The 72,089-nt window shown below is 40.9% G+C and overlaps 1 protein-coding gene across 1 annotated transcript; it reads left to right on the plus strand.

The window, feature by feature from the left end:
• The first annotated feature begins 29,046 nt into the window (after positions 1-29,046).
• Positions 29,047-56,136, plus strand: OSTF1 (osteoclast stimulating factor 1). The gene is made up of 10 exons (XM_075210997.1): positions 29,047-29,234; positions 41,291-41,337; positions 41,818-41,868; positions 44,337-44,400; positions 48,344-48,397; positions 49,003-49,110; positions 51,492-51,541; positions 52,013-52,091; positions 53,992-54,090; positions 55,623-56,136. Exons 1-10 carry the CDS (start codon positions 29,201-29,203, stop codon positions 55,679-55,681), a joined length of 645 nt encoding a protein of 214 aa, XP_075067098.1. The 5' UTR covers positions 29,047-29,200; the 3' UTR covers positions 55,682-56,136.
• The last annotated feature ends 15,953 nt before the right edge of the window (positions 56,137-72,089 follow it).

A 72,089-nucleotide genomic window follows, 5' to 3' on the forward strand; every position in this document is an offset into this window, starting at 1 on the left:
ATTACCCATAACCCCAACCTATATTGAGGTAAGCTCACAAGTCATTTAGGTAAAACCAAGTGTACTGAGGATGTCAAAGTTAAGCACTTGTGCTGCACTCCCAACATCAAATTAGAAATCAGTGAAACCAAGGTGAGCTCCTTGAGAGCCGTAACTGAGAATTCTAGCGCCTGGGGCGTGAAAGACAAATGCCGCCCCACTACACTCAATTTTAACCGAATGAACCTAGAATATTTCTAAATTGCGCCCCCCTTTACCCTTGCGTCCTGGGCGATCGCCCCTGTCGCACAGCCCTATTTACGGCCCTGAGCTCCATTAATTTATTGAAATGTGTACATATTGAACTCTTGACAGGCACCGGGTCCAGCAATGTCAAGGCTAACGCACTGTCCCTGCAGTTTCCTCCCAAACGATGCATCATGAAGGGCGGAACCATTAACCCACAAGTCTTGATTCTGGCAGCAGCCATTTCATCGGAGTTGGTGGACAGGATCCAGGACACAAAGACAGTGCTCAAAAAGGTGACTGGAAAATATATGTTTGTTCCACCCAGCTGCCAGCTGCTGGTTCTGCAATGGGGACATAACTCATTATTGCCAGGGCATATTGTTATCAGGAAGACTATTGATTTGATCCTCGGATGATTCTGGTGAAAGGAAGGATTTTGCTGTCTTCGGCCCAAACATGCATTATTTGTCCACACACCAGGGTACCATAGACACTCTCTTCCGGGCTCTTGATGCCTCTGTCTATTCCACGTGTCCATGGATTTCGTCACAGACTTTTCCAGCTCTCAAACCATCACCACCATCCTGGTGGTAGTGGATCTCCAATTCTCCCAGATTTTCACCCTTGGGATAGTATTCAACAGAGTGATTCAATTTGTGGCAAGGTGTTGGAGGGCCTTCTTCAAGGGGCTCAGAATTTCACTCGACTTCTCATCTGGGTACCAACTCCAGTGGAACAGACAGATGGAGTGTGCCAACCAATCCCTTGAACAGTTCCTGCTAACCTTTGTCTCGGATGTCCAGGATTACTTGTCACAAATGCTTGCATGGGGCCTAGGTACATCAGTCCATAACCAATCAGCATGAAGATAAGTCTAGTAGCGTACAGCGAGTGTAGTACCTAGTGCCCTGGAGATACTCTTGGAGAGTATTTTAGAGCATCATTGGCTCATATTCATATTTCATATTATGTCACACAGTAGTGCCCCCAATTGATATGCCACATAGTAGTGCCCCCAGGTTCAAATTATGACACAATAGCGCCCCCAGGTTCAAATTATGCCACAATAGTGCCCATATGTTCACATTATGCCACAATAGTGCCAACATGTTGAAATTATGTCACAATAGTGTCAACATGTTCAAAGAATACCACACTGTAGTGCCCCCCAGGTTATTATTATTATTACCATTTATTTATATAGTGCCAATAATTCCGCAGTGCTGTACAGATAACTCACTCACATCAGTCCCTGCCCCATGGGACTGATAGGCCCTGGCAGCGACTGATAGGCCCTGGTAGGCCATCCTTAATTCTGCACACAAACCTGATAGTCTTCCTCTCCATCTTAGCCTATTGGCAATGCAGCCATCGTCTTTGGGTGTATATTACACCCTACACTTATAGTTAAATATATAAAGAAATGGACAAAGGCAGCTTGGTTTCTGTCTGCATCAGCCCCCCCTCCACTAGAAAAAAAACAGCCTGTATAGACTGTACAATAAAAATAGAAATGGACAAAGGCAGTTTGGTGTCTGTCTGTATAGGCCCCCCCTCCTCCACTTGAAGTTAAATAGAAAAAAAAGCAGCCTGCATAGACTGTACTATATAAAATGAAATGGACAAAGGTAGTTTGGTGGCTGTCTATGAGCCCCCCCCCCATCCCCTCCACTTGTAGTTAAATAGAAAAGAAGCAGCCTGCATAGACTGTACTATATAAAACGAAATGGACAAAGGTAGTTTGGTGGCTGTCTATGAGCCCCCCCCCCTCCACTTGTAGTTAAATAGAAAAAAAGCAGCCTGCATAGACTGTACTATATAAAACGAAATGGACAAAGGTAGTTTGGTATCTGTCTGTATATTACACCCTCCACTTGTAGTTAAATAGAAAAAAAGCAGCCTGCATAGACTGAAAAATATAAAAAGAAATGGACAAAGGCAGTTTAGTTTCTGTTTGTATCAGACCCCTCCCCCTCTACTTGTAGTTAAATAGAAAAAATTCAGCTGGTATAGACTGTAGAATATGAATAGAAATGGACAAAGGCAGTTTGGTTTCTGTTTTTATCAGACCCCGTCTCCACTAGTAGTAAAATAGAAAACAATTCAGGCAGTCTAGACTGTAGAATTTAAATATAAATGGACAAAGGCAGTTTAGTGTCAGTCTGTATCAGACCCCCCCCTCCACTTGTAGTTCAATAGAAAAAATTCAGTCTGTATCAGACCCCTCTCCACCAGTAGTAAAATAGAAAAAATTCAGCGGGTATAGACTGTACAATATAAATAGAAATGGACAAATGCAATTTGGTGTCTGTCTGTGTATGACACCCTACCCTTATCGTGAAATTGACAAAACAGCAGCCTTTCAAGACTGTACGTGATATAGAAATGCCCCAAGTCCCTTTCCTATTTGGGGGTAGATTGCACCCTATACTTATATAGAAAGTTTTAAGATGTTATTATCATCATCTTCAGCTTCATCCTCCCCCTCATCAGTGTGTACATCATCATCACAGACTATCAATTCATCTCCGCTTGAATCCGCCATTAGAGAAATATCAGTGCTTTGATGTCTTTGATGGTAAAGGCCTTCCTTGTGGAAGATGTAGTTCATTTTTATGGACATCATTTTCTCCACATTTTTTGGCAGTAACCTCCTACGTTGATCACTGACTAGGTTCCTGGCTGTGCTGAATACTCGTTCAGAGTACACACTGGAGGGTGGGCAGCTTAGGTATTGCAAAGCAAGTTTGTACATGGGTTTCCAAATGGCCTGCTTTTCTTCCCAGTAAGGAAAGAGACTGTCTGACATCTCCATATCAACTACCTCTTGAAAATAATCCTTCACCATCCTTTGCATGTTAATAGTAGGATTGGATGGAGTTATGGGCAAGGTCACACATTTTTTTGAAAAATCTTTCAAACCAGCCCAGATGTTAAACTGTTCTGGTCTGCCAAATGCGTCTTTCCTGCTTTGCTTTGAAAAATTTAATTTTTACCGAGCAGCAGCTGCTTGAGAAACTGAAGGAGGACACGTCGTCAAGCCAAGGCCCAGTTCAGCGGCCAACTTGCTGAGCAATAGCTCCTTGCAAAAGTTCACATTCTCGCTCTTTTTGAAGCAAAGACTCAATGTAGGTCTTAAACCTTGGATCAAGCACAGTGGCGAAAATGTAGTGATCAGAGTTCAAGATTTTACTAGCTCGAGGATCATTGTGAAGCGAATTAAGTACTTGATCTACAAGGCCAACATACTTTGCGGAACTGCTTTCTTCCATCTTCCCCTTCAGTTTGTCAAGCTGCTTTTCCAATAGTCGAATTAAGGGAATGACTTGGCCCAAGCTAGCAGAGTCTGCACTCACTTCACACGTCACAACTTCAAATGGTTTCAGCACATTGCACAGCACAGAAAGGATTCCCCACTGTGCAAGAGTGAAATACAACTCTCCTTTCCCAATGTCATGGCTTGTGCAATGCGCTTGGGTGGCTTTGCGCTGTTCCTCCATCATCTGAAGCATGTACAGGGTGGGATTACACCTAGTTAACGCCTCTTGCTTAAGTTGGTGGCAGGGCAATTTATACTGTTCTTGGAGCTGCTGCAATCTCCTACATGCTGTGGCAGAATGCCTGAAATGCCCTGAAATGTTATTTCTTAGGAAGCTCTGCACCACCAAGTTGATGGTGTGAGCAAAACAAGGAATGTGATGGAATTCAGCCAGCTGTAATGCTCGCACTATATTGTTGGCGTTATCAGAAATGACATATCCTGGGGTATAAGCCATGTATCAATCACATCTCTTAATTTTCGTAACAAATTGTCAGCTGTATGCCTGTTAGTGAAGCCGGTGATACAAAGAGTGGCCTGCCTGTGACAAATGTTACGTAGCGGTGTACATGCTGCTGCTGTTCCTGCTGGTGAAGGCGAATGACCAACCCAGTGGCCTGTCACAGTCATATAGTCTTTATTTTGCCCACCTCCACTTGTCCACATATCTGTGGTTAAGTGGACAGTGTGCAGACTGGCATTTTTCAGCGCAATCTCTACATTTTTACACACTTTTTCATATAGTTGTGGAATAGCTTTATGGGAGAAATGGTGTCGCGATGGAATACTGTAACGCGGACACAAAACCTCAATTAACTGTGAAAAACCAGCTGCATTTATTGTGGATATTGGACGCAGATCTAACACTAACATAGTAGGCATGGCGTCTGTGATTCGCTTGGCGACTGGGTGACTGCTGTCATATTTGCTTCAGCTAGCAAATGAGTGTTTCACAGTTAATTGTTGTAATGTAGGACTGCTCTTTTTCTTGGCCTTCTTCTGGGATGAAGATTAACGCTTTCTTCAGAGGAATCAATTATAGTGCAGGAGTCATCCAGCCTTACTAAGTGGGATGCAGGGCTAACTCCGAGCGCTACTGAGGATATTGTTGAGGATGGTGTTGTGGGTGTATTTTGTAGCCTTCGGGATGTCGGTGACCAAAGGGTCCTAGCTGATATTGGAGTACTTGTAATTTTTTTGGAAGAACTTTCAGCTTTTCCCAACACTTTGCCATGAACTCTCGTCAAATGGCGTAACATAGATGAAGTTCCAAGATGGTTAAGGTCCCTCCCTTGACTGACTGTGGCTTGACATACACTACAAATGGCTATACAACTGTTGTCAAGATTTGGGTAGAAGTAATTCCACACATAAGAAGTGGATTTTTTTGTTTTATGCCCAGGCATGACAATGGCCTTTTTCTTGTCACGTGCCAGAACTGCTGCCACTGGTGCAGGACTTACACAAACAACCTCATCCTCATCAACATCTTCATTAGCGCCCTCGTCGCCTACACAAATCTCCCCTCATCCTCTTCTATTTCCAAAGTGGCATCCTCAATTGGTGTATCACCGGCTACACTCGGGCTGTTCAGGCACACATCAGCAGAACTGCTGAAAGGGCCCTTCTTTATGGGTACATTATCAAAATGCTCACGATTACACATACCACTGTTAGATGGACTCTCCACAGGGATTGGTGTCATTTCTGATTCTGAGCATATATTTTCCTCTACTGCCTTACTGTTTTCTTGCAGCTCTGCTTTCACGCGTAACAGTAATTGTGCACCACTTTTGGACTGCAAATTACTTGGTCTTGCTTGGTCACGAGTGACCGTACAAGAAGAAGGCTCAGTAACATTTTTTGATCTGCCACTAATAGAAAAAGGTGAAGGCCTCATTCTTTCTTTACCACTGCGTGTGTAGAATGGCATGTTGGCAATTTTTTTTATCGGCAGTTAACTTTTCCTCAGTTACACTTCTTTTTCGCTTCAACACGGTAAAATTTATTTTTTGGTGTGTTTTTTTGCCTGATTTAAAAAGACTATGTACTTTTACATAGGCTTTACCAGATGACGTACTGGGAACACTACCATCAGGACTGGTGCCAGCACCTGCTTGCTGATCCTGCTCATATGTGGACTGCTTTGAATCCATTTAAATGAGCCCAAAGCACTTGAAGTGCAAAATATTAAATAGAAAGTGCTGCTAGATAAGACTTTCAACACCAGAAAAATGGTGGTTTCACACTGGGGAATATGGGACACCCCAAAACACTTGTAGTGTAAAATATTAAATAGATAGTGCTGCTAGATAAGACTTTCTGCAAATGACACCCCAAACAGTTGGTAATGTTTGCAAAAATGCCTCTATCCTCCTCTCTTACTGATATAACAATTGCTAGAAGAATTGCTAGAAGAATTGCATTAAGAATTGCAAGAATAATTGCTCTGCCCCTGCTCTAATGTTCCCTGCTCTAATGTTGCCTGCGACCTAACCCTGCTCTCTCCCTCTGTTAAATGGCGATGGATTGCAGTGGAGGCGGGTATTTATGGATTTCAAATATCGCGAGAACCGAGCCTAGACGACATCACAATGAAGTTTTGCCTCAATTTTGAATCCGGATTGGCGCGACTTCCCCCAAGATCCTGGGCACTTGTCACTTGATCTCTCACATAAGCAGCCATTGTTTCTTCTCATAAGTCAAACAGAATTGTGCCTGCCTGGTCACTCAGGTAAAAAATGAGATCTGAAGTGAATCATATAGCGCCATGAGTGAAAAAAAGTTTCCTTTTTTATAACCCATTCATATTATATGTCACATGCAAAAAGAGCAAAAATCTTTCAGCAAACAAAACATGAAACTTCTGTATCAAACACATTTGAGAACAGAGTAGTACTTGGTGGCTGGCCCCTTCACCGGGACAAACCACCTTCCATCTAGTAGCTGTGGATCTTATGATCCGTCACTACCGCCATATGTGGCCTCCTCCTTTTCCCTGAAGAAAGAGATGTCACATGGGAGGCGCACCCCGTGACAGGTGCCGCCCCATGTGTGTGTGATGCAAATGAGGCACAGAGAGGAGTCTCCACTACCGCGCAACAAGAACAAGGTAAGTGTGAGGGGGTTTTATTACTATAATGTATGAAAGAAGGGAGCGGGGTATGTTAATATAATGTGTGAAGGAAGGGATGATGGTCTTATTATAATGTGTGATAGAATTGAATGAGGAGTCTTAATATATGTGGGTATGAGGTAGGTTATTAATTTATTGGTGGAGTGTAAGTGGGGGCTAATTATTTAATGGAAGTGCTATTTTAACTGTGGGGTGATGGTGGGGCAAATTAATTTATTGCTGGGGCTATTTAAGTTAATAGTGGGGCCTATCAATTAAAGATGGGGTGATGGGACCTTTATTGATTGGGTCCCAATTTAATGCTCAGGTGGTTTGGGAGCTATTAATTGAATATGGGGCTTTTTGGGGAGAATTGGGTCTATTTATTAAATGTGAATATGCATTATTTAATGGCAGTGATGGTTGCAGGAAAAAGGTATGCTTTTCCTGCAACCAATAAATGCTATTAATTTATTGCTGGGGTAGGGGATATCTCTAAAAGAAGTTGGGTGGGAGGTAGGCTATTCATTTAATGGTGGATTATGGGTTAGAGCTAATTATTTAATTGTGGGGTGATGGTGGGGTATTTAATTTAATAGTTCGGCCTATTAATTTAAGTTGAGGTGACGGGACCTTTAATTTAATATTGGGGTGGTTTGGGGTTATTAATTGGATGTGGGGCTGTGTTTAGGGAGGAGGGCTATTTATTAAGTGTGAATATGAATTATTTAATGCCGGGGATGGTTGGGAGAAATAGTTATATTTATTAAACGTAAATGCTATGTGTTACGGACTTACCTTATCCCCGCCGCTCCGTCCAGCCGCACTTCCGCATTCAGGACCATGTGACCGCACCCGGAGGCGGTCACATGACCACAACCTAGAGGCGGGGATTTTGAATCCCCTTCTGTATAAAAACCTCACTCTGACACTCGCTGAGTGTCAGAGCAACGCTTACCTGTTCCTGGCTCCTGCTCTTCGTGGATTGCAGTGTCTTCCTGTTCCTGTGTCTCCTGTGTGCTGATCTCTGCCTGTTTGACTTCCCTGGCTCTCTATTCCCTGTGTACCGACCCGGCTTGCTGACCATTCTCCTATTCTTGTGACCCGTGTACCGAACCTGGCTTGTTGACTCCGAGTTGCCTTCTGATTCTGCCTGACTCCATTCCTGTGTACCGAACTGGCTCGTTGACTCCGCTACCACCGCTTCACTCCGCTGTACTACATCTTGAGGCGAACCTGGGGACCGCGACCTGCGACTCCTGGCAGCGAAGCCCACCCCGCCTTGCGGCGGTTCTTGGTGAATACCGGGGAGATCGTTAGACTCCGCACCTCAGGTAAGCCAGCGCTAATCAAGATTAGTAATATAGTATCCAGAATCTGTTACACTATGCAACTGCTGGGGCTGTTTGGAGGGAGAGAAATAAGTTAATTTATTAAATATGCATGCTATTAATTTAATGTCACGGCTGGTTGGAGGGAAATAGATCTATTTATCAAATGTGAATACTATTATTTTAATGTTGAGGCTTGGGGAGGCCTAAATATTAAATGTGGGTGCTATTGATTTAACGCTGGGGCTGGTTAGAGTTTTCTAAATTTCATGTAGTCGTTTGTTTTTCCAAATAGGGTCCCCAACATTCCAGGATCCAGACAACCAGCAACTGAGCTAAAGACACCAGCAACCACAGATAGTGAAAGTGAAAAAAAATAGGTAGGAGAGAACAGGACAGTCTGCCAATTGTTCTGAATCTGGTGGGGCGGCCTGAATTTGGGTGACTGACTCGCCTGTTGAACTGTTCAACATTGTATAAGCAGCATGACTTAAGATATTAACGACCAGCTGAAAACCTATCTAGATAATTGTGAAATCTTTAGTCTCACTTTTAATGAGAGCCCAGACATAAATTACGTAGCCCGTTTAACAGTAGTTTTTTTATTCACAGAAACACATATCTATAATAGAAAAAGTATGTACAGTTGCTACAATGAATGGAACCACACAAGGGGTACATATTTTCAAGATTGATATGAAAGTATGATTTGAAAAACAAATTGTTTTCTGTATGTACTGATGGGACAATGGCAGGGAAAAATATTGGCTTTGTGATCTTGTAAATCAAAAGTTAGGAGAACCGATTCTGATATTTTACTATGTCATCTATAAACAAAATCTGTGCTCTAAAATGTCTTCAAATGTTTTAAATTGCATATTGGTCCTTATAATCAAAATTGTTAATAGAATTGTGGCATAATCATTGTTTACTCACAGGCAATTTAAAGCCTGAATATGAAGATTTCGTATTGTGCTGAAATATATGTTGGCTGAACAGAGGGAAAGCACTCTCTCAATTTGTCAATTGTTCAGATGAAATTGAAATGTGTCTTTGAGAAATTGGTAAATTGGAAAGCAAAGATTGACATTGGAACCTCATGTCTCTGACAGATATCACTGCACATTTAAATAGCCTGAATGTACATCTTAAAGGTAAAAGGCAAACTGCGAAATGTGTATGAAATATTGGCTTCATTTACAAAGAAACTTCAGATTTTTGCACATGATATTCAGAAAAGTGCTCTGCGCTTTCCAACAGTTACAATTATTTATGAATAAGCTAGAGATGGGCTGGTCCGGTTCTCCGAGAACCGAACCCACCCGAACTTTGGGTATCCGAGTACCGAGCTGAGCAGCTCGGTACTCTCCCGCCCGTTCCGAATCCAAATCGAGGCCGAACGTCATTGTGACGTCGTCGGATCTCGGGGCTCGGTTCTCGCGATACTTCAACTTTATAAATACACGCCTCCACAGCAATCCATCGCCATTTGACAGAGGGAGAGAGCAGGGTGTAGTCATAGGCTGATTAGAGCAGGGACAGAGAATACAATATTGTTCTTGCAATTGCTCTAACCAAAATCGCTAGTGCAGAGAGGAGGATAGAGGTTTATTATTTTTTCTTAATATTTGGCACTCCCCAGCGCTTTTGGGGTGTCCCCCATAATTGTGCATAAATATTTCTGGCTGTCAAAAGTCATATCTGTCAGCAGTATCTACCAAATAATTTTTAGCACTCCTCAGTGCTTTTGGGGTGTCCTCCCTAATTGTGCATTAATATTTCTGGCTGTCAAAAGTCATAACTGTCAGCAGTATCTACTAAATAATTTTTAGCACTCCTCAGTGCTTTTGGGGTGTCCTCCCTAATTGTGCATTAATATTTCTGGCTGTCAAAAGTCATATCTGTCAGCAGTATCTACTAAATAATTTTTAGCACTCCTCAGTGCTTTTGGGGTGTCCTCCCTAATTGTGCATTAATATTTCTGGCTGTCAAAAGTCATATCTGTCAGCAGTATCTACTAAATAATTTTTAGCACTCCTCAGTGCTTTTGGGGTGTCCTCCCTAATTGTGCATTAATATTTCTGGCTGTCAAAAGTCATATCTGTCAGCAGTATCTACTAAATAATTTTTAGCACTCCTCAGTGCTTTTGGGGTGTCCTCCCTAATTGTGCATTAATATTTCTGGCTGTCAAAAGTCATAACTGTCAGCAGTATCTACTAAATAATTTTTAGCACTCCTCAGTGCTTTTGGGGTGTCCTCCATAATTGTGCATTAATATTTCTGGCTGTCAAAAGTCATATCTGTCAGCAGTATCTACTAAATAATTTTTAGCACTCCTCAGTGCTTTTGGGGTGTCCTCCCTAATTGTGCATTAATATTTCTGTCTGTCAAAAGTTATATCTGTCAGCAGTATCTACTAAATAATTTTTAGCACTCCTCAGTGCTTTTGGGGTGTCCTCCCTAATTGTGCATTAATATTTCTGGCTGTCAAAAATCATATCTGTCAGCAGTATCGACTAAATAATTTTTAGCACTCCTCAGTGCTTTTGGGGTGTCCTCCCTAATTGTGCATTAATATTTCTGGCTGTCAAAAGTCATATCTGTCAGCAGTATCTACCAAATCATTTTTAGCACTCCCCAGTGGTTTGCGCTCAGAATGGATTCAAAGCAGTCCACATATGATCTGAATGAGCAACCAGGTTCTGTCACCAGTCCTGATGTTAGTGTTCCCAGTACGTCATCTGGCCAAGGCGATGTCAAACAACAGAGTGTTTTCAAATTAGTGCAAAAAACAAAAACCCAAAAAAAATTTACTGTATTGAAGCGTAACTGAGCAAAAGTTAAGTGACGATAAAAAAAAAATTGCAAGCATGCCATTCTACACACGCAGTGGCAAAGAGAGAATGAGGCCTTCACCTTTGGCTATTAGTGGCAGATCCCAAAAAGTTACCCAGCCTACAATTGGTGCACAACTACTGTTACGCGTCAAAGCCGAGCTGCAAGATAACAGTGAGGCATTACAGGAGATTATTTGCTCTGATTCACAAATGACAACAATCCCTGTGGAGAGTCCATCCAACAGTGGGATGTCTAATCGTGAGCATTCTGCTGATGTGTGCCTTAATAGCCCGAGTGTAGCCGGTGATACCCAAATTGAGGATGCCACTTTGGAATTAGAAGAGGATGAGGGGGAGATTTGTGTAGGCGACGAGGGCGCTAATGAGGATGTTGATGAGGATGAGGTTGTTTGTGTAAGTCCTGCACCAGTGGCAGCAGTTCTGGCACGTGACAAGAAAAAGGCCATTGTCATGCCTGGGCATAAAACAAAAAAATCCACTTCTTATGTGTGGAATTATTTCTACCCAAATCCAGACAACAATTGTATAGCCATTTGTACTGTATGTCAAGCCACAGTCAGTCGAGGGAGGGACCTTAACCATCTTGGAACCTCGTCTATGTTACGCCATTTAACGAGAGATCATGGCAAAGTGTTGGGAAAAGCTGAAAGTTCTTCCCAAAAAAATACAAGCACTCCCTCATCAGCTAAGACCCTCCGCTCACCGACATACCGACGGCTACAAAATACACCCACCACACCATCCTCATCAATATCCTCAGTAGCGCTCGGAGTTAGCCCGGCATCCCACTTAAGGCTGGATGACTTCGGCACTATTATTGATTCCTCTGAAGAAAGCGTTAGTCCTGCTGCTGCTGTTGCTGCTGCTGGGGGTGAATCGTCATCCCAGAGGCAGGTTAATAAAATGAGCAGTCCTACATTTCAGCAATTAACTGTGAAACAATCATTTGCGAGGGGAAGCAAATATGACAGCAGTCACCCAGTCGCCAAGCGAATCACAGACGCCATGGCTGCAATGTTAGTGTTAGATCTGCTTCCAATCTCCACAATAAACGCAGCTGGTTTTTCACAGTTAATTGAGATTTTGTGTCCGCGTTACAGAATTCCATTTCTCCCGTAAAGCTATTCCACAACTATACCAAAAAGTGTGTAAAAATGTAGAGATTGCGCTGAAAAATGCCATTCTGCCCACTGTTCACTTAACCACAGATATGTGGACAAGTGGAAGTGGCCAAACCAAAGACAATATGACTGTGACAGCCCACTGGGTTGGTCATTCACCTTCACCAGCAGGAACAGCAGCAGCATGTACACCACTACGTAACATTTGTCACAGGCAGGCCACTCTTTGTATCACCGGCTTCACTAACAGGCATACGGCTGACAATTTGTTACGCAAACTGAGAGATGTGATTGATGCATGGCTTATACCACTCGGACTCTCCCCAGGGTATGTCATTTCAGATAACGCCAACAATATAGTGCGAGCATTACAGCTGGGTGATTTCCAACATATTCCCTGTTTTGCTCACACCATCAACTTGGTGGTGCAGAGCTTCCTACGAAATAACCATGAGGTGCAGGAGATGCTTTCGGTGGCCCGTAAAATTTCAGGCCATTTCAGGCATTCAGCCACAGCATGTAGGAGATTACAGCAGCTCCAAGAGCTGCCACCAACTTAAGCAAGAGGTGGTAACTCGGTGGAATTCCACCCTGTACATGCTTCAGAGGATGGAGGAACAGCGCAAAGCCATCCAAGCATATTGCACAAGCCATGACATTGGGAAAGGAGGGGGGATGTATTTCACTCTTGCACAGTGGGGAATCCTTTCAGTGCTGTGCAAGGTGCTGAAACCATTTGAAGTTGTGACGTGTGAGGTGAGTGCAGACTCTGCTAGTTTGAGCTAAGGCATTCCTTTAATTAGACTATTGGAAAAGCAGCTTGAGAAAATGAAGGAGGAGCTGAAAGCAAGCAATTCAGCAAAGTATGTTGGCCTTGTCGATCAAGTACTTAATTCGCTTCACAATGATCCTCGAGTTATTAAGATCTTGAACTCGGATCAGTACGTTTTGGCCACTGTGCTTGATCCAAGGTTTAAAACCTACATTGAGTCTTTACTTGTAAATGAGCGAGATGTGAACTTTTGCAAGGAGCTATTGCTCAGCAAGTTGGCCGCTGAACTGGGCCTCGGCTTGACGACGTGTCCTCCTTCACTTTCTCAAGCTGTTACCCGTAAAAAATTAAATTTCCAAAAAAGAAGCAGGGAAGACACAGGGGGCAGACCAGAACAATTTAACATCTGCACTGGTTTGAAGGATTTTTCAAAAAAATGTGTCACTTTGCCCATAACTCCATCCAATACGAGTATAAACATGCAAAGGATGGTGGAGGATTACTTTCAAGAGGTAGTTGATATGGAAATGTCAGACAGTCCCTTTCCTTACTGGGAAGAAAAGAAGGCCATTTGGAAACCCATGTATAAACTTGCTTTGCAATACCTAAGCTGCCCACCCTCCAGTGTGTACTCTGAACGAGTGTTCAGCACAGCAGGGAACTTAGTCAGTGATCGCCGTAGAAGGGTACTTCCCAAAAATGTGGAGAAAATGATGTTTATAAAAATGAACTACATCTTCCACGAGGAAGGCCTTCACCATCCAAGACATCCAAGCACTGACTGTTCTCTAATGGCGGATTCAAGCGGCGATGAATTGATAGTCTGTGATGATGATGTACACACTGATGAGGGTGAGGATTGAGCTGAAGATGATGCCGATAACATCTTTTTAAAACTTTCTATGTAAGTGTAGGGTGCAATCTACCCCCAAAGAGGAAAGGGACTTGTGGCATTTCCATATCACATACCATCTTGAAAGGCTGCTGTTAGGCCAATTTATCCTTAAGGGTAGGGTGTCATAGACAGAGTGACCCTAAACTGGCTTTGTCCATTTTTCATAATATTGTACAGTCTATAATGGCTGAATTTTTGGGTATTTTATACAAGTGGAGGGGGGCCTAGAGAGACAGAAACCAAACTGTCTTTCTCCATGTCAATTAATATTGTACAGTCTATAATGGCTGAATTTTTTGGTATTTTATACAAGTGGAGGGGGGCCTAGAGAGACAGAAACCAAACTGGCTTTCTCCATGTCAATTAATATTGTACAGTCTATAATGGCTGAATTTTTTGGTATTTTATACAAGTGGAGGGGGGCCTTGAGAGACAGAAACCAAACTGGCTTTTTCCATTTCTTTACATATTTAACTATAAGTGTAGGGTGTAATATACATTCAAAGACGATGGCTGCATTGCCAATATGCATAGATGGAGAGGAAGACAATCTGTTTTGTGTGTAGAATAAATGAAGGCCTACCAACGAAGAATTAAACTGTTTTTTTGGATGATTTATTACCTCAACAATTAGATTACTTGTCTCTAAAACAGTTGGAGCACTAAATTGGGTTAATTTAGGCCCAAAAACATGGATTTTCCAAAAAAAAATAGCAAAACAAAACCAAAACCAAAACCAAAACACGCAATGGCGGTTTTGCAAAACCAAAACCAAAACCAAAACACGACGGTAATCCAGATCCAAAACCAAATCCAAAACCAAAACACGGGGGTCAGTGACCATCTCTAGAATAAGCAAACATTTGTCATTTACAAGAGGATTTTTTATAAAGATTTCAAGATCTCCAAATTCATGGCCCAAGCTTTCATTATATCTTGAACTCTGAGAAAGCAACTGAAAAAAACCTGTGAATTATCTATCTTAAGTTTCTTTCAACATAGCTTATGGAAATGGAATTAATATATTTTCAGATCTATAATGTGTGGGTCGAGAAGTTTGCAGCTACGATAGATTACATTTCAAAAGAAGAAAATTGATTCCTGGACATTATGGTAAGTACTTGGGGAGAACTACCATCAAAATTGTCAGCAATGAAGAAAGTTGCATTCCTATCGGTTATCTGCTTTTGGTACAAGATATTATTGTGAGCAAGTCCTGCGCAATTAACAGTACAAAATTCTGAAGCATTACTTTGTCTCCAGACTACAGATTATCAAGCTAACCTTAGCAAACTAGCTTGAGAAAAGGAAGAACAGGAAAGCCACTAAAACTTTTGGTACCCATCTATTGGTAATAGTTCAATGTCAATGTCTTGTAATATTCAATGTCTGACACCCATAAGTAGCCTACCCCTGGTCTATGGTATGTCACAGCTTTGGAGGAACCAGCACTCTTTACAGCCCCTCCTGTGATCTGGAGGACTAATGAGATACATAAGACAATTGGGGTATTTTCAATATCTTATGCCACTTGATGGGTCGTTCCCTCCTCCATGCCTTGTTCCCTCTCCAGTTATTTTTTATTGCAACAAAATAAAACATTACCTAACTTTGCTATATGCACTGCCAAACAATGCCCTTAAATATACAGGTGCCACTTGAAACATGGACACCGTCCTATCACTCCAGGGAGAATTCTGTTATATGAGCAGGAGTGGGGAGATGGAGCTGATAACTTAATCCTCCCTCTTGACCCCACCCCCAAGATCACCACCACTGCCCACCAGCTGTTTAAATCATTGTGAAGGAAATGTGGGTGAAGGAGGATGAGGGAAAGAAATACCGGTGAGTTACAGTGGAGGAGCTCAAAGCAGCTGGATACAAAGTTTATTTCTTCTCCACTCACCCCTGTGAGAGCTCAAATTATTAGCCTTAAACTTTAGCTGTTTTCCAGTTCCATTTACTGGAAATGGCTGTGGTTTAGTTAGGACGAGAGTCGCACAGTCTCTTATTAAGGGAAACCTGGTCCTACGTTCCAATACTGGGCTAGATTATGGACCCCGAAATGTATCTGCTTTCCTCTATCTCCTCTCACACCTTTGATTTGCAACCCAGACTTTCCCCCTGGGCTATCTCCAGGTACTGTTAGGACATGATCCGCAGGTAAGGTGGTCAGCTGATGGTCAATGATAGTGTATGCGGCTTTTCCCTCTTGCAGGAAAAATTGGGCCTTCCCTCATCGGAATTGTATCTGTACTTACAAACCAGACATTACCTGCAGGCAAAGGCAGTCATGGAGGGATTGAGTAGGAGCCTCTCTGGCTTTGAGGGCCTGTGCTGTGTTTCCTCTGTGGAAGTCAAATAATTGGATGAAGTAAACTAAATTAATTAATATTGTTTTACCGTGCAATTGCGATTAGTACTCTACGTGTAATGACACAATCGCACGGATTAATAACCCAAACATTTACATTCGCACTTACACTTGTAAATAGTACACATTAATTAAGGTTTCAATCCACATTTATTTATTAGTAAAATGTATTAGAGATTAATTATACATAGATAACATTAAAAAGGAGGTATTTATGGCGCAGGTCCTCTAAAAGGTAAATAGTTTGGTCTCATATTAAAGCTTATTTCACCAGCATTAACTCAGTCTCGACAGAGTAGCGATCGCATCTAGCTGTCGCAAGTTATGAACAATATGAGATTAATACTCAAAGTGCTTTATTTATTGGTCAGCTTAAACTGGTTATTCGGCGGGAGGACACGTAGGCAACAGTTGGACTAAGTTGCCCCCCACCTTTGGAGAAGATAAAATGAACTGACCTATGACCAGCAGTCTACTGGAACATCGTTAACCCTGGACCAATGAGAATCTCTCTTAGTGTTATCTGTGTGTATTCATGACATCATCACTGTTTATGTTAATTCAAACAGCATATAAGCCAGCTTCTGGGCCAATGTAAATCTCTCTTCCTGACAACAAAGATGAACATAGACCTGGGCCCAGGGAGCGCTTGCATAATGTAATGTATTCTGTTTATACTTTCCTGTTTATTATTATATATTTTATGCTTCAGCATGGCTTGTTGCAAATCCTGCTATCTTTTGCTATTAAATATCTTTGTGCGTTGAAACCACAATAATCGCATTGAACAATGTTTATTGGTAGCGACAAAACGAACATTACACCTCAACACCTAATCATACAGTCTTGAGCATTTATCATATGCTCATTGTTAATCTCTACCAATCCCTTACCAGCTATGCTAAGGCCTGAGGTAAGGATTTTGGGAGATCCACTTCTGAACAACATTAGATTAGAGCATTCCAGTATACTCTGGCTACCTCTACTAGTCTCTGTGGTGGAAACACAGTACAAGGTTCTCTCTCGCTGGTATAGGTGCCCTTCACAACTGTGCAAGATGCACCCGGGTTTCTCTGTATACTACTGGCTGTGTGGGTTGGGATCAGGCTCTCCTTTCCACATATGGTGGTCTTGCTCTGCTGTAAGCGCCTGCGGGGAACAGGACAGACGCACACAGAAGAATTTACTTTATAAACAAAGGTCACCTCCTATCCGCTTCCGATGCCCCAGCCGCTGTCCTATCCCAGCAGATAATCAACCACAACCCTTGTCACCTCCAACCACGTCCCTCTAAGAAAGAAACAGAAATTACGGCCGTGCCTACCGGGAAAGGGCTGTCCGAGACCACGGCAATGAGCAAAGACACTCTTAGTCAAGCTCACTTGCCGCCTCCTCGCTTTGCTCTTGCCAAGGCGCGGGGGACTACAGGCACTTGAGACCAGGAACAGTCCTGCCTCAAGTACCTCGCACACCTCTCGGTGAGGGCCTAATCGAAATAGGGAATTGAGCGTTATATTCACCAGAATACTCCCACTTCCGGTCCTGTTCTCCTGCTCCTCCCCGACACCTGCGGATGACAAGGAACACACAGCTTCCCTCAGTGAGACTAAGGTGTACACCCACAACACTAAACTTATTACAACAAGCGACCCGACCCTAACAACTCTCTAATGGCCGACAACGCAACTAGATTAAACGACTATAACACTAACTGGGTGTGGTGTACTAACGGGAACTACTCACTGTACTCTACGGGGAACACCAGCCGGTGTTCACGGACTACTCTGGAGGGCGGTTCCTAACCCCATCACCCAGGTCGTACCAAGAAGACTGCCTTCTTACTATGGGGTCAACCATGGATCCTAAGGACCGGCTGCACAAGGCCCGAAAGAGGCTCACTGGAACAGCACACCAACCTGAGAGTCGACTGACACACGGAACAGGCGATCTTCACTGAACAGCCGGATTGCCTCCACCCAGGTATCCGAACACGTGTCCCCCTCCGGAACCGACAGAGAACCTGCACGGAACTTAGGACTGGGACACTCAACCAGAACCACGGGCCGCCCCCTGGAACTGAATCGAGCAGTGCTGCACTGCCACTGACTCACTCAATCACCCCCTCTGGAAACCAGCGTAACCCCAGGGACCTACGGGATGGGAAGACTACGTGTGCTCTCCCCTAGCTATGTGTACAAGATGATAACTACACTTATCCCCACAGTGCAAGTTAGTACAGGACAACAACAAGTACAAGAGCCTACCTTTAATGGGGGCCTGACATCTTGCACCTGGAAACAAATATGTAGCACACCAAAAATACAGTATACAAAGCAATACTCACCGCACAGAATAAAACAATATTACAGTATATGGCAAGCTACTACAAGAGTACACAGCTGCTAGCCAACCAGCCGATTGCTACAGCACCAACAGGAGCCTTCTGCTCTACTGTTACCTTACCCCTCTCAGTGTACTCACCTCACACACAGGACCGCGCCCTACACTCACAGGGCTCTCACACCACTGCACACAACCAGGGCCTTATGTACACCATGGGCCTCTCTGCCCAGCTAACTACAGAGCCTGATGCTCTGGCTATGGGCCTTAGCCCCCTCTCTACCTTGGGCTCTGAGCCCACTACCTAGAACCTTGTGCCCTGTTACCTAGGGGCACTAGCCCCTGCCTAATTAGGCCTTGTGGCCTTCCTAACTCTGGGCACTCGCCCACTACCTTTCACGATCCGCCTGGCAGCTCCTACCTTTTGTACTTTATTATTTGTATTTGTTCTTTTTATATGTTTGCAGCAGTACCTCTGATGTCCAGAGGTGCTGCTATTGTGCATTTCTTGTGTTTTAGGGGTTAACCTTTCTGTTCACTAATTATCACATGCACCTGGGTGTGGTCTCATTTTCCTTATTTATACCTGTCACTCCCAGCACACATTGCTGGTTATTGATGTCATATCCTGTTGTTGCACCCTGTGGATTCTTCCTCCTGCCTTGCTCCTCTGGTTACATGCTGCTTGGAATCTGTTCATACCTCCTGCTTCCCTGCATTAGCTGTGTACCTGCTGGTTTCTGAACATTCATATTACTTCCTGCATCAGCTTGCACCTGGTATTTACTACTGCTCTTGATTACCTGCTATTTATACTTTTCTGCAAATAAACAGTGTTTTCACCATATTCGTGGCTCCCCTAGCTGTACTCCTGTATGTAACTGTGACACTACCTAACTACTAGGGCCTTGTGCCCTTTATAGACTATGGGCTTTGAGCCCCCTGACCAGGCCTTGTGGCCTCTCCTAACTATGGCCTCTAGGCCACTAACTAACTCTAAGGGCCTTGTGCCCTTGTAACACTTTTGGACTTATGCCCACTACCTAATAGGGCCTATTGCCCAGCTCCCTGGGCCTTGTGCCCCTACCTTGTGCCACGGGCCTAGCGCCCAACTGTGGCCCCTGGCCTTGTGCCCGACCTAACGTGGCGTATACTCACCTGCTCTGTGCAGGATACTCAACTTACCCCGCAGTCCTCCTTCTTCGGGTCTTCCAGACACTCCAGCTGGCGGCGCCTCTTCTCCGCTTCAGCGCGGGGTCCCTGACAGTCTTCTGGGTGGGGGCGCTCTCAGCCCTGACAAGGGCTCCCCGTCGACGTCTCCGGCATTGAGTGACAGTGGCAGGGTAGCTCCTTGCCCTGACAAGGGCACCCTGCCACTTCCGGCGTCTTCTTTTCTTGATCCGCCGCTCCGGACGTCCCACGATGTCCTTACTCCTCTCCGCCGACGGACTTCTGACCAAGATGGCGCTGGCGCGGCGTAATCACTAGGCAGCGCCGCGGCGTCAATCTTTCAAAATGCTGGAAGTGAGCAGCGATTGGCTCACCTAGCCGGCCGCTGATTGGCCAGCGGAGAAAGGCGAGCCCTGATTGGCTCATCCTTCCTCCGCTGCCCGGACCTGCGGAAAAGAAGCTATACTCACCGCTGGATCGCTGAGTAGAATTTCTTCCCTTCTCTCTTCGCCTTCTTCATGGGGACAGCAACCAGGATCATCTTCAGCCCCTCCAGGGGCACAGCGGCAGCATCCGGATCCGTCTTCGCCCTCTTCACGGGCACCGGATCTGGAGACAGGGGGAAACACATCTCTACACTGCCATAGCCCCATATGCCTAAAGGTGAGGAAACTTACGGAATTAATTGTGGGTAGCCCAGTTCCTGAGGGCCCAGACTTTAGGCTGTTCATCCTTCCAGATGTTGCCATTTCCCATTATATAAAAAAATCCCTAGTTCTGCATTTTTTACCCCTCCCAGCATGGGGGGTGGGGGGTGGTTTAGACGGATTGGTCTCTATAGGCTCTTGGATGATATTACCATGTCTAGCCAAAAGAAACTCACTGAATATATGGCTTCTCTGGCTTAAATTTAAGGAATACATATGCTACGGATAGATCTGCGACGCCATGGAGACGTCTGGGATAGAACCTATCAGTGGTGGGTGTGTTCCACATATCTGCATTGGGTGCTTTCTTTCTCTGTGATCTCCTGAGGAGTCTCTGTTCCTCCCCAAATGCCCCTCCTCTCTTTCTTCCTCCTCTTCTCATCCCCTCTCTCACCACACTACCTTCTATGGGGGGTATTCAATTGTTGCTTTTAACGCGCTAAAACAAAAAAAACGAGCGCTCGAAAAATATTACAGTTTATACGGTAATATGCGCGTAAATACCGTTAATACGGTAGTTTACTCGCTGAATTTCATCTCGCAGCTCAGGGAGCTGCGAGATGAAATTTACCGAGTAATTACCGTATTAACGCTAATATCTTTAGAGCGCTCGTTTTTTTTTGCTTTAGCGCGTTAAAAGAAACAATTGAATACCCCCCTTTGTTGCTCATTGTTTGGGTCTTTTAATGTTTGAATTCTCTACGACTGGAAGGTGGATTGTTATGTCTGTTATAGAATTACTCACTGTGTTTTGTTGCATACTCTTCTCAATAAAAACAGATTGCATAATTTTTTTTTAAAATAAATAAATAAGGGAAACCTAGTCTGGCCAAGGCTAGCCCACAGAAGAGAAGAGCGAAGAAGTGTCTGCACATTCACACACCCCCAAAGCCGTAACGAGGCAGGTGCGGATGGTGCCGACGCCCAGAGCGCAGTCCCAAGGGGGCGCAGTGGACAACTGCACCTGCCTCTGTGAGGAGATTAAAAAAAAATAAAAAAATTACAGACCTCAGAAACAGAGTACCGGCCGCCCGGAGCATCCAAAATGGCGGCCGGCACCCGGCTCCACCCCCTTCTGAACTCTGCCCTCTGCCCCTCAGCGTCTGATGTCATGACGTTGCTAGGCAGCAGAGGAGCAGAGAAACTGAGAGGAGCCAGGCAGCGACGGCTGGACAGGATGAAAGACAAAAAAGGTAAGCTTCAAAACAGGGGAAGTGGGATGTGTGTTGCTATTATGGAGGGAGGGGAGGATGTAAGCTGCTATTATGGAGGGAGAGGGGGGGATGTAAGCTGCTATTATGGAGGGAGAGGGGGGCGGATGTAATCTACTATTATGGAGGGAGGGGTGGGGAGGGGGGCATGTAAGCTGCTATTATGGAAGGAGAGGAGGGGGGATGTAAGCTACTATTATGGAGGGAGGGGAGGGGGGATGTAAGCTGCTCTTATGGAGGGAGGGGATGGTGGATGTAAGCTGCTATTATGGAGGGGGGCATGTGAGCTGCTATTATGGAGGGAGGGATGTGTGCTGCTATTATGGAGGGGGATGTGTGTTGCATGCTGCTATGCTTTATGAGGTAAGGGGTATGCTGCCATAATGTGTGAGGGAAGGGGGGATGTATTAATATAATGTGTTATATGAGGGTAGGGAGGTTAGGTTGGGTGTCTTAGTACATGGGTGGGAGGAAGGCTATTAATTTAATGGTGACGTTTAGGTGGGGGCTAATTATTTAATGGGTACCATTTTATTTGTGGGGTGCTGGTGGGTCAATTTAATTTATTGATGGGACTTTTTAGTTTAATGGTGGGGTCTATTAATTTAAGGTGAGGTGACCAGACCTTTAATTTAACGCTGGGGTGGTTTGGGGGTATTAATTAACTGTGGGTCTCAGTTTGGTGAGGACAGCTATTTATTAAATGTGAATATATATTATTTAATTCCGGGGATGGTTGTTGGAAATGGTTATTTGTATTAAATGTAAATACTATTTAATTTATTGCTGGGGCTTGGAGGGAGGGAAATATGTTTATTTATTAAATAGGAACACTATTATTTTAATGTTGGGGCTAATTAGTAGTTTTCTAAATTTCATGCACCAATTTTTTTTTCAAAATAGGGCCCCCAACATTCCAGGATCCAGATACTTCCTCTGCACTGAGGTCATGTTGTGCTGTCCCTGGACATCGTTTGGTGAGTAATGTCGAAGTCAGCAAATTGGATAAAGTCATTTCAATTAATATCAAGCAAACTTGATTGTCTTTGTCTGAAATTATGCGTAGAGCACGCTATGGCGTAAAAGGGCGTATCCAGCCGCAATACGTGGCAGTAAACAGTTTCTACACTTTTACACACATTCGCACAAACATAAACATTTGTAAATAGTACACATTAATTGTAGTTGTAACACATAGTCATTTATGTCGCAATATAGTAGAATTCATGTTTAATAAAGGAGGTATATGCATACTAGTGAAACCTATGGTTCAGGTTAAGGGAAATGTGTCATGTTTGATATCATATTATTCCCCTTTACATCAGCAGCTGTCCGGTGCATTCGGCGAAGAGATCGCACATTGCATACTCTAGTTATTGATGTTAGGGAATAAACCTTTACTATGATTCTGACTGTAAAATGCTAATGACTGGTTGTAATTGGAGTTATGGCGGGAAGAACAGAGCTCATCCCCTGGAGAGATGACCCCCACCTTTGGATTCCTTAGATTAAACCAGCCTATGATCTACAACCCCCTGGACCTTCCTTAAACCTGGACCAATAGAAGCAAGCCACATCATCTGCATTGTTTTACTGTATTTCTGTTTGCATATAAGCATGAGCCTCACATCCAGTGAACAGACTTCTTGTCCACAGACTTCAGGATTGAATGACTGTTCGCTGGATCCAGAGTGCCTGCGATAAGTAACGTCTGTACTTATTATTATTTCGCTTGAATTATTCTGCTACTTTTTGAGAATAAATATTTGTGCGTTGGAAACACAAATCGAGATTCGACAATCGTTAGTGGATAGTGACAAAACGCTCTTAACAATTTGGGGGCTTGCGGCGGAGGTTTCGATGCCGGACGATACGCAAGACCAACGGATTTCGGTTCCTCAACAAAGGGTGGAGACGCGCCATATACGGGCAAGAACGCAATGTGTTCAAAACCTGAATTTTACTCTGTGTTGTGAAACCGAATGTCGGTTTTGCATAATCTGAAGGTGCGCTAACTAGAATCTAGGGGCAAAAGAGAAAACTGTTTCTTTTTCTGCCATATTGCGTTTTGATATATTGTATTGCATAGCGCATGTGTACTTCCTGCTTATCGTATGTGAACTTCTGGTAGATTTTCCACGTGGTTAAACAATCGTTTTGATAGCTATTATATGTGCATAGTATAATTACTTGTGAAAGCCTCTGAGACATTATTACTATTGTTGGGAACTTTTGATTTTCTGCGCAGAAAAGGTGTATAGTGTGTGATTTTGTAACGTAGATACACTCTTTATTGTTGAGGTGCTCAGTTGCTGTCTGACGAGGCAGGTTGCCCAAATGAGGGACGGTATACGGGGCAGGTATACCGGGAGCGAAAACAAAGGAAGTTTTCGCACGCGCTCCCAAGAGTAATCGCAACGTTTACTCATAGTTAGTATTTGTAAGCGTTGCGATCGGACCGCACGGCAAGGAAAGCCGTGATTGTAACTTGGGAAGACAGCGGGGAGGAATTACATTGGAAAGACGGGTTGATTGTATCGACTTTGTGCTACCAGTTGTAAAAGACTCAACAGATTTTTGTGCTTTAGCCAGGGTATCGAGGAGCTGATAGCCCTTGGGTCCCACAGTGATATTTTCTGTGTTAGGGGTCCTCGTTTGGTACGAGAGGAAGCGAGTGGATGCGGCTTGAGCAAATACGTCCACGGCCAGTAAGAGATCTCTAGCGGTAGAGTGTTTGTAGCAAAGGGGTGAAAGTGTTTGTGGAAGTGTGGTCTGCATAGACTGGTACTGTTCAACATGGGTGCTAAGCATACGCTAGAGATGGCCAGTGAACTGCCTAAGGAAGGGCCTATTGGTTCAGCATGGTTTCTTATGTGCAAGAAATATGGTGCATACGCAACTGTGTATTGTGACACGTGGGTCGAGATGACCAAAGAGTGTGTTAGGCCTTTCCCAACAATAGGGAGTTTTAATGCAGAGGTACTAAATAACGTAAAAGATAAAGTGTGGTTGATTAACTCAACGAAAGTGAGAAATAAACATAATGATTGTTTAAAATTGTGGCAAATGGAAAGCAACATGTGGCAGAGCAGCGAGTGCACAGCGGAAGTAGGCGTGGCAAAAAGAACGCGCACAAAGGAAGTAGCCATTGAGAAGCGTGGAAAACTCAGCGCAAGCGCGCCTCCGCCACCCTATGTGGCGGGAGGAGTAAGTACAGCCGTTATTAAAAATGAAAAAAAAAGGAAATTGCTAAGTAATATCCTGTTTTAAGTCAGTTTAAAGCAAGTGTTTCTGAAGAAGAGGATGAACCCACTGTAATTTCAGCCATTGCCCATGCTGTTAATATGTTAGAGGTTCAGCGTAAGTATGGAAAGGGGGCAATGGCTGAGATAGGTGAGAGTAGTGTGACCACTAGGAGAGATAATATTCAAAGTACTGAAGTAGCTAACCCTGAAGATAGTGAACCGGTGGGTACATATCCAGTCCGCACAATATCAGTTCCCAATGGGAAGGCGGATAAGGATGGTGTAGTTCCTTTAAGAAATGTAACAATGCATTGTCCTTGGACTAGATCAGAATTACGTTCCATTATGACTGAATTCCCAGATCCTAGAAAAAAGTTGGCAAAGTGTCAGAAATTTGTTAAAGACTTAGGAAATGCACACAAACCCACCAATAAGGATTGGCGTGTAGTGTTGAGGGCATATCTTCCTCCTAATACTAACGTACAAAAATTTATTAAAGATTGTTCGTTGGAGGAAGATGATACCTTGACAGATGAGATTAATCAAGAGAATATAGAACAGATTGTCAAACATTTAGCCATCTATTTTCCAGTAGTAGCGAATTGGAGTAAAATTTTCACCATCAAACAGAAAGATAGTGAAACAGCATCAGATTACTTTATTAGAGCTATAGCAGCGATAACACGGTTCACTGGGATATCAAACATAGGTGAAGACCCAAATCACAGGGAAGTAGTTGTAGGAGTACTAATGGATGGTCTTAGGGAAAAATTTAAAAACCAGAGTACAAACCTCATTACCTAATTGGAGAGGCATCACAGTAGATTCCTTAGGGAGTCTGCTGTGGAGCATGATAAAAATATCTTTAGGAAAAAGGAAGAGAAGAGTGATAGGTTGATGACGGTGAGTATACAGGCGCTAGAGGGGATGCATACATGACCAAGTATTCTGAAGGATTCTCCATGGATCCAGCTAAGGTCCAGGCTATTTTGGATTGGGTGCAACCCAACAATCTTAAGGTGGTGCAGAGGTTCCTGGGCTTCTCCAATTATTATAGGAGATTCATTCACAACTTTGCTGACATTGTGGCTCCCATTGTCGCCCTGACCCGTAAAGGAATGGATCCAACTAATTGGTCGTCCCAAGCAGTAGCCTCATTCGAGAGCCTGAAAGGGCCTTTGTCTCCGCTCAGGTCCTTAGACATCCGGATCCAGCTAGGACATTTGTTCTTGAGGTCGACGCCTGGGACATCGGTGCCGGTACCATTCTATCGCAGAAGGATCCTCATGCTAATCGTCTGCACCCATGTGCTTATTTCTCCCGTCAGTTCTCTTCAGCGGAAGCCAACTATGATGTCGGTAATAGAGAACTATTGGCAATCAAATGGGCCTTTGAGGAGTGGCGGCATTGGTTGGAGGGTGCTTCACATCAGATCTCTGTCATTACCAACCATAAGAACTTGCAATATATACAGTCAGCCAAACGTTTAAATCCCAGACAGGCCCGGTGGGCGTTATTCTTTACCCAGTTTAATTTCCTGATCACCTACTGACCAGGTTCCAAAAATGTCCGGGCAGATGCTCTGTCCAGAATTTTCTCGGCACACCACGTTCCAGTTACAATCCCAAAGCCGATTATTCCCCCTTCTGTAATCCATGCTGGTTAACCCAAGATTTGAGTATCACACTTCAGAGATTCCAGAGATTAGCCCCTGATACTACTCCGGAGCAACGTCTCTTTGTTCCAGTCCATTTAAGGAAGGCTGTTTTTGCAGAGGTGCATAACAGTAGGGCTGCTGGACACCCTGGAATTCACAAGACGCTAGAAATCCTTTCCCGTACAGTCTGGTGGCCATCCATCTCTACTGACGTCAAGAGTCATTTCCTTTCATGTGAGGTTTGTGCCAGAAATAAAGTTCCTAGGATCCGTCCAGTATGTCAGTTAGTTCCTTTGGCACCGCCTGCAAAACCATGACCCACTTGTCCATGGACTTTATAGTTGATCTACCACCTTCTGCAGGACACAATACCATTTGGGTCGTGGTAGACCGGTTCAGCAAGATGTCACATTTCATTCCATTAACCAGACTGCCTACTGCTTGGGATTTGGCTGTCTTATTCATTCAACATATTTTCCGGCTCCATGGACTCCCTACTGACATCGTTTCCGATCGGGGTTCTCAGTTCATAGCGCAATTCTGGAGATCCTTCTGTACCCTTCTCGGAATCAAGGTCAGTTTGTCATTCGCATACCACCCTCAGTCAAATGGCAGACCGAAAGGGTTAACCAGTCCTTAGAGAAGTTTTTACGATGCTACACATCGGAGTTCCATGATAATTGTCTTCATCGTTACCCTGGGCGGAATTTGCCTGTAATAATTCCTGTCATTCATCTGCTAAAACTTCTCCGTTTTTCTGCAATTATGGTTTTCACCCCAGATTTAACTCCTTGTATTCGCTCAACCCAGTTGGTGTCCAGGAGATCCGTTCCACTGCAAGGGATCTCAGAGTTATCTGGAGGAAAGTACAGGCATCTTGGAAACAAGCTTCATTTGTCGCAAAAAAAAATCGGATCACCACCGTACCATCTGCTCCTTCAAGGTGGGCCAGAAAGTGTGGCTGTCTACAAAAAACATTAAGCTCAAACAGCCTTGCAAGAAGTTGGGCCCTAAGTTCATTGGTCCGTTCCTTATCATCAAGCAGGTGAATTCTGTCGCATTTAGGTTAAGAATTCCGGGCTCGTTGAGAATCCCCAACACATTTCACTGTTCTTTATTGAAGCCGGTATTATATCCTAGTCAAATCCAATCTTCAAGTTTGCCTGAGAGAAATTCAAACAGACCACCAAGATACGTTGTTCAGAAGATCTTGGATTCCAAAAAAGTGCAAGGTCAGGTGCACTTCCTAGTTCAGTGAAGGAATCGTGGGTTAGAAGAGCGGTCTTGGATTCCCCGGAGACAACTCCATGCTCCTAAACAACTGAAGGAGTTCTTCAGGAAATTTCCAAGGAAACCTGGGTGTCGGGGTTCCTTAACCCCTCCTCAAGGGGGGGGGGGGGTACTGTCACGAGCCGCGGCGGTACTCACAGCCGCCACGGCTCGCTTCTGGCCCCCTCTGGCGTCCCGGCCGTCACCTTGACGACCGGGGCGTCACTTCCGGATCCTGGCCGACCGTTGCCAAGGCAATGGTCGGAAGCTTTGTGCCCTGCGTCCCGGCAACGGAGGAAGCCGGGCGCGCATGCGCAGAAGTTAAACTAACCTGTGGCTTGATTTAACAAGCCTGTGGGCTGATTAATGCTTGGTACATTAATCATGCAGGGGGCTGTGTGTGATGGTGATAAGGGGGCACAATGTGATAAAGATGGCTCCATGGTATGGTGTGGTACAGGAGAAACTGTGATGGAGGGCACAGTGTGATGAAGTAGTAGTGTGATACAGATGGTACCGTTACAATTATGTTTTAATTTGTTTCAGTGAGTTTTATTTCAATAACCAATTCATTTTTTATACAGCTAGCATGTGATAGCTGCATTTAAAGTACTTTGATTCAATGGAGGCTTATTACATAAAGATCCTTACAAAGCCAGACCGTGAAGAATGGGGAGTGCGGTCTAGAACTTGTAAAGCGCTAGCCACGCTCCCACAGTAGGTTGACCACGCCCACTCGACGATTGACACTCACACTTAAATGGGGGGGGCGCCAGTGCCCTGTCTCACCCAGGGCACTAAAATGTCTAGTTACGGCACTGCACACCCCTATATTGGGTGTACAGCTTTTGCAAGGGCTGTATGGCCTTGGCCATGGAAGCATTTATAATTAACAAGTACCATAAAAAAGGCAAAGGTAACATGCCAAAAAACCATTTAATCTATTTTAATTTTATTTTAAATATTAAGAGGTGGGGTTGTACATAACAATCATATATGTCACATAAATAACTTGCTCTGCTATACCAAGTTAATTGTGTATTATTTGTTTAATCAGTGTGTCTGGTCTACTTTTAATTTGTTTTTCATGTGTTATGTAAAGTGTTATGGATTGTTGCTGTTTGTTTATAGCATACTAATTTAAATGTTATGAACAGCACATTGTACTTTTTGTGGCACCTTATAAATAAGTTATAATAAAAATAAAAATCTAAAGTGACAACAGGGCTTAATAAGGTAATCGCAAGAGAAAAGGCTTTGATCACAAATCAATAGAGAAATACGAATGCACGTTTTTTTTTTTTTTACACATAAAAAGCTACTGCTGCTCTGTGTGAAAGGCAGAGACGCTGTCTGCGGCTGACATGACATTTGTTGTAGTGTCTAGTCCTTGTGAGTGTGTGTGTGTGCTTGCGTGGATCAGGGTGGTGACAGCTTGGGCCCCTCCTCCAGCAGTCCCCACACTTCCTCATTCTCAGGACAGGGGACTGACACCCTCTTCTACAGCAACATTTCCCTGCACCGGGGCCACTCATCATCCTAACACTCTCTGCCCTGTGCTGAGCTTGTGAAGCAGTTCGGGACACCATGTCCAAGCCACCACCTAAGCCAGTGAAACCAGGTGAGAGAGAGAGGCCTGTCCTTGCCTCCTGCATGTGTGTATATGCCTCCACCCACATTGCTATTGCTCTAAATTCAGAGAAGCCAAGGGTGTGATACTTCGCTGTATCGGCGAACTTGCAGCTTTGCACGCCGAGCCCTACCTGTACTCTTCTCATGTCAAAGCAGCCATGGGCGCATTGCACACAGGAAGAGGTGGATGTACCGGAATGAGTAGCACTGGCTGTACAATGCTGATTACTGTTTCTGTTGTAGTAGGGAAAAGCACAGTACTGTCCGCAATTCTCATTTTAGGGGACTGAGTATTTCGTTTATTTTCTATGTATTGTAATGCATGCAATTGGGGTAGATCCTGTTTTTGTATACATGTGTGTATGACCCACTTTCTAGTAGTGCGCATGTGGTGTATAGTTGCAGATTTACCTGGATGACGATACGTCCTGGATAATAACTATACGGAGAAATAGTTGAGACTGGTAATTGGATGGTTTGGAAGGGTTAACGCCCAATCTTTTTAATCCCCCTTCCTCCCCTCTTCTACTCTGTTGTCGCTGCACTGATCCAGCTCTGGCACTCCATGGAACTGCTTTATAGACAAAAACGTTAATTACTTTATTCTATGTCCTTTAAAGTTAATATACTAAACTATCATAACAATTAGCTGAGACATACCTTTTCCAGGTTCAAAGTGTACTGTGAAAAAATGTATGACATGCAGCTTCAGTTGATTGCTTAAAATAGGTAAAACATTTCAGAAATGTTTATATTGTGTACCTGGAAGGCTAGTTTTTTGAGTGACCAAAAAGCTGCATGGTGTAATATTGTCATAACTACACCTGATGATATACCAGTGAACTACTAAAAGTTCATTAAAAGTTAATGGATGTGATAGGAACAGGCTCATTTTTGTATAATTGGCGAGGTTAATATTATTTATAACTGCCCCATTATATCTCTAAAATATTCTGTCCCTAGCATTTTAGGGGACGAATACCTTCTTCCCAATGGTGTTCTAGGCATGTGTCACTGTGAATGAACGAATGTCTCATTCAATGGGAGAGATTTAATTGCTGGTGATTCGGTGCTCAAACATCGCGCCGCTCACGTTGCCGGCAATAACGGTAGAAATCTCTGCTCATTTACCTTAGTACGTCAATGGATCTGAGATTTCTGTCAAAGCTGCAGAGTGTCTCACGGATGTTCGGGAGACACTTCGCGGCTAATAGAATTCCCCTCAATGTGTAGCTGTCTGTGGGAAAACATTTTTGTAGCATAACTTCTATTGCATTTTGGTTTTCAGAATGTAAGTGTTTTTTTAATATGCAATACTTTCTTGAAATATTGCGAGGTAAGCCTAGATGTAGATTTAAAGCTGCACTACCTTCTATATAAAAAAAACTAGCTGAAGTACCCGGCGTTGCCTGGGTTTAAATATTCAAGTTATCAATGATTTGGGTGTATCTATCAACCTTTTAAAAATAGGAGCCCTTCCAACACACCCGTGAGGTGGCTGCCCAGTGTCATTTTTGTTTTTATATTAAATGTCCTCCAAATCCATCCAGTAGAAGGCCCAGAACAGACACTCCGGGTCAAAGTTCTGCTCAGCGTACACCAACAGGGGGTCCAACCCGCACCCTAACTTCCCCCTAAAACCTGTCCAGGATCCAACTGGACCATCTTGCGTTAGATTCATCCCAATTGGTGCAGGGGTGTCCGAATGCATAACCGGACAGACAAACGGGTCAATGAATTTTATATATGAGTTTACGAAGACAGAACCTCTGGGAAAAATACATGCTGCTTTTAGTACAAATTAGAATTGGCAAATCAGTTTTGTTCGCCAACTTTAAATGGCAGTGGAAGAGGGGAGGGGTGTGAGTACATGGACCAATAACAAGCTACAAACTCTCATCCCATTCCCTGACACCTGAGGGCTCCAGCTAGGAACAGGCTCACCTTAATAAATACTAGGTGACAGTGCAGATTTAAGCTAATGTTGTTTAATTGGTCATTCTGATTTTTTTCTTTTTAATTTTTTTTAATGTAATTTATTCTTTAAGAAGAAAAGAGAAATATATATGATTATTGTAAATGAATAATTCAGCAGTTTAATCAGTATCACCAGCCATGACTAGCCTGTAGTAAGATCACCTCTAGGTTTTACTTGCTGTCCCTACACACCCTCCCATCATCACACTTCCTGTTTAATGTGCTGTTGTCTTTGCTGTTTGTCATTCTGATGAAGCCAGCATTTTCTGTAGCTTCCCTTTTCCTTTATTGGAGTCAGGGTGGCAGCTGCTTTAGAAGGTGGAAGCTTGGTTGTATGTACTGTATCTTTACAGAAAAGGGTTTTTCTACGTACTGTAGCAGTGTGATTCCCTTTCTTTTCAATATCTGTAACGCTGTAAACATTTGCTGTTCTTCCACAGCTGCAAGCAACCACATCTGTTACATGTTTAGTCACATACATGCAGGACCAAATTGTTGCAGATCTTGTTGTTCAATTAGTGAACAAAATGACTGGATGCCAGTGATGCGATACATTGTTTCCTGGCAATTAATGACTGTCTTATAAACAGATGCAATCACTGGGCAACTGCTAAAATTGTTCCATTGCAAACAGTTGCTTTATCCTGCCAGAAGAATTTTTGAACCATGCATGCATCAAGATTAAGGGCCATTTTGGTTTTTACTACCACATTGTACCACAAAATCACCAAGTATGTTGGTTGATTATTAACATCAGCTTACCTAGTAGTGGTGTTTGTTGCAGAAAAAAGTGCCAGTTGGGTATGTATATATAATATTTATCAAATTATGCCACGAGTAGTGCCCCCAATTCATATTATGACACAGTAGTGCTCTAACTTTGTATTATGCTACATAGCTGTGCCCCAATCCCCAACACATACCTGTGCCCCCAAACCATATCATGCCACATATCTGTGCCCCCAATTCGTTATATGCCACATAGATGTGCCCCCAATTAGGGCCGGATTAAGGCAATTTTAGGCATGTCTAAGAGGAGATATGGGGCCTGATTCATTAAGGATCTTAAATTAAGACGTTACTTATTTAAGTCTCCTGGACAAAACCATGTTACAATGCAAGGGGTGCAAATGAGTTTTCTGTTTTGCACATAAGTTAAATACTGATTGTTTTTTCATGTACCACACAAATATCAACTTTAAATTTCAGTGTACAAATAAGCCATCAAGTATTTGTGTGATACATGAAAAAACAGTCAGTATTTAACTTATGTGCAAAACAGAAAACTCATTTGCACACCTTGCATTGTAACATGGTTTTGTCCAGGAGACTTAAATAAGAAACTTCTTAATTTAAGATCCTTAATGAATCAGGCCCATGATTACTATGTACAAATACATTAAGGGTCACTACAGAGAACTTTCATGGGAACTTTTTACCCCAAGGACTACACACAGGACACTATTTCGCCTCCTAAGGTTAAAGGGGAGGAAGTTTCACAACCAGCAAAGGAAGGGGTTCTTTACAGTAAGAGCCGTCAAGGTATGGAATTCACTGCCAGGGAAGGTTGTGATGGCAGATTCAATATATATGTTTAAGAAAGGATTAGACAAATTCTTAGCGGAAAAGTGTATCCAGGGATATGACTGCTAATTAAAATGAAGGAGTGAAGTATTGGATATAGGAAAAATAGGACTGCAGTATTGGGTCTGAAGGGATTTTTCCTGATTGAAACAGCTTGGCGGTTGCTTAATCTGGATCAATTTCAAATATAAGTGAGGGATCGCAGAAGAACCAAAATAGGTTGAACTTGATGGACTGGTGGTTTTTTTTTTTTTTCTTTTCAACCTCATCAACTTTGTAACTAATGGAGGCCCCTGGGCTAAGGGTACTGTGAGGCCCTCCCGATATATATATATATACAGCACTTGGTCCTCTTCTCTCTCTGCAACCTGCAGGCTCCTCCTCCTTCTTTCTTCTTGTCCTGCTGGGCGCGGTGGGCAGTGCGCTGCTTAGTGAGGAGATCTGGCTTGACTATGAGTCAGTCTCACAAGACCTTCTCTCTAGCAGCGCGATGTGCACCGCGGCTGCACTGACAGCAGGGCAGCTAACGGCATCAGATTTGCTGTAAGCTGCGCCTGCCTAGGATGAATGGTTGGCGGCCCCCGACCGATCGCCAGCAGTATTACATAAAAATATTTGTTAGGGCCACCCCAGGTGCCTGAGGCTCCTGGGCTATAGCCCACAAAGACCAGTAGGTTAATCTGGCTCTGCTCCCAATTCAAGTTCAGCCATGTAGATGTGCCCCTGAAGTATAGTGTTCCTCATACTTACCTTTGGAGACACATCTTTCGTTACAGAAATCTGGGAGCTGCTTCGATAAATCATCAAATGAATTAAACGGAGCTGCTGCGCATGTGCAGAAGCTCCATTTTGGCCATCATCGGCTGCATTAGTGAAACAGCCGTGGAGCATCGGGACAAACAGAAGTGGTCTGCATGCTATATCTGGCATGCCTGTCGGGGGTTGCTGACCCCTCTATTAGCGCATGCGTCTAATATGTGGTATAGTTTATGCTTGATATGCACTGGATACTTTTGAATGTGGCCAGAATGTAAGTTCCTTTGGAGCTTTTCTCAATAATTTCAACAAGCTCTTTGTTTCAGTGGGGTCTCTAGCATATAGAAACCCTATTGCAATGAATAGACTTTCGAAAACAATGGATAAAGCTCCGCAAGTTAATAAATAAAATATAATAGCATGCCACCTCTCCCTGCAAATTGTTTAACTAGCCCCAGCGCTAGACAAACTGGGATCCGCTTGATAGAGTGGAAACCAGTCTTAGGCTAGACAGACTCTGCCGGTTACCGCTTTTAACAGGGAAACCTGCAGCATGTGGTGCCACTTTCATAGTGGAACTAGTCCCAGTTGACCAGCGTTTGTGGAAGGGGTTTAAACATAGTCTACTCCACTGAAAAAGGCTGGGAATAGCTCCCATGGGCTATGTTATCTGTGGTAATGAGGAATGTTGCTACCTCAGTGGCCCCTGGATAATGTGGGACCCCTGCCCATTATACAAATCTAGTATAATATGTAAATAAATCACAAACACATTTGTAAGGAATATAGTTAATTAAATAATACACTCCCCGATGCCCCTATTCAAAATTAAATGTTATCCAATCGGAACGCACCAAAATATGTTTTATTTTAATTCAAAGGGTAATTCAGGCAAGATCTTCTTGTAAACCACTGAAAAGAGAACTAAAAAAACAGCATTACGACAACACAAACTGCCCCTGCCACAGATTGAGAGAAGAATACATTAACTAGGACACCTTTTATTTGCTCAGTGAATTGTAAGCAGGTTCCCCCCACACTAGTGCCAATGTTATTAGCTGGCGGAGAGGTGGAGTCTTGGGGACTTTCTGCTTTGATCACACATCAATACAGATTCAATTTATCTATTGATGTTGGGGGGAAACAACAATTACCATTAATGTCTATGGCCCATCCATTTCAGTGGAGTTTTTAGATGTGGCACACAACTCCACAGAAATGAAAGGGCTATTGGAATAAATGATCCATAGAAATCATGTGAAAGAATACACAATGCGGCTTAAACTTCTCATGGTATCCTCTATGGGTTATATACACATTGCACATTCATAGCATGGAGTTGTTCAAATGCAGCGACATACTTTGAATGGGGAGAAATAGAACAAGCAACGTCCAAAAATCTTAACCGCAGCAGTACCAAACATAGATGCAAAGTATGAAAGCAAAGTGTATGGACACATAGAATACAATACGTTTTATTGTTGTGTGCATTGCATTTAGATGCAATGTTTGAACACCAGTTTGTGCCTGGCCCTAGGAAGCAGAGAATGATCAATTTTATTCCTGCCAATCTGATATGAGATTTTTATGAAGTTGTCAGTTGAATAGGTAATCTACATATGCTACAATATTTGATACACCTGTAGTACATACTGTATATTATCAAACAGTAAAAGGCAGATTTACAGTTACAATCTGATTTGTAAACATCATAGTAAGCTCAATCAACAAATATATAATAAAATGTAAACCTTTATAATGTTTGGGGGCTGGAAGAGAGAAGGGGCTGATAACAACTTTATGGAGGAAAAAAAGTGAAATTACTTAAAATAGTGTGCTTATTGTTTATGAAGGGGCCCAGGGTGTGCTCAGAACGGATTTGGGAGCAATCACACAGGAGGTGTCTATTTCATAGTTTGCCTAAAAACACTCCACGCCATACATTCCATAGAATTGATTGGCAACTCAATATACGACCCTCCAAAAGGCTGCACATTACTAAGAATAAAATAAACAGCCCCTAAACAAGTTTGGTACCTCTAAATCGCTCATCCCAAAATTCACCCACACTCCTATACGTGCCAAAATTCCACTAAGACCTGTCACTTGTCACAAAATGCCCTCAGACGCCACATTCTCACATACTCTTAAATTCTCCCACATGCCTCAGATTTCCCCACATGTCCTTCACAAGCCACTCAGATATCGCTACCTGCCTTTTACATGCCAATCAGACCTTTCCACATACCACCTGGACTCCCCCCCCCCCCACGTGTCCCCCACGTGCCCCTCAGACTTCGCCATGTGCCCCTCACACCTTATGTGCTCAGCTGGTGCCCGCAGAGGAAGAATGCACTGCATTAACTCCTCCTTCTTAGTTGTGCTGCGTGACCTCCCTAAATGTGCAGAGGAGGTCACATGACAGCTGTTCCTATAGTGTTTTATGCTCTGGTTTATAACAAAGCATACAATGAGGTAGATTGGGAGCATGTGGCTGCGGGCCGCCTGTTCACCACTGTTTTATAGAATGCCCAATTATTGTATGAAAGTTATGTTTAAAAAAACAAACAAAAAAAAAAAACTAAATATTTTAACAAGCTTACATTTTATTTCTGGAGCATAAATTATTTCTTTCTTATTAAATATGTCCTGAGATACATAGATAGTTGAATAAATGTGGCCTTAGCATCCAGTGTAATGCGTACTGGGTGGAACTGGCCTGAAGCATAGTAGAGATGTTTCAACAAGCTTACTTCACTTCCTGTCATGTCTTTTATTTTTTTATAACACAACTTGGGCATAAGTGTTTCATCACATGCACTAACAGACAAGCTTGCACTGCAGACAGTGACGGACTGTCTTATAAATACACAGTGAGTTTAATATACTTAAAGAACTTTTTCAGACAAACGTCCCCTTTCCCAATTCTTTCACCTATATTTCCATCCCCCATGTCTCCCCTTACTCACCTGTAAATCAACTGCACAGACTGGAATCTGTTCAGTCATGTGCTGCTTAGATCCACCTAAACCACTGAGATTTAGCTGTCTGACAAAAGTATCTTTCCATAGTCTATACCAGCAGAGCAACATCTGCATACTGCACAGCACTTGGATCACAGTAGATTAGGGATGTACAGAACACTTTTCTTATTCTCCTGAATACCGAATTATGTCTGAACCATAAGTTGTATTTTCTTTATTCTTGAAATACATTGTATGATTAAGTTATATAGATTTTGCAACAGCTACTTATGACTTTAATTTATTGTAAATGTCCTTCTGCAACTTTTAGTAAATACTTGGGATTATCTTTTACACTTCCCTTTGTGCTTTTCAGCCATGTATGTAAATGATCAGGCAGAGTTTTTTAACCATAGGATACAGTTTGACTGTTTCGGTGCTCCTTGCATTGGATACAACTGAGACAGCAGCATTGTGTTCTACGGCATAGTAATAAAATTAACTCTTACACTATAAATGCATGGCTAAAAAGCTCAGGTGGATTTAGAAGGAAAAAGCAATGCATGTAGCAAGGCTTGTAGAAGGTCATGTACAAGTCAGTAAGTTAAAGTAATTTGCAAACTTTAACTGCACAAAATCGATCCTCTGCACCCACCGTTGGCAATCCTAAAAGCAGGGAATGGTAGTTCCATAAATTAGTATTGCAATTTATTGAGAGGTTTCCAAGAAATGCATTCAATCATCTGGCACATAACATCCAGACTGTTTTTTTGTTCCAAATGTCATAGAATAAAGCAATGAATATACTATCATATACCAGTGCTGTATTAGGGTAATGAATATACAATCATCCTTCAACAATGCTGGTTGATTGTTTACACTGCACGCTCTCAGGAACTGACGTAACTCGATATATTCACCCATAACCACTTGATACAAGCAAAGGCTCAGTTCTTTTCGAAATCCTGAAGATGATGTTTAACTGGAGCATTGGCATCTAAGTGGAATAATGCTCATTCTTGGTTTAGGCAAATGTCCTTATGCCTGTTGCTACAATGAGAGCACTCTCATATTTGAACATATTCAGAGATGTGGCCAAGCCATAAGGATAAACGTTAACACAACACAATCTATTTTATCTTGCATGTGTAACTGAATTGATACATATGCCATAGGTTCAGTCACTATCCTTTATTCATTATTTCCAGAAAGCAGCGGAGGGGGACAGCGGGCAGCGGAGGGGGACAGCGGGCAGCAGAGGGGGACAGCGGGCAGCAGAAGGGGGCTGCGTGACAGAGGGCTGCAGAGGGGGCAGCGTGCCTGGGGGTAGAGGAGGGGGACAGCATGGCAGAGGGCAGAGGAGGGGACAGCGTGACAGAGGGCAGAGGAGGGGGACAGCGTGACAGAGGGCAGAGGGGGCAGCGTGAGAAAGGGCAGAGGAGGGGGGACAGCGTGACAGAGGGCAGAGGAGGTGACAGCGTGACAGAGGGGGCAGAGTGCCTGGATGCAGAGGGGGCAGAGTGCCTGGATGCAGAGGGGGCAGAGTGCCTGGATGCAGAGGGGCATTTTTGCATACAACTAAATAAGTATTTTTGTCGTGACCTAAATACTTTATTACAATTTTTTGACCCAACTACTTCTAAAACAGGACTGCTCAGTAATTATTTTGGAGGGGTGCCTTGAAAAAATTTGGAGACTCTAAGGGTGCCGTGAACTGCAAAAGTTTGGGAACCACTGACTTATGCAATAACGAGTGCTGTGACCAGTTCAAGCATTTATTTTAACAAACAATATTCTAAGTAAAATGCTGCTTATGTTTTAATTTTTCATTCATATGAATTAAAATAAAAATGCTGATTGCACTTACCTTTACATACACCCCAATAACTCGGATATTTAGTTATCTCAGGTATTTCTCATAATAGTTTTATTTATTATACATTAATATTAGGTAATGACAAAATCTACCTTTGTAGTTTACTACAACAGAAATATTTGAGTAATTGGAATTGGCACAGAGCGATTTTGGGTTGCGTTTGCATTGGTATACAGAAGCATGTGTAAAACGGAATCATAAGGGCAAACCTCGGCCTTCAATTTTGGCACTTGAACAACCTTTGCATAAGAAGATCATTGTTTCTCAGGCAAATAATATGTTGTGGAGGAAATGCAATTATAACACATGTACATTCCACAGCTTTTATTTATTTGTTTTCCACTTATAACCCTTAGTTGATCATATGATTTGAGGATAATTGTTTTTTTATTTTTATTTTTCAGATTATTGTGTTTAACTGTTCTGTTGCCTTCTTAGTAGAAAAAACAAACATACATATTTTTAATTATGTTGGATATTTCATCATACCTGTACCAATTCAATTAGACATTGCACCACTCATCTATTCACTATTTACTAGTAGTGAATTACTAAATAGCCATTGTCAGTGGTTTTGGCTGCCTTAACAGGCAGCCAAAACCACTGATCCATTTTTATACTTTTTTTTTTTTTACATTGTAACAACAACGCTCTAGCTCTCTGCAAAGTGGTTAATTCTTGTAATGCAGAAATGTTGTTAAATATAAACCTCATTTTAAACCATGATGGTTCACACAGACGATATTAAAGCAACCATGCCCATTAAAAACATAGACAGAACCTTGTACTTTGTCCTTGCTTTTAACAGCTATGTACTTAATGAGCCCTTGCATAAAATACTACTGTATTTTACAGAACGTTAACACTTGTGAACGCTGCAGGCAACATGAAAATTCATGGGAAGTGAATGCTTGTCAGAGTAAAAAAATACTGACCGTGGTTACGAAACATAATGTAAAAATATTGTATATTATCTTAAAATCAATTGGAGGATAGGAATTGATATAAAAAAATTAGTCTGTGTGGGTTCTCAATCAATTGGGCCTTTTGTGCACTATTTTGTTTTACCCTGATTTCCACCAGCATTTTCATTTTGAGCCAAGCTGTAGACTAGTTTTGAGTTTGTGTTTTTACATTTTGCATGGTCGCAAAATTTCACTGGAATGTCCCAATAGTGTCCCTGCAGCAAAATGCCTATTTAGTAATAGGGAAAAAGGAAAAAAAGAACATTCAAAAGTCACTCCAATAAAATAACAGAAAGGTACTGTGGCACTGTAGTAGATGCAACTGACTGTGTTACAAGATATACCTACGTCCTATGTGCAATGAAATAGTACACTTTTAATTATTGGAGCAAATCCATGCACTAGGATTTATGCATCTAATAAAATGAAAACAAATTCTAATAGTACTGCACTACAATAAGATATTCAAAATCCGCTTAAACAGTTGTAAGCACAATAGACTCTGAGACCATAACGAACAAGACTATCTCAGAGGATCACCAGATAAGCCTATTCATTTATTTATGTGTTGAGCACATTTTCATTAATACAGTCACCTGTATGGGTGCCCTCATACTCTATATATTTTCATCAGTGATTTAACCAAGAATGTAAATTTATGTCTCAATGAAGAACTTTTTTTATGATCATATTTAGCTTTAGAGGTATATTTACTAAACTGCGGGTTTGAAAAAGTGGAGATGTTGCCTATAGCAACCAATCAGATTCCAGCTTCCATTTATTTAGTGCATTCTACAAAATGACAGTTTGAAACTTTTTCACACTTGCAGTTTAGTAAATATATCCCATAGACCCAAAATATGGTGTTCATTTCATTTTAAAGACAACCACACTTCCACTTTTTTTTTTTTTCCCCACCTAGTTTTAAAAGTATTGTTAAACCCTTGTAAACTGATTATGTTTCTCTATCAATCAGTGTTTATTACATAACTTCTGCCTTATATTTTTTAAGGTATATATTGTTTTAAAGTTTTTAGTTTATATATTAAGGTTTGATGCTACAGTTCTGGTTTCTAGCCCGATAATGTCCCTAAAATTGTCCCATACTGTATGCTGTACAGTGCAGCACAGTCATTTGGGGAAACAGTTGCACAATTTAAATGCTAAACCGTTGGTAGAACGTCCTTCAATTGCTAAATATTAAAACTGCACACGAAAACTAATGGGGGAAGAAATCCACAGCTATGGTTTTCAGTGTTGAAATTGTGTCTATGATGAAATAAATTACAATGGGGAAAAAAGCATTAAAAAAGTATTTTTTAAGTACTGTTGAGATAGATTAAAAAAAAAACAACATAGGAAAATATCGACAAGTATATCAGTCTTAAAATATGTGGTTCTAATATTACTGACACATGTTATATGTGAGCTTCTAATTGGATTGTATAATATTTCTTTGTCTTTACGTTGAACTTATCTATAAGAATGAGTTTGCAACACTTGTAGGAAATGCATTGCAAATAAGCTTTCATCCACTGAGCTTTTTCCTCTTGTCCATTTGTTCTCTATCATGTTGCCCAGAAACTTTATTCTTTATTTGTACAGTTTTTGATGTAAGTACAAATGTTATATTAACTTACATTGTATATTTTGTCAGTTAACTTAGGAGTGGTGATTGTTTTAGGAAACTTCTGAAATGTAAGTGGGGAAGTCACAAAATATAAATATGCATTGTATGATTCACTTGTTTCTGAGAGTACACACATTATAAGGAGTAACTCCTTTATGACTCAAATACATTAAATATTTGTGATGTGTTTTTTGTTTCGTTTTCCCCAATGCTGTGTAATCTTAGTAGATCTAAATAAGGATAAGTTTAGCAGTAATTCTTGTTGATATTTTCTGTTTTCCCATTCTGTTATAGGACAAGTGAAAGTTTTCCGGGCCCTGTACACATTTGAACCTAGAACGGTAACCTTCCACTCCCTCCTTTTCCCATTTGCAGTGATTGTTATTGCTTGTTTCATTTCGACCTAAATGGAAACTGTTTTCTCTTAACTCGTCAAATTAAATATTAAACCTCACCGTATACCACATCCTTAGCAAAAGAAGTTGTCTGTAAAAATTATACATGCAAGTTTTTCCATTTTCTTGGTACATTTTGTATTGATTTATATAGCACATCTAGATATCACCAATTTTATTGCTGGTTACACGTTTTGCACACATTGTACTCTATAAGGCATCAAAGGAAATTGTGTATTTTTGTTCCAGATTACAGGCTGCTGCTTTATTAGACCACAAACCAAGGTTTATGTGATGTATTGGCCAGAACCTATTCTGCTACCAGTCACGCATGCAGATGTATTAGCTAAATTTCTGTCTAGTTTCCTAATCATCACTTTCATTACATTTTAATCTACATGTCTGATTTTGCTTTAATATTTTCAGCCGGATGAACTGTATTTTGATGAAGGGGATATTCTTTACATTTCAGATATGGTGAGTTTGTTGTAGTATTATAAATTCTGAATGTAAGTGTACCAAAACTGCACCACACTCTACCCCCAGCTCCATCTTCTGTTACCTTTTAGGTTGGCCCAATTGCCATTGATCACAAACTGAAACGGTCCGAAAGCCTAAGGTGTATGATGTGGATTTTTTTTATCTATATAAAAGAGCAACTAAAAAAAACCTTGAATTTTACAGTCTCGGTGTACACCCACTCACCTCTGTTAAGTGCGCATAGTCCTTTTGTGAGGTTGTCCGCCACTATTTTTTCTTACAAATGTTTTGCTGTTTAAAAAAAAAAAAGTTCTAGTGTGCACTGCAGAAAAAACATTACCCCGCAATCACAGCTTCATAGAAAATATCTTCAGCTCTTACAATCACCAAAACTGTGACATTCAAAAATGTATAAGGCAATGCATGTAAGTTAAGTTGCCATTTACAAAAAAAAAGAATTAATGTTCTTTTTTTCTTTATCTTGATTATCAGAGCAGTTCCATTTATTGAAGAAATCATGATCAGATTTCCCTCTGCTTACTGGCTGCTGCTATATCAGAAAGTCTGTCCCATTTAATTCTTTCATATGAGCCTTAAGAAGTACCCTGGCAGTAACATACTGTTGACATTGACATGCTATTTATTAGTGTACCAATGTAAAAGTTTTACTGTGCAAACTGAGAATTCTGTTTTTTGAGTGAACGTTCTAAAAAATAAAGGGAACACGGCTTGAGATCAAATGATGTGTTTTAAATGCGACAGCATTTTGCTTATTCGTTCTATTCGTACCGTTTTGTTTTGGGGTTTTTTCACTACAAATGTGGAATTCAGGAGACACCATTTGCTGTGGTGCTAAAGTGAATGAAAGGACGCATTAAGTGTATTAGAATATATATACATTTTATTATATATGCTTTCACATTTTGGGGTTAGATGGTAAGAACGGATGGATATTTTGCTTTAGATGTTTTTCTTTTTGACACTACTTTGGCCTATTATGATGGAATGAATGAAGGACAGAGAGGACTTTTTCCAAGATTTTTTTCATTCTCTTTACTTGGCTTCAGACCCACATTTTTAGTAGCATTTTTACTGGTGTTACAAAAAACAAAAAAAAAACCCCAAAGTAGCGCCAGTGGATAACTGGCCTAAGACAGGGTAACATAATGCCTTTATAATAGTGTTCATAGATCATCAAATGCTCATACCTAAACTATTATTATAATCGTAGATTTGCAAGGCTCCACAGTGCTGTACAGTAGGGAAATCTGTAAATAAACATAAATAAAACAGGGACATACAAAGTAAACAATATAAAAGCAGACATGAAACCAAAGGGTATAGAGGACCCTGCTCATTCGAAAGCTTACATTCTAAGTGGAAGTGGGCAAACAAGAGGAGCTAGTGTGGCTCAGAGTGGAGATGGGGATAGTGGGGAGGGTGCATTAGTGTGAATAGTGTTATCAAGGATAAGGTCACTTCTAAAAAAAGATGGGTTTTCAAAGAGCTTCTAAAGATTTGAAGACTGTGGGAAAGTCTGATTGAAACTGGAAGGGAATTCTAAAAGTGGGGAGCAGCAGGGGAGTGAGAGGTGGTTACCAGAGATGAGACAAGGCGATGGTCAGAGGTAGATCTAAGAGTGTGGGAGGGAGAGTATTTTGATATGAGATTTGAGATGTATGCAGGGGTAGTGTTGTTGAGGGCTTTGTAGGTAAGTGTGAGTAACTTGAATTTGATTCTGGAGGACACAGGGAGCCAGTGTAGAGATTTGCAAAGTGGTGCAGCAGATGTGGAGCAGTGAGAAAGGAAGATCAGTCTTGCAGCAGCATTTAGGATGGATTGAAGTGTGGATAGATATATGGGTGTCAGGAATGTCAGATAGCAGGTGGTTGCAATAGTCATGATGGGAGATGATTAGAGAATGGATAAGTTTTGGTAGAATGTTGAGTAAGAAAAGGGCGTATTCTGGCAATGTTTTTAAGGTGGAGTCAACGGGACTGGGAGAGAGTCTGGATGTAAGGAATAAATCAGAGAGTGGAGTCAAGTGTGGCACCAAGGGAGCGGGCTTGGGAGACTGAGGAAATTGTGGTGTTATTGACTGTGAGGAAGATCTAAGGGCAGGTGGTGACTCTGGCAGGAGGGAAAATAAGCTCAGGTTTGGACATGTTGAACTTTAGGTAGCTTTTGGTTGGGACCCCAACAGATAGTGGGAGTGGAGGGGAGGATGTGCCAGAGGTAGAAACACTAAGTTCGAAAGGTAGGAAGTGAACCAGAAAAGAACTGTGTCACGATGGCCAATGGAGTAAAGGGTGTGTAGGAGAGGAAGGTGAACAATAGTATCAAATCAGCAAAGAGGTCCAGGAGAATGCAGTAAGTAAATCAATATTAAATAAACTGAGATATTTGCTTATTTTGAAATTAAACTATACAACAGCAAACTTATATGTATGTTTTTCTTTTCCCAGAGTGATACAAATTGGTGGAAAGGTACTTGTAAAGGAAAAACAGGACTCATACCAAGTAATTATGGTAAGAATTTTTAACCTTAAAGATATTACACACTATTAAAGATTTGTGACTCCTTTTGTGTTTAAAAGTGCTCTCAGCTTCTAAGCCAGGTTTCTCAAACTAGGGTTGCACAAATGGCTGTGGGTAAGTGTCCTGTGGCTCTCTGGCTGATGTGGAACTACAAATCCCAGCTGGAGAGCCCTCAGCTCGCAGGGCATGCTAAAGTGGCCACAGTTTCCTACCTTTGCTTCAACATGTAGTCTTTACTTTGAAGAGGAACTGTTGTTATCAGCTTTATGTAGCAATAGACAAAATTCAGGGTGAATTGTAGGATTTTGATCAGCGGTTTGCCTTTCACCAAAACACTCTGTGCATATACAGTATATTCTGTACAAATACTGTTTATATTATAAGAAGAGATAATAAGATTATAGATGTAAATGTATACATATAAGTGAGATGAGAATCTCATGATACCATCCTGGCTTCCGACATACCTCTCCCCACTGGCTGCTCTGCAATAATTATTTGCCCCTACTCCACTCACCTTGTTAATTACTGTGTTTCCTCCTGCAGTGAGTGGCTGGTGACCAGAAACACAAGGAGGGTAGCTGGGGGGCTCTTCAAAGCCCCAAAATTAGCAGTGTCCTGCAACAAAAGAAGTAAATGCAAATGCTTGTGCAGTGCTAGAAATGCAGGGCAGTGTACTGTTATCACTAAGCCTCTGATCACTTTTATAATCTCTAAGTGGACAATTCAATAAGGTGCGAGTTGCCTCACACGTCATGCTCCACGTGTAACTTACCAGAGAGAAATTAATTTACAAGAGTCTCCGTACTGATCGTGACCGAAAATAGATTTAACTCAACTTTACATTCAACAGTAATTTCACAGATTGGCAGTGTCTTTATTGATTATGCATCTAAAGGTTGGTGACTGATTGTTGCTAGCATTATGCATCCACCAAACGTAAATATTAACATCAGTACTTAATTTTTGGATCTGGGCCTTTTATTTAGCTGTCTTACAGCAATTGTGTGATTATAGTGTTCTTGCCATAATGTAGAGCTAAACCAAAGACTACAACAGTTTTATTGTCAACAACCAAAATAAGTGTCTAATGCAGCTTCTGACAATTATACTTTATGTATAATTAGAATCGCCACCGCTGCTTATAAACACAATTTGCACAAGTGTTGAGCAAAGTGTTTATTTATGTTCTGTTTTTCCCTTTGTTTTTGCTGGTAATAGTTATTTGCATGCTTTACTGTGTTTGTCATGTGGTAATTGTAATGACAGCTGATAATTGTGGACATGTTTCAGGAAGTGCAGATTGGAATGATTCCAATAGCCACTCTTTTTTGTTTTTGTCTTTTCTTTTTAAAGGCGCTACGATTAGGCTAGGTACACACTGAAGAATTTTCCGACCGACGTGTTCTCTCAAACGATTGTACTTACGACTGAAAGTCTAATCAGTCTGACGATTCATGGATACACACTGACACGATTTACCTTCAGATCTGTGCTCTTCATCTGTTCCTTCATCTGGTCCTCTAGTCTTCAGAGAATGACAGCACAATATTCATTTATTCATTATTGTCACATGGATTAAAACCGCCTTGTTATCCACGTGTCCTAACGAATTTCGTTGGCTTCTGTGAAATGAAATATTCTGTCTCAGAATGAACAAATGAAATATTCCTTCTACAACACTCTCTACATTTATTCTTCATGACATTCATTGCTAGCATCGGGTGCATAGAGCGCGACTCTCTAAACTCTATGGAGATCGTGAGCATGAGTGCATACTCACTACATGATTGGTCGGTGGTTATTCGGAAGATATTAAACAATACAACCAACCAAAGGAAACGATGATCGGCACTTTGTGACGACTTTAAATCATTGTGTGTGTGTGTGTGCGTGTTTAGTAACACACACACACACACGATATCTGACTGAGCGGTCGGATGTCGGCTGATTGAAGATTTTTCGTTCAATTATCTGGCCAGTGTGTACCTATCCTTAGAGATCATTATGGCCTTATATTAAACGGGAAATCCAAACATAGTCCACTCTAACATTCAAGCAGACTTCTCTCCTCTGTTAAGAGGGCAGAGGTTCTAAAATGTGGTATCCGAGTTATACCGTTTTTCAGTTACAGATAAAGCTTGTATTAACAAAATATGATTCAGTAAGTTACTTCCACTTTCATTAAAACAAATAATTTATCATCTGCAAAACTGAATAAATTAATAGATTACAACAGGAATTTTGACCTTTTTTAAGTGGGGTGAAATTACTCGATCCTGATGTTTGTGGGTCACTTGCAGGATATATTCAGCATTATTTTCAATAGCTAGAAATTAATCAGCCACTCATAGCTTAAAAACATATATTGAAATAGATGAGATGCGTCACACATCTTGTTGTATGGCTTTTTACAATGTGTTTCACTTGACATGCTGTTTATTCCAAACACTGCATGCAATATTAGTTATCAGATGCAGCTTTTATGCCTTGATGTATTTCACTCTTCTGAAAGTAGCTTTCTCTCAACTTGTGCAGTGCTTGCCATGAGGTAGATTTAATAAAACTTCAGAGATGTAGAGTTGTTGCCCTTAGCAACCAATCAGATTCTAGCTATAATTTTATATAGTACATTCTAGAATATAATTAGAATTTGGTTGGTTGCTATGGACTACACCCCCACTTTTCATTTTTAAATTTTTTAGTGAAACTAGCACTTTGGGTGATTTGCTTGCCTACACAAAGTTCTTTAAGTGAATATTACATCCCATATATTTGGGCTTCTTAAGCTACACTATTTTACAGCAGGAGCGTGTGAATACTATGGGATATATTTACTAAACTGTTTGAAAAAGTGGAAATGTTGCCTATAGTAACCAATCAGATTCTAGCTGTCATTTTGTAGAATGCACTAAATAAATGAAAGCTAGAATCTGATTGGTTGCTATAGGCAACATCTCCACTTTTTCAAACCCACAGTTCAGTAAATCTAGCCCTATGGGTTTTAAAAATATTGTTCAGTTCTATAGAACTTTCATGATCTAATCTGGACCCTCTCAAATTGCATGTGAATGGAGGCTGTTTGAACTCCTTTTTATTGAGCCCTAAAGGAGGGGGGGGTAGGGTACATAATTCCGACAGTGTAAATTAAGTCACAACCTGGCGACATGAAAATGTCGGCAGGCAAAATGCTGACACTTGCATTGTGTTGACAGGTGGACAATGTCGTCGGTGGGATTGGCGACATTCTGATTGATGCCAATCACAATGCCGCCATTAAATGAGCAATGGGGTGAGTCCGTGAAAATGGAGGCAGGTTAAGTGCCGACATTTACACTGTCTGAATAATGACTGCCACCGAAGGTGAGTAGGGCATGGATTTGTGGTGGCGAATGTTGACTTCTCACTAGGGGTCATATTTGCTCATTGGTGAGAACCAGATTAGAAGGAGGTGATGTTCCACAAAAGTGAACTTCTACTTTTAAGAAGGCTTGATCTAGTTAAATTATTTTAAACCAAATAACGTTCTTTTGTAGAAATCCACATTGTATTAATGGGTGTGATTAACATTGGAATCAAGTTTGTTTCCTCCTGGATCTCCAGCAATGTTCATAAATTATTATTTGTAGATTTTCATATATTGATGCATTTTTGGGATTGTATAGGTGCCAACGTATTGTCACTTGCTTTGTAATTTGTGGACCATGATTTTATGAATTGAGACCATTTTAAAAACTAAATATATATCTGTTTAACACAAAGTTTTTGATCCATACTAATATGGTTGGATTTAAAAAGTGGAGTATTCTTATAATTAAAATTATCTGTATGTATTACAAATTACCATTTTATTAGCCACATAAAAATTTTATTGTTTAATGACACCAGGTTCCAAAATTAGAAGTAAACACATTGCTTAACATTTGTCTTTCAGTTGCGGAGCAAGCCGAGTCTATTGACAATCCATTGCATGAAGCAGCTAAGAGGGGTAAGTGTTATCAGTGTTTATGCACCATGCAATCTTCATTAGCAAATATTGACTTTCTAACACTTGTTTTTGAACATATCTATTTATTACTACATTGATTTCTTGATTTGAAATGGCTTTCTTGTTAATTCGGTAAACTGCCAGTAATTATACTTTAAGGAAGTTATTGGTCTGCACAGTCCGTTTCTCCCACCCACAATCCAGCTTGGATGGGGCCAGAGCCATGAAACTCAACCGTTTGTCACAATTACCACCCAGTATTCCCATAACCCCCCTACTGCTGAGTCGACAAAAATGAATCCTAGTGTGTGTCCACGTGGCAGGGAATGTAGATTGTAAACTCCACTGGAGCAGAGACTGATGTAAATGGTCAAATATTCTCTATAAGGCTCTGCGCAATATGTAAGCGCCATATATATATATATATATATATATATCTATATCTTAAAATAATAATCAGAATTATTCTTCTTATGTTCAGGATGACGTGAGAATTTATTACATTTCATAAATGTTCTAAAAAGATATTTATTTTTTTGTTAATATAGTATTTTAAAATTATCTAATATCTGGATAAATTTATTTTCCTTCTAAAAATATTTTAGGTAACTTAAGCTGGTTAAGAGAGTGTCTAGAAAACAGAGTTGGGGTCAATGGTTTGGATAAAGCTGGAAGCACTGCTTTATATTGGGCATGCCATGGAGGACATAAAGGTACTTTGCAATTGGTGTTATTTTAATGTCTTCGTTTACAGGCATTATGGCAAAAGCATGTTATGATAAAATTATGTAATGATACCAAAAAACAACTGTTGAGATTGAAGTGTATGCGTATTTATAGCGTATTCAGATGTAACGATACATCCAGGTATGAATGAGTAGCAGATGCATCCTCTTGACAAGGCACATCTCAGACACTTATGTCCAACTTGTCCAAAAACCTTTTATTTATATGTTGCAAACGCAATTGTTTTGAAGCTTCATTTAAACTTGAATAACCTAATGTAACTTCCTGATGTGTACAAAAAAAAAAGCTATTTTTTTTTTCTTTGCTTCAACACTGTTGGCAAATCCTAAAGTCTCAATAAGTGTCTGCAACTTGGGAGTTGGTCATTGTCATCATCCGCTACTTACACCTGACCTTGACCACCCTCAAATCAAACTACTTTTTCAGCCGTATAAGCGACTACATCCCATATAAATAACTTAAAAATGATGTGCAATTCTCCCCCTCTTTCCTAAAATACGTAATGTGCACCAGTGATATAGCAAGGGATGTTGCTGCTAAAGCAGGGGGATGATAAGCATGAGGTCCCCATGTTATACTCTGCAACCAGCCCAAGCCTGGTCATCACTAGGCTGAATTTCCTCGTGAAACTGGAAGCTGCCAAATACTACAAGCACCAGCAGCTCTGTGGCTGCAAGAGCATACTGGGGCTTGTAGAAATCACTGGAACATGTAGTTCCACAATAGTACCCAAGTGTAAAAAAAACACCCTCTAATTTACAAAGTCTTTTAATTAAAATAAACACTCCTAAATCTATTGGGAATCTTCTTTCTTCTTGAAATATTCCAAAGGGATTCAAAATACTGACTAAGAGAATAAGGCCCACTGCTTAGCTGCTAAGCGAATAAATGAATGAACTTAATGGACCTCATGACGTCAGTATGTAAACAGTTTTTCCATGCTGCAGCAAATCAGATGTCAAGCCCTTCTGATTCTCTGTTCACGTTAACCCCTTCATTCATTATAAAGTCTCTGCGAGGAGCAAATCTTGTCATTCCCTTGTGGATTTTTTATTTTGATAACATCAGGAAAGAAGATTCCCTATGGCATTAGGAGTCTGATAATGAGGTAAATAAGGGCTTTGGAGGAGTGTTATTTTAGTAAAGTCTTTCTAAATCGATGACAGGTTGTTTTTTTTTTAATGTCTTTGTTTATTTAGTTTTATATATTTTCGTTATGTTTTTTTCACTTCGGTACTGTTGTGGTACTACTTGTTCCAGCAGTCCCTGCCTACAAAGGCATGCTGGCGATTGTAGTTCCACACATGGAAAAAAGGCCCATGCAGTATGGATCTAACTAATTGCATTTTTTACTTACAAGTACTACCCTGGCACCCGCAGCCCAGGGAAACCAGGAAGAATCCCAATGCTATTCGGCACATTTGGTGTGCCTGGGAAGGGGAGACGTTTTTTGCAGGCCTCATTAGGTAATTCAACCCCGGGATGGAGATAATCACATTATGACAGGGTGACCCAATGCTGCAGTATGCTCTGATATAGTGTGACCAGCCTGGCCTAGTGCTAGTTGCCGCTTTTACAGGGTGACCCCACGTTTATTGTCCCCCTGCTTTAGCTGTAACACGCCCAGACTGTAGTCTATTTATTTATATTGGTTGGGGTCGGGCAAGTCTACAGTAGGGTTTAGGTAATAGATATGCCTTCTAAGAGACGTGGAGATGTGGCCAAGTCTAACAAGGTCACATCTCCAGGGGTTGTGCACGGTCTTACTGTATTCTATTTGTATTCCCCCAGTCCTCCTTTCCAAGCTTAGTTGCACAAGTGCAAGTCTCTTTAATTCAAAATTTGGACTCAAAGGGGATTTTTACTGCCTGCACTCAAACTAAGAGTTTAAACTAATTTTATATTCAACAGTAGTGACCAGGGGCCTGATTCATTAAGGATCTTAACTTGAGAAACTTCTTATTTCAGTCTCCTGGACAAAACCATGTTACAATGCAAGGGGTGCAAATTAGTTTTCTGTTTTGCACATAAGTTAAATACTGACTGTTTTTTCATATAGCACACAAATATCAACTTTAAATTTCAGTGTACAAATAAGCTATCAAGTATTTGTGTGCTGCATGAAAAAACAGGCAGTATTTAACTTATGTGCAAAACAGAATACTAATTTGCACCCCTTGCATTGTAAAATGGTTTTGTCCAGGAGACTGAAATAAGAAGTTTCTCAAGTTAAGGTCCTTAATGAATCAGGCCCCAGATGTTTTATGCATTGATTTTCGAAAAAAGGCTTTACAAGGATAATGTTTGTTAGAGTTTCCACTTCTAAAATCTATTTTGTATCTTGTAGATGTTGTGGAAGTTTTACTTTCACAGCCAAATATTGAACTCAACCAGCAGGTAAGTGTTTCCATATGTTTAATAGCTATAGTGATACATATCGACATGTTGTCATAAGATGACCGTTATAATCCTGTGTGTGTACATATTGACTAAATGTAGTCCATTCTGCCTGAGCACCGCTGGGTCTCATCCAGTAGGACAAAGACCCTGTTGCTCAGCATTTTACCAGAGTAGCAGAATCGTCACACTTGTGGCCAGACTAAAGAAGTCTGTAGATAATAGGAGCACTGTACTCGCTTTAGGCTAGCAATGGAAAAAGACCACAAATTTATCTTTATTTTTTCAGTGTTATCTATATGTATGATCAACTGAACATGGGCCCATGCAGTAGACAGTGCTGCGTAAACTGCTTGTTGGATAAATTATTCTTTTGAACGGAGCACTGAGAGGATAAGTCACTGTGTCTCTTGAGATGGAATGCAAAAAATAATCCTACAATAATGCTGTGTTTTCTTCTATCGTCTTCAGAACAAGCTTGGTGACACTGCTCTGCATGCTGCAGCATGGAAAGGGTATGCGGACATTGTCGAGTTATTGCTCTTGAAGGGTGAGATTTAAGTTTTTTTTCAAACAAAGTAATTGACACTAAGAGGTATATTTACTAAACTGCGGGTTTGAAAAAGTGGAGATGTTGCCTATAGCCATCAATCAGATTCTAGCTGTTGTTTATCTAGTTCGTTCTACAAAATGACAGCTAGAATCTGATTGGTTGCTATAGGCAACAGCTCCACTTCTTCAGACACGCAGTTTAGTAAATATACCCCCTATATGACAAAGGGACCAATAGCAGGTCATTAGTGATGAAGACCACTTCAATTATAACTCGGCAAATAAGAGACATCCACATGTGTCTATTTCTCTTGGAAATTACACATTGACAGGCGAACTGTTCTTTGACCTCTGAATTTCGTTAAATTGTTGTTTTTTACATATTGTTACATTTATACTGCAGTCACTGGGACTCGCCCCCTCCGTCCCCGGCACATGCATATGTGCCTCTGTATGCTGTGAAGGTGAAAGGCAGAGAAGCGGAGATTAGTCCTTGAATGACTCCATTGAAGCCAAGGAATGGAATCCTGCTGAGCGCATTAAAAAAATGCATGAAAACTACAAATGCGTATTTGACTCGCATTGAATGTTTTCAGCAGTATTCCAATGAATTAAATGGAGTCCTCTTGAATGCATGAAAAAAGCATACAATTGCCTATACAATTTTAATGCGCTTTTCATGCACTGAGCAGGATTCCATTCATTGCATTAAATGGAGTCACGCTCGATAAAGGCAAACCCCATAGGTCCTATGCATGTGCAGTTAAATAAAATCAGCACTTCTCAGGCATCACCAACTTGAAAGTAGGTACAATAGGAGCTAACACCCTAGTGAAATGTGCCTTAGAATGTTTTGCACCCCCTTCTAATAGTGCAAGACCCCTGTAAATGTGCTTTGTCTTGTTTCGGCATGTAGGTGCAATATGAGGCCCATATGTATGTCTGTCTCCCCTTCAGCAATGAATGTCCAGCAAGCAGCCCACAACTATCTCTCTCAGTGCAGAAGTCTGAGTGATGGACCTGTAGTCTACTAGTTAACAGTAATCCTGTGTACAATTTGGTGGATTTGTACAAAGGGGCATATTTATTTCACTGTATGTTTGAAGTGGAATAACTGAAATGATCTACTTTACATACAGACATACATTTTATCTTTACTTGTTCACATCTGGTCACTGTTACTAGTGTGTGGATTCTCCTCTTATCTCTACTGAGAAATGGCACAAACATGTAGTAACCCATAGCAACCAATTATGCAATTTTAGTAATCTATTACAAGTTACATTTGTATTGGCTTTTACAAGTCTTAACATAAAAGGTGCAGTAACCCATAATAAGAGTTATTTCCATCATCTTGGTAGATTGTCTAATTATCTCTTTTAAGGTGTCCACTTTGGATTATGTACCAAGGATTTTGTATTTAAAATTGTTCCGGAATCATATTAGTAGAAGCAATAATAGTAATTGAGAACTTATATACATTTTGTTCCTTCCAGAGTCATGTTATCTCTCCCTATTTTTTGTTTGTACTGCTGTTGGTGTTTTGTTTGTCGTATTTGGTAATATGTACTGTACCTAATATCGTCTTTCATCGGTTTATTATTTTTGCATTTCTTAATAGTCCAAAATATTTATTTAAAGGCTAACCAAAAGTAAGTTTAATATTAAAAGGTCCATAAGTGTTAGACAATCTGCTTTATGTACTGTTGAATAGTTGAGACTCTGATTGTTTGCTGATCAGTCACACAATTTGTTTATGATAAAAGTATACTGACAATTGAAATATAAATGGCTGTAGCCAATAATACACTATATTTTTCTGATTACATTAACATTGGTGTTGGATTGGTGTTCAATAAAAATACTGACATTATTATTGTTTGATTTGTTCTCTGTAGGGCCAAGAACAGATTTAAGGAACAATGAGAAAAAGTTGGCTTTGGATATGGCTACAAATGCTCAGTGTGCCACCCTACTTAAAAAGAGACAGGCACAAGGTAATATCCTTTTTCTAATTTGTTTTATTTTCTTTCTCTTTGATAAACCTGTGGCAAGCTGTTACCCAGAGATGACCTTTGCTCCATTTGGTTGTAATCAATGAAGATCTTTTTACCAGTGTGTTTGGATAGTCACCTGCAGGTTTCTTGTTGGAGAACAAAAAGACAGTTGTTGTCAATGCTTATCCTTAACACTGTATACCTCTGTATCTAGCGAAATGAAAACATGAGGTATTAGTTCATATTTTGATCAAAACATTCAAGCATGCATCCCAGCGTCGAGGGCACATCATTATATGCAGGTCCTACACTGACCTATAGGCTTTAAAACACCATTAAAATGCATTTAAAATCATATGCACTCACTTCCCAGGTATAGGGCCTTACATCTAACAAGGGCTGGCTTATAAGCCACACCCAAATGAGCCTTAAATAGGCTTAACGCACAGCTGCTATGACAACATAAGGCAATATTTTGAGACAAAACCAGAGAAAAAATAAGCCCGCGCTCGGTATATCCCATATTCTATATGGTACTAGCTGCATGGCAATATAAATGCCCACATATGTATACAAAACAAAAAGACAGTTGTTGTTAGCGCTTATCCTTAATACTGCATATCTGTGTGTATCTAGCAAAATGAAAACATGAGGTATTGGTTCATATTTTGATCAAAACATTTTAAGCCTGCATCCCAGCATCATGTTGGCGAAACCCAGAACTGGAATTTTTAGACAGACACCTATCTTTGATCCCAGGCAGTAAAGATTATTTACTAACATTGCTCAGTGAATCAAATCTACGTATTTGCACCATTTAATAAATAGTAGTAAATAAAGCATGAAGACGTAGCAAGAGATTGTTTTATGTCTCTAGTGTAAGTTAGACAATGAAAGCCAGTGTTTGACTGGTTGCTATCCTATTAGTGCAGATTTGCACGTAGTTAGCAAATAACCTTAATTTAGTGGCAACTAGTTTCCTGGGCAATTGTTTGTCACAGTGCACCAATTCTTGCCAGGGAACGGATGCTACTTGAGTCAATGATCACTAACAGTTTGAGAAAAGAGGTAGCTAAGCAAACAGACACATACAAGATGATATTTGTATGCTCTGGCGAGCACAGCTTTCTTCCTTTGTGTCCTCCTTCCTCCACGTTTGTTGCCGCCAGCACGCTCATGCCTTTCCTCATTTTTTCAATCACGGAGTTAATACCTTGCATGATAAAAGTTCTTCGGTGGACAATTTGGTATTGTTGTGGGACAGTTCAGCTTGTTTCACAATCATTCTGGCCTCCACAGACTTGCTTTACAACCAAATTCCCCATAGCATATGTTCCCAGCTCACTATCCATGCACATGGATAGTGTCTGATTATATGTAGACATGTGTAAGAAGTTCGGTATGCTAAAGTTGTCAATGGCACAATTTACCAACATATAGTACGTTCAGCATCATATGATCAATTTACTGTTTTAATTCTAGCATATATTTTAAAAAAATATACTCTTGATTCACTATCATTCCTTTCATAGGCCTTGTACGAACGTCCAGCAATGCAGATGAATATCTTGATGATGAAGACTCAGATTAATAATGAATGGAAACTGTTTAGCTACCTGACATTCCGGTGTGCACCTTCATTTGTACAGGACCTAAACTATGCAAAGCGATTGTGTTCCAGAAACATTCAAAAACATTATTCATAAAATGCCTTTAATTCTGTATTTAGGATGCAAATACACCTATGCCACGTTGTTGTTACTTGCATCCTCTGAATAACAGATAAACAAGTTATTTTGCTGTCATACTTGTATACTGTGCACTTGACTTTTTTTTTTTACTTTTCGTGTGTTTTTGTTTTTCTGTTTTTGTTTAGTTTACTTTCTGGAAATTTATACTGTAGCTACTTTTGTCAATTTTGTTCATAATACTTTTAAAATGGCTAAAAAAAAGTTCAATATTAATTCAAATGTTTTAATTGTTCAAAAAGACAAACCTCCATTATATTTAAACTTTTTTGCATACAATAAATGTTCTTAAAAATTCTTCTTGGAGCACGTCTACTTCTGACACACCAATATGGGAGATGTAGATAATGTTACAGACCTGTTTCTACTATATACATCTTATTATCACACAAGCAGTAGCCCTTCCACTGAGTACATTCCGTTCACTCATTTCTGTAAAACCCTAAATTACTGACACGCAGACCCTTCATAAGGCGGAATTCAGTGAGCCGTGAGGTGCCGCTGGACATCGCCTCAAGGTGTGGCTGCGCACGTTGCCGGGCAATATGGTACAGAATCTCTGCTCATTTTCTCCTTGCATGTCTATGGGACGCAAGGGAAAATGAGCAGAGATTTTAGGAAAAGAATTTGGCGCATTGTGTCCCCGCGGACTGTTCTAGAGACACATCGTGGCACCTCAAGGCTAATTGAATTCCCAAAAATGTTAAACCTCCTGTTAATTATAGGAAATGAAGCAAAAATTACAAAATGTCTCTGCAAAAATACCATAAAAAGATTATATCCATTATCTATTTCCTGATCTAATGTGTTGTGCAAGTTTGGTCTGTGTCCCAACCATGACTTCCTTATCTCTGCTTAAAGGGGCCCCCTGCTGGGAAATTATGGTAATGGTTTTGATTTTCACAGCTTCCAAGAACATTTTTAAATAAGGTTTTTCAATAACACACATACAATACATTTCACAACCACTTTCAAAAGATGTCACCCACTAATGTAGCAGTGGTTTCCTAATATCTTCCAATATCCATACTGTTTCTTTTCAGCACATGAGACAAGAAGTTGGTCTGGTGAATACATTAATACTTGAAATCACTGGCTGTGGCAGTGCATCAATACTTCTTCTGAGTGTTGTCTTTACCTCATACCAAAGTGAAGGTTACCTACAACCCTTGTATGTTTGTAAAGTATATATGGGTTCTAGTGATCCTTCCACCAGAAAGCATGTCCTCTGCTTATCCTTATTGTCAAGGGAAGAAAACATTGGCCCATAGGGTATTTCTCCAAGCCATCCATTTGAATGAAGCTGCCTTTATAGTGCAAGACTAACCATCAATATCTCACCACTCTGCCAGTGTCTATTTGTTGAGCAGATGGTAAGCGTAAATCTAGACTTAAACTGGACAATAAAATGTTTTCATGTTTTGTCCAATATTGGAGCCAGAAACTGCTGCTGGAATTTGGATATTATCTTATTTTCTTTTTGTATTATCCTGAAACAAAATAATGTTCATTAAAATAAGTCCAATGGCACTTAAACCTGCTGTTTTCCCACCTCTTTTCTATAAAATATATGTATCCGTTGTTATCCTAAAATACTGACCGTGTTAGTGAACCTTGAAATGCATTTCTTTGCCAAAGTGAGGGACAAGGCCAAAGCCTGCCAGCTCTGGGTGGTAAATGTAAGTAGTTTTGGCCATTTAACAGTCTCCTTCTACAAAATGAATTCTTGTTTTCTTAATGCTCCACAAAATGAAGCGCATCAGTGTGCCTACTGCGTAATTTATCAGGAACGCCTTCCCTCTGCACAACCCCTCTCTGACTATGCAGACCTCTGCTCCTCTGCAAATGCCCCATCTTGCTCTCTGAATACATGCTCTCGGTCCAAGTCTGCTTTCGGCACTGCTTTGTAAATGACCACCATACGTTCTTCAAAAACATTGCAATAACATCTTTAAAAATGCCACAATTATCCTTCTTAATAACCTCAGCTACATTACATTTTGAGTCCTTATTGTTTGAAGTATGTTTATCCTAATCCATCCATTGTGTAGATTTCATATTTTAAACGTGTTCTTTCCAGAACCTCAAAGTTCATATAGGACTCCCAACATTCAGAGACGGATCTGGCCATGACCCCCTGGACCACTAGGCCACACCACCTTCAACCTTTGTCACCTTCATAGCCCCGCTCCTTTTGCCCACAATGTGACAGAGTGTGTATATTTGGAAAGAGCTTGGTAGAGGGCCCCTGAAATGCCAGGATACTTTGCAGTATAGGTTTTGTTTTAAATTGTCCCTTTTACTTTATCTTTCAGTGATTTCTAAGCTAATGTTACATTTACTGATATATTTTGGAGTGCATTCTACACAGAGAATAGAAATAGCACCAATATGTAATATGTTATTAGGTCCCCATCCCTGTCTGTTTCCGTCTGGTATAGAATGTAAATCCTACTTGATGTATTAAAATCAACTTAATTCAGTATAAATATGTATTCATTTCAGAATAATAAACACATTTACTATATTACTATATATTGTGTGTATTATAATTATGTACAAACATAATAAATGTAGAACTATTGGTATTAAATAATAAAACATAACCCTAACTGTAAGTGCAGAAACTAGATTGTTTAATTGTGAATGCTGCCACTAGATAGCACTATTTGCTTTCTTTGCTCCTTTATCTATTATGTCTATAAAAAAACCAATGAAATATCAAATGATGAAGTATTTCTTGCCAAATGCCATATCCATGATGTTGTAAACCTTTTTTTTTTAAAAAAAAATAACATATTTATTTTATATATGTACATTACAAGCAAGATTACTACTTTTTATGAACTATTAAATTACATTGTTCCTAAACTTAAGTTTAGGATTACTTTTACTTTTAAATGTTACAGGATACATTATATTTATAATTTCTAAGTAATTCCAGTCTTCTATAACAAGCAGGTATAAATCGGAGCATTTCTTTCAGGCACATTCAGGTCACTATTTTCAGAGATTAATTTTTTTTACAACGTGTATTAGTTTAATCTTCTAAATAACCAAATATCATTAACAATTCCACACAAAGGTAACCTTTTTTTTTTTTTTTTTTTATTCACAATTTTTATTTTAAAATTGAACAATCATAAATGCGACACTGACGTGTAACACAGGAGTATGCAGCATATATCATAGACCCTGAAATAAAGTGCCTTCGGGGCTTGTTTTACTTATTACCCACGTGTGTGTAGACTCTTAACAGTCAACAAGGCAAACTCAGTCACAAGAGGAAGTGGTGGTGGACATGAGGGACACAAGTCGGAGCATACACACAGGTCAGACTATTGTAAAGTGCTATGGAATCTGCTGGCGCTATATAAATTAAATGATGATGATGATTAGTTTGTGCATGAAAGTGAACTTGGTCCTTGGAAACCACTCTGATTAAATATTGTATGCTCATTCCTGGAGCTGATAAGGGATGTTATTCTTGGCTCTAGTCCAATTCACCCTTCATGTAAGATCTGGGATGTCATGTGTGAGAATTCATAACACCACCTCTAGAAGACAGCTGTCAGAAAACCGTTCACAATGACAGCTAGGAACATCTCTCAATTTCTGTAATCATCTAAGAACAAAATCTAGCCTCGTCACCTCACCTGTACAACGCTCTCTTACATGCAATCAGCTCTTCAGTGAAAAGGTCAAATCAATCAAAATATTTATCTCACCTGTTTGAAGCCTTAGTAAAGTCCCCGAGTTCTACCAAACATTTGCAAGAGAAAAGTTTTTTTTTTTTAGATTTCTCTGCTTGTACTTTTGAAGACTTGTTTTATTTGACTGTACATCAATTAGCATTCCACTTTCTTCAATCCTTCCACCTCGGCTTCCTCCAACCTATTCTCCCTTCTCCAATGCCTTGAATTGGCTTTGTCCATCACTATTCTACCTTAAACAATCCTTTGATTACTGAAGTAAACTGAGGGGTGGGATATCATTGTAACATAATTTTGTACACTGGTTCCTTTGAGAATGAACAAACGTGGGTCCTATATGCAGCAGCCTAGATTCCTCCAAGACTTCTTGGGGCAACACAGTGGCTAAGTACCTCACAGCACTGGGGTCATGAGTTCAATTCCCGACCATGGGCGGTGTGGAGTTTGTACGTTCTTCCCGTGTTTGTGTGGGTTTCCTCCGGGTGCTCCGGTTTCCTCCCAAACTCCAAAAAACAAACAAGTAGGTTAATTGGCTGCTATCAAAATTGACCCTAGTCTCTCTCTCGCTCTCTGTCTGTGTATGTGTGTGTGTATGTTAGGGAATTTAGACTGTAAGCTCCAATGGGGCAGGGACTGATGTGAATGAGTTCTCTGTACAGTGCTGCGGAATCAGTGACGCTATATAAATAAATGGTGATGATAAAGATGAATTTTTGGAAATGGTCATTTGTAAGTCATGCTGCCTCACAACACTGGGACCATAGGTTCTATTATGATCAGGGTAATATCTGTGTGAAGTTGGTTGATTGGGTTTCTTCTGTGTGTTCCTGTTTCTTTCCACAGTCCACAAACAGTAGGGTAATTGTTTATGTGTGTCATTGAGAATTTACACTGTAACTGATGTGAATGACTAAAAACAGCCTCTGTAAAGTTCTGTTTAATTTGTAAATAAAGGATAATAATGTTTCCAGAAAGTCTTGTCAAGTTCCTAAAAAGATGTTATCTGCAATGTTATTTTGGGTGTACAGCAGAGGGATTAGTCTGGTAGTGAGATCATAAGTACAAAGAGAGTCAGGTGCACCGATAGACTTCTCAGATGGGTCACATTTAGTGTATCATGAGGCAGAGTCTTGGCTCAAGTCTGTACCATCAGTCCTGAAAGATACAATGTGTCCCTGAGAGAGCCCAACAGCAAGGGAGCACCTAAGAGGTGGGTATATGCTAAAATGATGGCTAAATAAGCTGTTCGGGCAGTGGATTCAGCACTTCTTTCATCAGCGATCACACCGTGCCCCCTCAGATGCAACAGATATATAAATGATAATTTAATTTAATTCCTATATGGAATTTGCATTGATTAAAAGTCGAATACTCCAATATACCATAATAAATTTACTAATTTCTTAAGAAATTATCAAAATAATTGAATACAAAACCAGAGTATGTTTATTTTCTGAATATGTAGAGATTTGATCATATTGTCCTTTTCAAAAGAGTTATCTATGTAAAAGAGAAAATTGAGAGAACAGTGTTTGAATAGATGATACCTTAAATGCAAATGAAATCTTAGAAAGACATTAAAACCTGCAGACATTCGCTAACTGAATGCCAGAGATGATTTTATCAATTTTGATTGGACTAATCCTGAATCTGCCAATCATTTTGGAGCCACACACATGGTTATGTGAGCTGAATTTGCTGATAACGTTGCATGTTTGAAATTAAATAAGACACATGGCACTCAGCCTTCAACAGTGAGACTTGAGGGTTAACATTTACAGTGTAGACTGGATAGGGTAAATGCAGCATGTTATAAAATTACATTGCGGTATTTACATAAAGAATTTGCACTCTGTGAACACAGTACCAAGAATGCTAGCACAGGTGTCTCTACGGTACCCTGCTCTGCATTGATAGTAGGTGAACACAGTGAGACTGATCGCTAAAATACAGATTAGTACAGCACTCAGCACCTCACTGTCCAGTACTCATGGTGATCACTTCAAGTACTGGATGGACGCTGGAAGCAGCAGATTCTATATCTGGTCTGTCCAGAAGTACTGTAATTGCAGACAGTGTGTTACTTATAGTAAACAATAGATTAATCCTTCTTAAAATGTAGATTTGTGCATAAATAGTAGTATTTTCCACTAAAGTAATTCTCATTTTTACTTTGATTCCACAAGGCTGGTTAAGTTTATGAGAAAGATGAATCCACTCTGTCTTAAACGTTGATCCATGGCTGGTCCATTCTGGCATCTACCCTGTGATACGGAAATTGTGGCAAAGGACTGCAAGGTGCTTTGCCAGGAACGTCACACCTATCCCAATCTCGGCCTCCGGTCTATGCCTCTTTGATCTATATCTGAAGGATGTAGTAAACAGAATAACCAGGCAATACCTGATAAATGTATTAATGCTAGCCAAAGGGTACATAGCTAGAAACTGGATGGCAACTGCCCCCCTGGAATTGTTAACTGGATACGTTTAGTAAATGATGCTATAGTTGTGAAAACTTCATGTACACTAGTAAACATTGTGCTCTAAAATTTGAGCAAACATGGGATAAGTGCCTTTACTCTCGCTATGATATATCTCCTGATTAAGGCCTGTGAACATCCAGGTATTCTGCAATAAGAATCATCACAGTAATGCCAATATTGTGTAGGTAGCACGATACATTCCTTATGTGCATGTGAAGCATTTTTTTAATTGTTTCATAGTAAATTCAATATTTGCACATTGTGTAACTTCTTTGTTTGATCTACCGTTTGATTAGTAGAATGTGATTTTTTTTGCTGAACCAGAGTTAAAAAAATAATATTTTTTTCTTTCCAATGGACTGTGTGCAGCTCTTCTGGAACTATCTGGCCCTCTTTGAATTTTACACCTCCCTCTATCATTTGAGTTTGACATGCCGGCCGTAGAGTGTACAAGCACCACACTATTTCTGTCCAGGGAGTAAGAAGAAAGGAGGAGTGTGAAGAAAAGTGACTGCATGGGACCACTAACCCTAAAATACAAGAGCTGCTAATAACATCCACAGATTCGATATGTACATATAATTCCTATACCTCACCAGAATGTGAGATGTTAAACATATTTACATTTGCTGTGCAGCTGAGTGCACGGAATGTTACAATGAATAGGAATAAAATATTGCCCCACGATTACAACTTTATCAATATAACTTCAGCCCTGATAAGCTCCTGAAAGGTTTACATATATGTTGTGAATGCTAGTAATAGCTATTTTAAAACCAACATGTATTCTAGGAATAGCCTTCCACCTTTACCAGTCATTCCACAGACAGGAAGAAATTTTTTACTGAGTTGAATTGACTTTAATACAGTAAAAACTAATAAGCCTAATGGAGGCATTTAGTTTATTGAACACTATTAATGAAAGCCATGAAACGCCTCATTAACTGGTACTGGAAATTGTTTTAATTAGTTGGATTCGTTTTTACAGCAAAATAAATTATAATAAATTATTAAAGTAAAATGTTAAAATTTACAATGAAATTTTACTGCAAAATCAGTAAATGTGTAAGTGATATATTTTAGGTAATCAAGCTTGTTTTTCATATTATTGGTACTAAAGTTTATTTGTATAGAGCCAGCATACTCCAGAGTGGATTACAATTGGAAACAAACACAGTAATTAAACAAGTTTGTATATTGATAAACAAAGAGGCAAGGGGGCCATGCTCACAAGTTTACAGTCTATAGGAATGTTCATTTTTCTTCAGTCCATAGAAGAACTTCTCAAAGGCCTTATGTAGAGTCCAACTTGTACACATAAAATCCGCGCAACATAAATAGTGTGTTTACATGTTTATTTTGAACTACACATATCTTAAGCTATGTGCAACTCTGCATAGTGTGTTAAATGCATTGGACACATTTGCAACCAAAACATACATGTAAAATTTGTACTGAAAAAAGTAATGTTTATGTTTCTTACATATCTTAAGTATATGCAGCTCAGCAGTGTGTTATATGTGTTCACATTAAGATACATTTAAAGAGTATCAAGACACTTCTTAAGGCATGCATTTCAATATAGAAATGAAAAAAACCTAAATTAAATAAAAAATGCACGGCCCTCCCCGCCCCTAAATCATCTAAGAACCAGTGCTTATAGCCTGGTCTGGTTGACGCTATTCCGGGGGGACGAACAGCGTGGGATCCACCATAAAAGCCGCAGGCATCACCAGTTTGGGCTTTAATAGGAAAACCTGACATAGTGGAACACAGCACCAGTCATAAAGTGCATGGGTATGCTGGCGCTTGTAGAACTAGAAGTGCCAACATACCAATGGCTGCCAGAGCATACTGCTGCTGATAAAACTACACACGACAGCATGCCCTGGCATCCAGGGTCCACTGGGATCTGTAGTGCCACAAGGAAAAATACTGTAAAAACACACACACACAAACAGTAGAAAAATCCTTTATTCAAATACTCACCCATTCCCTCATTCCCAACTTTTTAAGTCGCCTAATTTCAAGGAGATCCTCATCGTTCTTCTTGCTCTTCAGGTAAATCCATAGGAACGAAAAAAACACATTAATGCTGTTGAACTAAGGGTTTCCAGGGGGACATTAGCTTGATGTCAGTGTGTTTCTATAATGACTTGTTTGTTCTCTGAGGTGGGAGATCAATGTGGAATATATTTTCTGCCATGCTTTTTAGATCTTTGAGATTTTTATGCCTGTATTTCTATGTCTAAAATTTGTGTTAAAAAATGTGGCTGGAGCAGATTGTGTCTCACCAAGAGCACCTTTATTTAATGACCCTTATAGGTGGCACCCATCATGTACTAGGCTAATGGGAGGGAGAGTGTGATGCCCTTTTTGTTGTGTAAGAGTGTGTTGTGTCTGGAGTTGGAGGAGATGAACGAGTTCTGAGGGAGAACGAGGAACAAGAGATGTAGTTTCGACAGAGCTCCAAAAAGAGAGTACAGGAGACAAGTGCAGAGAGATAGGAAGAGCAGCATGTAAGTTTCCAAAACTTGAGATAAAGGTGCAGAGAGAGAAGTTGAGTGTTATCGCAGAACAAGTGCTATCTATGGGACAATGGGAGTTTGAAACACAAGGGTATGTGCTACATCATATTGCACACTGCACCAGTGTCAGAATCACTAGGTGAAATTGATGATACCTGCCAGCAGTTGGCGCTACTGAGTACTGAGGCCCGGAGTCTAACACGCCCCTGGTTTTCACCAGGAACCCCCGCAAGGAGATATGGACTTCGCTGCAAGGAACGTGCAGGTCGCGGCCCTCAGTATCAGTCAGCTGGTGAGGTAACAATTGAGGCAGCGGCGAGAGCCCACCAGGATGCAGATGGAAGAGTAGTCAGCAAGCCTGGTCAAAACCAGAGGAACGGATATAGCCAAATCAGAAGCAGGAGAATGGTCAGGAAGCCGGGTCAATACCAAATATCAGTCTAAGCCAGAATCAGGAACCAAGGAGAAGTCAGGAACAAGCCGGGGTCAGAATCCAAATAACAGCAACACAGGAACAAACGCTGGAGCAAGGCTGAAGACCAAATACTCTGGCACTAGACATGTGTCAGAGGCTGCCTTATATACCCTAAGGTGCCTCCTGATAGGGTTAGGGAGATTTTGGCCGTAAGACATGCTGGCTGCAGACAGGTGAGCAGAGATAGCGTCCCGCTGCTAGGCAACAGGACGTGGTTGCTTGGAAGGTGTAAGCGTCCGTCTCCTGCACCAAGTGTCAGTGCGGAGACCGCGCCTGACAACCAGCTAGAATGCAAAGATAAAAGTACTGAGTGGGCTGTGTGTGTACCAATGTTGGTCAGAGGGTTGTTGTCTTGTGTTAGCTGTGTAGAGGGTGGTAATTGGGGAGATTAAGATGGTGGTTGAGGAATATCATAAGCTTGTCTGAAGAGGTGGGTTTTCAGAGAACACTTGAAGGTTTGGAGACTAGAGGAAAGTTTTACTGTGCGAGGAAGGGAATTCCACAAAATGGGTGCAGCCCGAAAAAAGTCCTGTAACCGAGAATGGGAGGATGTGATGAGAGTGGAAGAGAGATGCAGATCTTGTGCAGAACGGAGGTGTCGAGTAGGGAGATATTTTGTCAAAGGCCTTCTCTGCATCTAGGGATAGGAAAATAGATGGCAACCTACACTCACTAAACAAAGCTACTTTCACAGAGGACAGAGTATCTAGCGTTTCCTCCTCCTTCATAATTAGGTACTAGTGGTAGAGTACCTGATAGGCTGAGTTTTTGATTTGGGAAATGGTGGTGCGTGCTTGCCTTTACCCGGGCTTCCTAGCAAGAAGCATGCCCAACTTATTGCATTTCTCATAGCCACGCTGTTGCAACGAGAACTCTTTTAGCTGCTCAGAGCTGAGGGATCTCTGATGTTAACTGAGAATCAAGCTGGCCAATAATAATTCTCCTCTTTGTTTATAGCATTGGAGTTACTAATAAGTTTACACTTAATTGTGGCTTTATGGGTTTCCCAGACCAGGGAGGGGGACATGGTGGAGGATACATTGATTGTGGAAAATTCTATAAGCGTGGCTGAGAGCTCTTGACAGCTTGCAGGACTAAGTAGAAGAGTATCCGCTAATCTCCAAGAGGTTTGTCTCCAGGGCAGATCAGCAAAATCAAGCTGGACAGAGACACCCAGGTGGACATCGACGATACAAGTCTTAGAGGCAAGTAGGGAGTCAAGAAAAATAAAATCCATATGAGTGTATACTCCATGAGGGTAAAAATACATGTTAGGGATCCCCAGTGTGAAAACCACAGACAATAGTTGTAAATGCAAACAGAGTATCTTTATTTAGGACACCGGTCACACAGGTTATAACCAAATGCAGTCAATGGTAATATAGTCATCACAAGTCCATATATACAACAGGTAATGCTGGCAAGATATATTTGCAGACAGTAACAAAAGTTTCTCTGTGTGAAAATGTCCAGAGATAGGAGGGGAGAACAGGCTGAGGAGAGGGAGATGGAGGTTGAGGGGTCAGAGGAGGGAGAGTTTGAGGAGACAGGACAGGGCAGGAAGACAAAGACAGGGAGGAATGTGCGTTTCTCACATGATGAGAATTGTGTGCTGGTGTACAATATCGTTCCCTGTTATGAGGTCATCCTAGGCAACCTGGCAGCCCGGACTCCTCTAAGGCGGAGTCACCAATTATGGGGGCGTGTCTGTGATGCCGCGAACGCGGTGGGCCCACTAAAGAGGACAGTGGCGCACTTCTGCAAGCGGTTTTCTGATATTAAAAGGAGGCTGAAAGAGAACATGGCCCAGGAAAAGAGGGCAACCAGGCGCATGGGTGGTGGCCCCCATCTTCGTATTGAGTACACAACGTACGAGGAGGAGCTACGCCAGATAATGCCAGCAGAGATTGTCGAGGGGTGAGTTATTTGCATATTTTACTCTAACAGTATTTAAAATGTTGTTTTCTTTTTAAAAATGCTTTTTTCTTTTTTGAAATGCTTTTTGCTTTTTAAAAGTGATTTTTTTCTTTTTCAAGTGTATTTTTTACTCTAGCAGTTTGTAAAGGTTTTTTTTTTTTTTAAAAAAAAACAGTTTTTTTATTTGCAAACACATTTTTGAAATAAATTGTATATTTTGAAATAGTTTTTTGCTGCAAATACATTGTATGCTTTTTAAAATACATCCAGATTCGCCAGGACCGCAGTACAGTCCCAGTCCGAGACCTACACCTCCACCTTCAGTGAGAGATTCGGGCACAGACGAGCAAGCAGGTGCATGATTTCTGTTTAGGAGAGAAATAATGGCGTTAATTGATTTTCTGTGCAAATGTTGCTGTCAATGTTTTTTTTTTTTTTGGTTTGCAATGTGAACTTAGGGCTACATTTACTAAGCTGACACTTTATTTATTGGATCACACAAAATGACAGCTAAAATCTGATTGGTTGCTATAGGCAACATCTCGACTTTTTAAAGCACGCAGTTTAGTCACAATACCCCAGCATGTACTACACAGAGGAAGTACTAAAATAGTATTAGTTTACCCCAAAGCCCGGTCTAGCAGCATTTGGATGACTAAATTTTCATATTTGTAGGTTAAAAACACTTTGCTTATTTAGCCCCCTCAACCAGACACAGTCCAAATGATAATGGGTATTAAAAGGATAATAAGTGCATCCTGAAGCAGGTAGCATAGGACAAGCAATCAGGAATGCAAACATCGTGAAACAATCTGTAGTTGCTAAAGTTTATTATTTCCTAGCCAGTGTTCAGAATGCAATATGCACACATATTATATCCTATATACTTACCATCATTTTTCATACACAGGGCCGTCTTCATACCAGGCACCTCACCCGGAGTCCCTGCAAATGTCCCCTGAGCCAGATGATCAAACCATCATCACACTGGAAACAGTGGATGCCCCTGTGTCTGGCCTCCAGGATGTTTCACCTGGCCCTGCTGAACAACCAGAACACCAGCAACCTGCACCTCCGACCCAGCCAGAGAAATGGTGCTGTCTATTGGCGCTTTCCAGCAGCAACAAACAATATTCATGCAAAGCCAAACTCGCCACATGTCCCAAATTCCATTTGAGGCGGATATACCGCACAAATAGCCAGATACCTGCTGCAATCAACCGTCTGGATAATGCCTGGGAACAAACCAATGTGCAGATGGCCCAAATGACTGGGGCTGTGGAGGCATTACATTCGTCCGTTCGCGAGGGGAATGCGAACGTGACCCGGCTGGCAGGGCAACTACAGCAGGAACTTATTGCCCGCTTGCCGGCACCATTTTCTTCAGCCACCACCAGTACCTCTAGTACGCCGAGCAGATCAGCCCAGAGTACTCCTCCAAGGAGAGGTGCTCGCACCAGGGGTGGCCGAGGGAGAGGAGAGAGTGGCTTCCGAGGTGGTGATGTGCCTGCAAAAAGGCGGCGCTAGTGTTTGTTTTTTGTAATTTGTTCAAATGTTTTTTCTTGCATATGTATGCATTGGCAAATAACCTTTATTGTGTTAAACTGTAATAAATGCTGTTTAATTTCAATGCTCCCAGTCTTTCTTTTCATCAAATTAAACAAGAGTATACTGCCTTGGGGAAAAATGCACTCATTTCACTTACACATTGACATGTGCCTGTAACTTTCTAGGGACGTTCACATTTACTACATGATGAATACACACTATCCTCTGTTTAAAAGTTAACATTTGGGCTAAATAATAAAATAAAACTCACATCCAACACATTTTTGATCAATACATGTTTCTCATAGTATGCACTTACATGTAAAGTAAAGCTGCTTGTAATGAGACGGTCTGTATTGTGCATCCACCCCTGTGTGCTGTGCACATCACCAGATGTGACACGGACCCCTACTTGTTCACTGTCTACTGCAATAATCAATGGGGTAAGTTGATGTAATGCTAGATTATGTATCAAACAGCCAGCCAGGATAATATCAGACCCCTTTTCAGGTGCATACATAGCCACCCCACCAGATTATTCTAGTAACCTGAACCTGGTTTGCTAGAGTACAAAGGAACACTATAACACACCTCTACTAGTGGGTATGTGCCTCATTGAATTTGTGCTGTGCAGATGTCTGAGGATGCAGCAGAGGAGTCATCAGCCAGAAACCCATTCTTTATTTAGTAAATTTAGATTTGCCTTTACACTCTGTTAAGGGATTTGTTGCAATATTAAAATATAAAACAACATATGTGGAAATCAGTAAATAAATTGCCTGGTGGTAAAAGACAAGAGAAAAAGAAACAAAAAAAACCACTGCCATTACAAGACACTGGCCTTTTAACATATACAATCCCAAAGGAACAAACTTTGTACATGAAATGGCCCTTTCCCTTCTGTTCTGATTGACCAAATACCTGAAACAGCAAAACAGCACACTGTTTGAACAATCTCGCCGCTCACAAGCAGCGCTTTCATTTTGGTCTTTTGAATGGCGGTTTTCCGGCGGCTTTATAAACCCCCTAATAGTAAATCCGGCTGTTTGTATGTTGAACATTGTTGAAACCGTCATGGCGCTTTATACAGAGGCGGGTTTGAAAACATCATTTCTGGTCGTTTGGACGGCGGGTTTAGCCTTAGTAAATCCGGCGATGGCTAAACCGCTGCCAAACCCGCCGAAAGTCGGCGGGTTTACAAACAGTAATAGTAAATCTAGCCCTAAGTATTTCTGCAAATTTGTTTGCTAATTTAGTTGTCAGGAGTTAAGGGTAGGGATGTGCACCGGCGACTTTTGAGGTCTCGTGTTTTGTGTTTTGGATCCGGATTTTCGTTATTTTTGAGGTTCGGATTTGTCTCGCAAAACACTTGACGAAAGGTCTCGGTTCGGATTTAAGGTATTGGATTCGGATTTTTTTTGAAAAAAACATAAAAAGTTTAAAAATCAAGTTTTTGGGCTTATTTTCACTCCTAGGCTATTATTAACCTCAATAACATTCAATAACAAGCATTTCCACTAATTTACAGTGTATTGTGAACACCTCACAATATAGTTATTAGTCCAAAACGTTGCAACAAGGTATCTTTCTGGACTGCGTAGAGGAGTGGGTCACCACAATATATATTAAAAACCCTGAACTTTTATGAATCGCACCAATAAATGTACCTGGACTGCGTAGAGGAGTGGGTCACCACAATATCTTAAAAACCCTGAACTTTTATGATTCGCACCAATAATTGTACCTGGACTGCGTAGAGGAGTGGGTCACCACAATATCTTAAAAACCCTGAACTTTTATGATTCGCACCAATAATTGTACCTGGACTGCGTAGAGGAGTGGGTCACCACAATATCTTAAAAACCCTGAACTTTTATGATTCGCACCAATAATTGTACCTGGACTGCGTAGAGGAGTGGGTCACCACAATATCTTAAAAATCCTGAACTTTTATGATTCGCACCAATAATTGTACCTGGACTGCGTAGAGGAGTGGGTCACCACAATATCTTAAAAACCCTGAACTTTTATGATTCGCACCAATAAATGTACCTGGACTGCGTAGAGGAGTGGGTCACCACAAGATATATTAAAAACCCTGAACTTTTATGATTCGCACCAATAAATGTACCTGGACTGCGTAGAGGAGTGGGTCACCACAATATCTATTAAAAACCCTGAACTTTTATGAATCGCACCAATAAATGTACCTGGACTGCGTATAGGAGTGGGTCACCACAAGATATCTTAAAAACCCTGAACTTTTATGAATCGCACCAATAAATGTACCTGGACTGCGTAGAGGAGTGGGTCACCACAATATATATTAAAAACCCTGAACTTTTATGATTCGCACCAATAAATGTATCTGGACTGCGTAGAGGAGTGGGCACTGGGCACCACAATAAAATATATAAAAAACCTTCAACAGATCTGCATTACACTACACATACGGCTGCTCCTCCATCCTCTCCATCATATACATGTTGGAGTTTTAGCGTGTGACAACCTCTTGTTTTTGATAATGTCAGTGCATTTGGAATATTTTTCAATTTGCCCCACACCACTGAATGTACTTTATCTATGATACGCAATACGCATCTATCTATCTTGACTGCGTAGTGTGGTGGCCCCGGTACACAATTTGGTACCGAGGCCACAATATAATTAAAAAACCCTCCACGTGTCGGAATTCCACCAAACAAGTATCTGGACTGCATAGTGGGGTGGCCCCGGTACCCAATTTGATACCGGGGCCACAATACCTCCTCCAAACATGCTACAGACAATTCGTCATTGAGAGACCCCAGACAGACAGGGTCGAAGTGTTATTGTTTGACTTTGTAAACCCAAAAAAATGTCCCTGTTGCACATAGTCGTGCAATGAAGACTGACTTTTTCATTTAAAGGCACGATCTTTAAAGTGTAGTGTTTGTAAGTCTAAGTCATATTATACTTTTGGTAAAATTGGTTTTTTTTGTTCCTCTTTATGGTAATTAATTAGTAATAGAATTAAAGTAGGAAATAGAATTAAATAGAATTAAAGTAGGAAATAGAGTGGTATAGAGTTGTAGTGTGGTATAGATAGAGTGGTCCACACAATATAATAATAAAACCCTCAACTGGTCTGAATTCCACCAAACAAGTATCTTGACTGCGTAGTGTGGTGGCCCCGGTACACAATTTGGTACCGGGGCCACAATACCTCCTCCAAACATGCTACAGACAATTCGTCATTGAGAGACCCCAGACAGACAGGGTCGAAGTGTTATTGTTTGACTTTGTAAACCCAAAAAAATGTCCCTGTTGCACATAGTCGTGCAATGAAGACTGACTTTTTCATTTAAAGGCACGATCTTTAAAGTGTAGTGTTTGTAAGTCTAAGTCATATTATACTTTTGGTAAAATTGGTTTTTTTTGTTCCTCTTTATGGTAATTAATTAGTAATAGAATTAAAGTAGGAAATAGAATTAAATAGAATTAAAGTAGGAAATAGAGTGGTATAGAGTTGTAGTGTGGTATAGATAGAGTGGTCCACACAATATAATAATAAAACCCTCAACTGGTCTGAATTCCACCAAACAAGT

Source organism: Mixophyes fleayi, chromosome 1 (assembly GCF_038048845.1).
Source record: "Mixophyes fleayi isolate aMixFle1 chromosome 1, aMixFle1.hap1, whole genome shotgun sequence".
Taxonomy (NCBI): Eukaryota; Metazoa; Chordata; class Amphibia; order Anura; family Limnodynastidae; genus Mixophyes; species Mixophyes fleayi.

Coding starts and splice junctions, on each gene's coding strand:
- OSTF1 (XM_075210997.1), top strand. CDS start 29,201: ATGTCCAAGCCACCACCTAAGCCAGTGAAACCAG. Junction 29,235..41,290: donor ACCTAAGCCAGTGAAACCAG/GTGAGAGAGAGA, acceptor ATTCTGTTATAG/GACAAGTGAAAGTTTTCCGG. Junction 41,869..44,336: donor TTCTTTACATTTCAGATATG/GTGAGTTTGTTG, acceptor TTCTTTTCCCAG/AGTGATACAAATTGGTGGAA.